At 36.2% G+C, this 64,060-nt stretch overlaps 2 protein-coding genes across 2 annotated transcripts; one reads left to right on the top strand and one right to left on the bottom strand.

The window, feature by feature from the left end:
• Positions 1 to 17,673: 17,673 nt before the first annotated feature.
• Positions 17,674 to 18,453, top strand: LOC110110878. Its single transcript, XM_020842527.1, has one exon. The coding sequence runs from the start codon at positions 17,674 to 17,676 to the stop codon at positions 18,451 to 18,453; it is 780 nt and encodes a 259-aa protein (XP_020698186.1).
• A 29,071-nt stretch (positions 18,454 to 47,524) lies between these two features.
• Positions 47,525 to 56,607, bottom strand: LOC110110870 (inactive protein kinase SELMODRAFT_444075). Its single transcript, XM_028696447.1, has 9 exons — positions 55,216 to 56,607; positions 53,806 to 53,960; positions 53,631 to 53,725; positions 52,465 to 53,501; positions 52,048 to 52,208; positions 50,313 to 50,389; positions 50,091 to 50,238; positions 49,712 to 49,861; positions 47,525 to 47,891 (listed from the first exon to the last, which is right to left on the bottom strand). Exons 1-9 carry the CDS (start codon positions 55,400 to 55,402, stop codon positions 47,679 to 47,681), a joined length of 2,223 nt encoding a protein of 740 aa, XP_028552280.1. The 5' UTR covers positions 55,403 to 56,607; the 3' UTR covers positions 47,525 to 47,678.
• Between the last annotated feature and the right edge of the window lie 7,453 nt (positions 56,608 to 64,060).

Raw genomic sequence — 64,060 nt, 5'->3', positions numbered from 1 at the left:
TCAATTTGAGCTCTAAATAGGCTAAGTGGTCAACCCTGGTTGACTTGGTCAACTGGGTTGACCCAGGGTCCAAGCCCGGGTCCAACAGACTCGACTCGACCCACTGAACCTATTGGAAAGGATCTTGGGGTCTGGCTTGGTCCATTTGACCAAGTCAACCCTTTGACCAAAGGTCTGGGAAAAATCGAGGTCAACAACGCCCAATTGAAATAATTTCACTAGTATTTATTTGAAGTACAAAAAGGCTAATTTGTCCTTAAAATTTAGGACAAACAGTTTACAATGCTTCACTTCTGGATTTGAGATCCAATTATAACGTCGGGGAGAGTTCTGGCGTCCCTTAGAGATTGAGAAAAATTCTGGAGTTAGACAGAACTTTGGCGTCACTTGAGCGTCTGACAAAACTTCGGCGTCGTTCGGAAGTCTGACAGAATTTTGGTGTCGGGCAGAACTCTGGCGGTGGTCGAGGAGGAGTTATTCCCTCATATCCTACTCTTCTTCTTCTCTTCTTCTTATTTGGGGTCCCCCTTTCATGAGAAATGAGGGGTCTATTTATAGATTTCCTGGAGTGGGCTAGCTTGTAAATAGGTGAGATCAAGGGCAAATAGAGAGTGGTCGAATGTACGGCTGATATTGAATCCCTTGATCGTGCACCATTTATCAGACATTTGAATGTCTTAATGATGTCGAAATTCAGCGATCTTGGGCTCTTTGGATTCGTCTCGTCGAGCCGCTCGATTAGACTATAAGTTTGTCAAGTTCGAGGACCGTTTAGTAACTCAAATTATGGTACGAACTTTCTAACAACACTTCGGGTCCTTGATTTGGACACATTTGGGCTTGGATTGAGTTAAATTTGGTGTCGTTGGGCTCGTGTTTCCGAGATGCTTAGTTTGACTGTAAGTTCGCTTAAATCAAAGTTTAGATGATCCTAGATTTAACTTTTGAAGTTTCCGGGTTGATTTTTTCTCGAGATTCATGCACGATCGAGATAAATTTTTGATGATATATCAGTTGCTCCCCTATTTTTGGACGTCAAAGCTCTAGGTGTCCGAAAATATATGCATCGATATTTCACTCTGGCCGAATCATAAAAAATTGTGTTCCAAGAATTAATAGCTTGCTCAAACTCGATCATAGAGGCCCCGTTGAACACTGAAAATGTCATAATTGAGTATGGATGTCGAAAAACGTGTCCAGGGACCCTAAAAATATCTGTTTTGGCCCGTCCAGGCTGAAAATAGGGCCCGGACATGCGTAGGAAGCCAAATCGGCCGACCGGCCTCCGCCTGCCTCCCGCCGCCGACGGCGGCGCACGAACATGCGTGTCCGCGCGGTTAAGACCAATTTGATTTTTTTTTTATTCGCATGTGGCCCAAAAAATTTTGAAAAAATTTTAAAAATCCCAAAAAATTCGAAAAAATTCAAAAAGAAATCCAGAAAATTTTGGAATCTTCTCCCCTCTTCATAAACACTATAAATAGCCCCCAAGGCCAAGGAGAAACTTGCCCATTCTCCTCTTCTCCCTCTGGCTCTCTAATAGTTGAGACTTTCCGCTATTTTTTATTAGGTGACTTTCCCTACTTGACTCAGCACCCCTCTTGTTATACAGAAGTTAAAGATTTTCCCTCTTCTCCCTTCTTTCTCCCTCTGGCTCTCTGACAGTTGAGGCTTTCTGCTGTTTTTTAGTAGGTGACTTTCCCTACTTGACTCAGCGTCCCTCCTCTTGTACAGGAGTTGAAGATTTTCCCCCTTCTCCCTTCTTTCTCCCATATTTTTTCTTCCTACTCTAAAGGCTTTCCACTAATTTTCGTAGGTGATTTTCCCTACTCAGATTAACGCCCCTCTTTAGTAAAGGAGTAGAAATGGGTGATCACTCCACCATAAATCCCTCCGCCAAAGAAGATCATCCTGTTGCCCGATATGAGGATTTGAAAAAGACTCACAAGGTGCCAAATACTGATGATATTATCTCCATCATTACTGAGGATTCTTTCATCTCCTTTAGGAAAAAAATTTTATTTTTCTAATGATCTGGTGATAAAGGGGCCGACAAGATCTAAAACATGCACGTTTTCCTCCCTCGGGATATGTGACGGTGTATGAATTTAGTTTGCAAGCGGGGCTGCGATTTCCACCATCTCCTGAATTGATTGATATTCTGACGATATGTGGAATGAGTTTATCTCAATTTTCCTTCTGGGCCATGTGGATTGTAATGGGCCTATTTTTTCTTTTTAGAGACTGTGGAGTGGTGCTATCTTTAGAATGCCTTTCTCAGATGGGTCGTCTCTTTAGTGATGCGTAGGGTCGTATCTCTTTCAGATCCAAGTGGTTGGATATTCGTACTCGAGACCCATCAAAAGGTAGGATTAGCGACTTCTTTTATGTGCAAAATGATTGGCACCTTCAAGAAAAATGAGAAAAGTTGAAGGAGTTGCCCGTCCCCCTTCATATTGGAGCATAAGATTTACTAAAGATTCTCAAGCTTCCTAATATTGACGCACTATATTACGAGGTGCGTTATTTGGGCAGGTATGTAGACGAAGAATACTTGTTCAAAGTGGGATTATCTACTCAAGCATGAAGATTGCATGCACAAATGTTAAAGAAGTCCGCGAAAGTTCCGGAGGCAGTTCCCCAAAAGAATCACTCCAAGCGACCAGGGAGTGAGGGAGATTTGCAGGCACTAAAGAAGAAGAAGGCGAATGAAGGTTTGGTAGTTGCTAGTAAATGTCCTCGTTTCTCTCTGTCCAAGTTATACATTTCAGAAGATGTTTTGAAACATAAGTGTATATATATATATATATATATATATATATATATTAAAGGATATATTTCTTACATGTTACTTGATTTGGAACAGCATATGGATTTCTAGCTTGAGATGAATAAGACATTGGATGACTGGAACAACGAGTTTGTGAAAGTCAAATACCTTTAGAGGGAATACAAGAAAAAATAGGACGGTAAAGTGAAGGAGATGAAGGCGGTGCAGGGTCAACTTGAAGAGTGTAGAGCATAGCTGGAAAACTGGATCACTTTGGCCTCCTCTCATAATGAGCGGATGAATCGTCTAAAGATAGAATTAGTGGATGCACAAGAGACTATTAACCAACATATAAGAGATCATCAAATCCTTGAAGCTGAGAATAAGAGACTCCATAGTATGTTGTCAGAGAAGGAAGCCCAGCAGTTACCTTCTGCAGCCATAGAAGAGTTCAAGAAATCTTATGCCTTTAAGATAATTATTGAGAATCACGTTCAGGAAGCTCACAATCATATTTATGATGTAGAGGTGAAGGCTTTAGAGGCAGAGCTTATGGAGGATGTCTTCATCAAAAGTTTTATGAAGGGCGTGCGTGCAGTGCAGCGTAAGAATGGAGCAGAGATCGAGGGGTTGACTCCTAGCTAGGCTTATGGTGATCCTTCTTTAGACTCTGGTGATGAAGAATTAGAGAGTGAGTTGCAATATATTTTTTCCTTGGAGGAGGATGAGGATGATATTGAGATCCTGTATGATTGTTCTGATGTTGTCTGTATCACTTTTGTTTTCTTTTTAGTGATTATATGTGTGTTTGGTGTTGATTCTTTCATATGATGTACTCGATATTCAGTGATATATAAAGAAATTATTGAGATTTCTCTTTTTTCACATGGATATGAAATTGATTCAACTTTATTTCAATGAGAAATATTTTGGCGGTCTTTTCTGACTTAAGTGATTGCGAGAGATATCTTCCTTGGATATCTTGACCTATCCGAGGTTGTTAATCAAAGCATTTGCTTGATAATTTTAACCTGTATGGATGAGGTATGATTAAATCCCCTTGGGATTAATCGTTCAGTGATTGAGATATAATATAGATTGTGTATTTCTCGAATCACGAAAAAAGAGTTTAGGGAGAAGAGATAGTACCACGATAAAGTGAGCATCACATTGCCGTATCATATACGATAGTAAAACAATTATATAGTAAAACTTAGGGATACAGAAAAAGCATTCTTCTACAATCAACACACAAGGGGTGTACGAAAAACTTGAAAGATACAATGCATAACTATTTGAGGGGGCATAACGTAAGACAAAACTACAAACAACATAACACCAAATAAATAGTAGTATCAACTCCTACTGATAGTACTTGCGATGGTTGCCTACATTCCAAGTTCGGGGGAGCATTTTTTCACTAACATCCTTCAGTTTGAAGGTTTCAGGCTTGACCATAGCCGCCACTAAATAAGGACCTTCCCAAATGGGGGGAGAGCTTATTACGCTGAGGGCTTTTTCCAGCGGCTTCAATGCTTCGCATAACTAAATCCCTAATGGAGATAGGTCAAGGTTTCACTCTCCGATTGTAGTGACGAGCGATCCTTTGGTGGTATGCAGCGATCCTGAGTGAGGCTTCATCTCTTACTTTAGGGAGGAGATCTAAATTTATATTGAGCCTCTCCTTATTGTTATTAAAGTCAAAAATCCGAACTCTATTGCTCAGGACTCCAATATCAACCGATATGACTGCTTCTATACCGAAATAGAGGTTATATGGGGTTTCTCCTATAGGAGTTCTGGTAGTGGTCCGATAAGCCCAGAAGACATTTGGGAGTTCTTCAGCCCATTGCCTCCCAACCTTTCCTAGGAGTATCTTCAGCCCTTTCAGAATTGTTCGGTTTGTAACTTCTGTTTGCCCATTTGCTTGAGGATGGGCAATAGCTGTGTGAATGACCTGAATATGAAAATCCTTACAAAAAGATGTAAAGATCTTCCCAGTAAACTGTGTCCCATTGTCAGTGATGACTCTCGCAGGAATGCCAAAGTGACAGACTATATTCTTCCACAAGAATTGCTTGGCATTTGCTTGAGTAATCTTTGCCAAAGGTTCTACCTCCACCCATTTAGTGAAGTAATCTATTACCATGATAATGAATTTTCGTTGTCTAGTGGCTGTAGGGAAGGGTCCCATTATATCAATTCCCCATTGGGCGAAAGACTAAAGATTCTACATTGATGCAAGCTCCAGAGAGGTTGTATGAGTGAGATTGGAATATAATTGTCAGTTTTCGCAATTTTGAGTAAACTCAAGTGTGTCCTGTTTTATTATAGGCCAATAGAATTCTTGTCTCATGATCTTATAAGCCAATGCTATTCCTCCCAGATGTTCTCCACACACTCCTGAATAAACTTCTAGAAGTGCATAATCTGCTTTTGAAGGTGGGAGGCACTTGAGATATGGTCCAGTGAAGGCGCGCTTATACAACTCATCACCAATAATGGTAAAATTTGCCACTCATCTTCGAAGTCTTGTTCCGGCCATGAGTTCTTCAGGTAGTATCCCATCCTGTAAAAAAGATAAGATGGGATCGATCCAAGACGCCTCTCTTGGTTCATCAATTGATTGTATGATCCACAGACCTTGAATACTTGGAAAGTGGATCTCCTCGATACACTTTCTTTTATAAACATCTCTCATTATTGATGTAGCAAGTATTGAAAGAGCATCTGTTCTCGCATTTTGCTCTTGGAGAATATTTATGATCTGATGCTTATTGACCTTGATTTTGTCAAAACTCTTGGTCAAAGAGTTTGACTTGGTCAATTTGACCAAGCCAAGACTCAAGACCTATCCCAATTAATTTATTGGGTCAAACTGAGTCTGTTGAGCCCAGACCCAGGTCCTGGGTCAACCTGGTTGACTAGGTCAACCAGGGTTGACCCAAATGCCTTCTAATTGATTTTAATCCAATTTCATGGCTTCCTACCTCAATCCCCCATTCCTATGGACCTAATTGACTAGGTTGACCAAGTCAACACTTGACTTGGTCAACCCAAGTCATAATGGGTCAATTTTGACCCATTACGGCCCATTAAAAGCCTAATTAATGGGATGTAAAGCCTCGAATCGATTTTGAATTGAAAACCACAGCTAATTGGAGTCAATTTCCCTTCTAATGGACCCTTGATGCAATATAGGCCGTTGGTGATGAGCCAATGGCATTAAATAGTCTTTTTAAGGTTTCTTTTAAGGACTTTTGATCATATCTCTCTCCCAAGGTGCTCCCAAGCCGGGATTTTTGGTTGTGAGCTCCTTCCATCCCCCTCGTCACTTTCAAGCCCAAACTCGATCGTCCCAAGCCGGTGGCGGCGAGTTTCCGGCGATCCAAGCCAAGATCTGTCCAAGACTCTGATCCAATCGATCCGAAGCTCATTTGATCGTGGTTTCAAGAGGAGAATTGTATGAGGATAGTCTACAATCTCAACCATGCCAAAGATTTGAAGATCAAACGGTAAAATCTCCTAAAAAACTCTTAGGATAGGTCACAACACTTAAGGTTAATTAACTTCATTTTTAGTGCGTATTAAATCTTGAGATTACTCCCCCATTGATTCTATTCATGTCATAGATCTACGTTTAAAATTTTATGCAAATTGGATTTCTGGATCGAGAAAATGAGTTGATTTGTGCTTCTAGGGTTCCGGTCAAGCCGTGCCTGAGCGAAATGAATTCTGAGCCGTTGATCTAGAATATCAACGGCTCTGATTGTGCTGTACCACGCTTCTTGCTAACCACAGGGTAGAGCCAGCGTCTCGTTCACCCGTGCAGCTCGATCTGGATGCTCGATTTCAAGCCACGCGGATCCGACGGTCGCCCGCTTTCGCTGATGGGGATGAGTGGGAGCGCCACCAGCTATCATCCCGTGATCATTGCGGCCAATGATTGCGAACCAGTGGAAACACGCCACGTGTCCAGCCGCGTGGGATTTTCATTTAAATTGATTTAAATTGTATTTTTAATTTAAAAAAAATATATAGATTTCATCAAAAATTTATTATAATTATTTTAAAATTAATGAAAAAATATATTTTACATCAAAATATTTGGAAATTTATTTTCTCTATTTTAAAAATAAAATTAATACTTTTATTTTTATTGCTTTTATACTTCAAAAAATCATAGCTTTTTCGTTTTAAGTCGGATCTCGGCGTGTAAACCCTCATTCTTTTCAAACAAATGTGTATTTTATTTTAAAATTATTTTCAAAAATTTATTTTCACTGTTTAGATAGATTTCTATCTTATATTGTTATTTTGAGTTTTTTTTCAATATTATTTAAATATGTATTATTATAATTATTTTAAAATTAAAAATTATTTTAAAACCTCGATCGGATGGTCAATGAGTCTCCCAAATATTTATGAATAGAATTATTTTGAATTATGTTTATTTTCACAAAACTTTATTTCTTTTCTTTTAATATATGTTTATTTTAAATTATTTTTGAAATTACCTATATTACTTAATTAACCTAATTTTGGGAGATCCATTCGATGAAATTTTAAACATAGATTTTATGTGTGAAGAACAATCATGAGGGAGGTGGATTAATGGGTGATTGAGTCTCACTCATTCAATAATCACTTCATTAGGAGTACTTATTTTTCTTATCGTAGTTTGCATATATAGGATGCACATAAGCACTTAGTTTAGGCTCTTGTAGATCTAATAACATGATGTGTTTACTTTATTTGTGTACTCCCCTGCATTATGTACCCAAGGGTTAGTTTGAAACTCAGTTTTAACTTACTCAACGTAGTGACACCCTAAAGATAATAATTAAGGACCCGTCTAGCAAACTTAGAAAATTTTTAGGAGCTAGGATAGATCATTGATTGACACAAAAACTTCAACATTTGAACTTAGTGACATCACGAATATCCCAGAATTTTCTAGGAATTTTTAGGAGCCTTTAGACCCCTTAAATAACCAACCCTAATTTATCTATTAAATAGCGCCCCGAGACTTTCTAAAAATTATAATAAATCCATTTTGATTCAAAAAAATACCTACCATATTTAAAATTGTCCAAAATATGATCTCCAATCTTAGATAAATAGGGCTTCTTAGTTTGACGTTAGGTTGACCATTAATTTAACCTTAGGTGGAAATTACCTTTTTGCCCCTAATAAATCATTAAAAATTATGAAAAATCTCAAATTTTTTCCAAACACTTGGAAACACCTCCTTATGTCATTACTGACCTTTGAGGGTGATTCTAATCAGTTTGGATCTGATTTGGATCAAAACCATAAAATCAGTCATTAACTAGATAATTTAAATAATTCACATAAATACCCAATCTTTAGAAATTCATAACTAATTGTAAAAAATTCCAAATTAGTCAAACTCACTTGAATTAGACTCCAATTAGAGTATAGTATTTATTAAAAATATTAGGATTCCAGAATCTAACTTAAATTAGAAAGTCAACTTTCTGGTTAACCCGAGCCTATAGTCTAGGGCCCAAAACTTCCAAAATTCATAACTTTGTATAAAAAACTCTAAATCCAGCAAACTACATGTCTAACTACTCCTCTTAAGGTCTAGTATTTACCTAAAGTGTTAGGAATCCCAAACCTAGCTTATTTACTATAGCGACCTTTTGGACCCCTCAACATAGTACCTAGGAGGACCCGGGACTTTCTAAAATTGGCTAATATAATTTAAACTTTAAATATCACTACACCCAGCATTTAAAACTGATCAACTAACTAAAATAACAAAAATGGACCCCAATCCATTAATATTTAAACTCTAATAAAATTTTTTTTTCTAGCCTATAAGAAACCGGAACTTTAGGAAACTTTATTAACTACCCAGAATAGGACATATCCAAGCCACACCAGCCATACACACATATAGAATTGTTTTCTAGGGAACCACTTCTAGACTTAGGCTAAGTTAGTGTTTGTTTCTTTCTGCTGTGTGCCGGAGCTTTTCGTGGTTTTCACTGCATGTTGTATGAAATTGATTGGTGTGTTTGCTTACTTTCCTTGCACTCTGGATATGATGTGATGTACGTTAGATTTACCCCTAGATTAGGAATGATGCATATATATATTATTCTTCTTGTAGGTGGTCATGCTCTTGCTATGCTAAAAGGGGGGGCAACTATCATGATTTCTAATGATATTTTATGCAGGTGCTAGCTTACCCCCCCCCCTAAATAAATGAGGGCTAAAAATAATTATTATAACTGCTACAGGTGCTACAAGTGGACTGCTTAGCCCTGAGTGATTAAGAGCATGGCCAATAATGTGGTTGTGAATGTGCGCTTTTATTTCCTTATATATAAACTGCTTGTGATTTTATTAGGATAACCATACAGATGACTTTTAGATTTAATGCATTTTCCATTAATGTAAAATTTATAATAAATTGTTAAGAGTTATGAAAATGACTATGAGTTAGAATATTCTTATCCAACTCGAATTCTAAAAGAAGAAGACATCCTCAAAGGGGAGAGTCTTCTTTCATTTGGAAGATCGAGTTGGATGGCTTTAGATATCCAAAGAGAAAAGGCAATACCCCCTACCAAGGGGGAATTGTGTCTTTGTTTGGATATTCAAGCCACGAAGGATCCAAGGAGTTCAAGGAGGAGAGATCCAAGGAGTCCAAGGAGGAGAGATCCAAGGAGTCCAAGCAGAACAATTCCAAAGAAGACTGAATACTTGAAGACTAATATCCCACTCAAAGTTATTTGTGTCTGTCATAGATTTAGAAATTCGAGTTGTTGGCAGTGGTGCCCGACCACTTTACTTTCTGCATACCCTGGGTTGTAATAAGGGCAATTGACCTATAGACATTTAGTTGATTTGTTTATTTATATTGATGTGTTTATATTGATTGCGCAGTAGAAATTGCATACTTTTTCTAGGTTTCTTTCTTGCTTGTCGATTTTGTTTTAGCCTGGATTGAGTTAGGCTCTTTTAAGGACTATAAAACCTTTTTTAACTCATAATTAAAATTTAATATTTAAGGTTTAAATAGCATAGAAATCTAATGAATCTAGGGAACTATCAGAATCATCCAGGGTCACATGCATATTAATGCATCTCTCTCCCTCCTTGCTTTAAGACACTTCCCCGCCTGCGGGTAAAGTCCGAAGAATTTGGCCTATGAGGATGAAGTGCCGGACCTAGGGAAGTCTAGTCTCCATCTAAAAATTATTTTATATTAAGCCTGTATTTTAAATTCCAATGCATACTTGATTTAGACATTTCAACCAGCATGCATTGCATTAGTTACTAATTTAATAAAATTTTAATTGTATTAGTTAGGGACATTCACACCACATAAGTCTAGGATTAATTAGGAAAGTTTCTAGATGTCGGACCTATTTACAGAAACTGTACCACCCACAAATCTTTCATAAATGACTAGACTACATGATTTTGAAGCGATTAGGTGGTTACCTGGCTCCCCAATCCAGGCCGGGGTAAGTCCAGGTTTTGCATTGCATTAGCTAGGACATGGGTGTTAGTGTGTGTAGAATACTAAACCCAACTTAGATTTAAGATTCGAGGCTACTACATTCGGTCTCGTAGTACGCCTAAATAATGGGTAGGTCCCTTTTCTCCAGGGACTGTAAATCCTACTTATCTACGTCATAGGATGACACCACCTCTATCATTTCTCTCACGCATGTGTTGAATGATTGATCTTATTTTCTCCAATTTCTCCGTAGTACCCTAGAGCCTGTGAATGCTGGTGTGAACCCCGCATATGGACCAAACCCTTTGGACATTTCTCTCCTTTAAGTAGGACTTCTTAGTCTACATCTTCGTGACAATCCCATTTTGGAAAGGATAATATATGATCCTTAATCAAGAGTTTTCTCGGGCTCCAGCCTATGATGTAATTAACCACGGGGGCCTACGCCCGTGGAAACTTGTCCCCGCATATACTAAACCCCACTCGAGCTGTTATATCGGATGGGGGAAACCCGTGACTGTGATCAAGTCATGTATATTATTACCCATCGGGGTGCGCTGGGGAGAGCCGTTATCCTCAATGGTTAGTCGTATGCATCTAATCTGCTCTTCCATTGACCTGTTCGTGTCGAGTGTAAAGGCTTACGATTGTTTTGTCCTACGGGATAGTGCGATCGTACCCATTACGTTCGAACCCCACGAGCGGTGCTCTTTCGAAGGTCCACAATGTTCTCTTATACAGGCCAAGAGTAACTTCACAATGCTGCAATACTGGGCCAGTTGTGGATTGTGGATATTAAACTCTCCCTCCACCTGAGAGGCGACTAGTTATGAATCAGTGTGGACTACAAGATTCTGCACCTCACAATCAATTACTAGTCTTAATCCAGTAATAAGGGCCTCGTATTCTACTGTGTTGTTTGTTGCCGACAACTTGATTCGGAGCCCATACTTAAGAGTAACTTTCTAAGAAGAAATTAACAGAATTCCAGCCCCAACATCAGAACTTATAGATGTTCCATCGACATATAACATCCAGCATGGAGGGGAAGGCGAAGCACTTGGTTGAACATCAGATACTGGGACGGTGCATTCAACTACAAAATCTGCAAGTGCTTGAAATTTAATATCGGGTCTAGGCAAGTAGTGGATGTAAAATTCTCCAAGCTCTACAGACCACTTAACGAGCCTCCTCGATGCTTCCGGCTTATGTAGAATACTTTTCAATGGCAAATTTGTATAAACCCCAATTGAATGGGATTGAAAGTAAGGGCGTAGTTTTCTTGCAGAATAAGATAATGTCAATGCTGTTTTATCTGCTAAAGGATAATGTCCCTCTGTTTCAGATAAGATTTATTGATATAGTAGATGGGGCATTGCACAACACTTTCCTCTCGTACCAAAACCGAACTAATAGCCTAGGTAGAAACAACTAAGTACAAATACAATCTTTCTCCTAGTGTTGGTTTAGAAAGTAGTGGTGGGGAAGCCAAATACTTTCATAGCTACTCAAAGGCTTCTTGGCATTCATCTATTCATTAGAACCCAGAGCTACGAGCGCCTCTAAGTACCTTGAAGAAAGGAAGATATTTGTTTCTTGAACATGCCAGGAAACGAGATAGTGCTGCAATTCTCCCATTTAATCTTTGGACCTCCTTGATATTTTTTAGTGCCACCATATCCTTTAACGCCTTGATCTTTTCGGGATTGGCTTCAATCCCTCTATGGGTTACCATAAACCCCAAAAACTTTCCAAAAGCGACTCCAAAAGTGCATTTAGTGGGGTTGAGTAGCATATTGTAATGCCTCAGTAAGTGGAAGCACTGATTCAAGTTAGAGATATGTTAAGATTTTTCAAGACTTTTTACCAACATATAGTCTACGTACACCTCCATAGTACGCCCAATAAGGTTTTTAAAAACCTTATTCATGAGGCACTGATAAGTTGCTCCAGCATTTTTGAGCCCGAAGGGCATCAGCCGATAGCAGTATAGCCCTTTGTCTCTTTGAAAAGCTATCGCTTCTTCATCGATAGGATTCATCTTTATTTGATTATAGCCGGAGTATGCGTCCATAAAGCTCAACATTTGATGTCCAGAGGTGGTATCGACTAACTGGTCAATATGAGGAAGCGGAAAGCTATCTTTCGGACAGTCTTTATTGAGATATGTATAATCTATATACATTCTCCATGTTTCACTTCCCTTCCGACCATGACAACATTTGCAAACCAAGTAGGATAGTGTACCTCCCGTATAAATCTGACTTTCAAAAGTTTATCCACTTCTTGTTCGATCACTTACTAATGATCAGGTGCAATGTTTCGTTTCTTATGGATAATTAGATTGCACGTCGAATTGACTTTGAGGGATTATACGATCACTTCGGGGTTAATTCTGGGCATATCTATCGGACTCCATGTAAAAATATCCTGATTTTCACGTAGAAAATTTGTGAATTTTTTCTTCTCGTCGTCTGAGAGAAGTGATCCAATCTGCACCGTCTTCGAAGCATGTTCTTCAGAGATATGTACAGTAGTAAGGTCATATATAGGAGAGGCTCTTTGAGGGATATGCTCGCTCCGAAGATCAAAGTCCTCGATGCTCAGAGTAACTATTAGGCGAGGTTTAACCTGCCTAAGATAGCATGTTTGTGCTATTTGTTGATCTTCGCATATTACACTGACTCCTATCGGAGTAAGAAATTTCATCTTAATATGAGGGATTGAGGTGACGATCCCAAAAATTGATTGGAGCGGCCTCCCAAAAATAGCGTTGTATGTCGATTCTGACTTTACAATAATGAATTGAATGGAGTGTGTAGTCTGTCAAGAGAGTTCTCCCAGTATAACTGGGAGACTGATTATCCCCTCTACTCGTATAGGTCGATTGCCAAAACTGTATAGTGGACCTGCAGCAAGTTGAAGCTTTTCTCTTGTGAGACCCATATTGAGAAAAGTTGAGTAGAATGGGACATCTACGTAATCCACAAGAATTATTTTGACGTTATAACACGGATCACATATCCCCGCATTAATTTTAAGCGGGTCTTGATGAGGGGTTTTGACTCTATCCAAATCAGAATCATCAAAGGTGATAGAGTGATCTATACAATCTTTCTTTGGCGTTGGGTTTTCATCTACAACCAAAAAGACTTTATCAGATAGTAAGAGGCCTCCTGCGATGGAACTTTTATTTGGTCCAGTCACAGGATGTAGCTCTACGTTAGGCCACTAGTAGAATCGTGCCACACGTTCTCACCATTAACCACGCGCCCTAACAACCCAACTCGGAACGGACCCATGATGGCTCAGTATTTCTTGATTTTGCTAGGTTTTGCTCGATATTGCTAGGTATTGCTCGATTTTGCTATGCAATAACCAATACCGAGCAAATACCGAGCAATACCGAGCAATACCGAGCAAATACCGAGCAAATCAAGTTGTACCAAGTTTTTTTTTTTTTAAGATACAACTCAGTACAACTCAGTATTGCTCGGTGTTGGTCTTCACAGAGCGATATTTCTCATTATTGTCAAGCAATACCGAGAAAATATTGAGTAGTACCTCGCAATACGTGAATATAGCATTCCCAAGTTCTGGTTCGGGTCAAGTCGTTGGGCCGCGCCGTAAAGAGTAAGAGCACGTGGCAACATGTTATTGGCGGGCGAACTAGCTCTACGTCCGGTCCCTGCGATGGTCTCAATTTCACCAACTATTACTCAGTTATTCACCGATTATCTCTGTTGTTGATTTTGCCCTCCAGCGGGACGAGCTTCCTTTCGGGTAGGTGAATCCCGAATAAATTGTCGAAGATAGCCTTGGTGGATAAGTCTTTTAATCTCCTCCTTAAGTTGCCTATAGGCTTCGGTAGTGTGGCCACGACTAAGATGAAAGTGACAGTACTGATCTTGATTTCCTGTGTTCGGCTTCAAGGGATGCGGCCATTTCACTATATCTTGATCTAAAATAGCCATTAATACATTTGCTCGAGATGTATTGAGTGGAGTGTACTCCTTCTCCTGTCGAGGTTCTCGTCATGGCAATGGAGGCCTAGGAGGTAGATTGTTCTTTCCTTACTTCTTCCGTTATGAGGATGAATTATCTATTCCAGGTGTACCCTCACGCTTCCCATTAGCTTGCTCAAACTTTTTTCTATAAGCATTTATGGCCTGATCTGTAGAGATTTGTGCCTCCACGTGATGGATTAGATCGGCGTATAAATGAACAGTGTCTCGCAAGAGCGCCAAATAGAAGGGGCCATAACGAAGGCCTCCAAGAAAGACTCCTCTCAGTAATTCAGGATCTACTCCTAGAATTTGTCGAGCTTCGATGAAAAATCATTGAAAATATTCTTTCAACGATTCACCTTCATTTTAACGGATCCCTAAGAGGTGAGAAGAATCCTTAGCAATTCTATGATTGGCCACAAGCTGCTCGATGAACATTTTGGCCAATTAGACAAATGAGAGGATCGTTCAGATGGAAGCAAATAGAATAATGTACGAGCCTGTCCCTTAAGGGTCGCAGGAAAGACCTGGCAGAGGATTGCGTCCGAGGCTCGTTGAATATGCATAATGGTTCTATAGTGGTCGATATGCTCATACGATCGGGCGTCCCGTCGTAAGACTCGATGATGGGTACTTTAAATCCAACAGGAATGGGGTGCTGAAGAATGACTTCAGTTAGAGGTGATGATTCCTGAAAGTCCCTCTGTCGGAGCATTTGCCTTACATCTTCTCGGGGGAACTCTTCCCATACTAAAATCCGTAGTTCATGACGTAGGGCATTATGAGAGAGCCCAGTAACGTGTGGATGGGCTGTGTCTTCAGGAAGATCTGGATGAATGCGAGGTTATCGACCAGTGTGTGAGGGATGGGTAGAACTTAATGTATCAGCAAGTTCATTGTTCTGTTGTGAATGTATTTGCCTTCTTGGCGGAGGAAGAGGAATCTTTATTTGAAGATGCTCGAATTGAACATCTTCAACCCGTAGTGGATCTCGAGGGAGAAGAACTTCCTCCCATTGTGCTAGTGCCGGTTGTCTAGTCTCTCGCAGGAGTTGAAGGTTCTCATTCTGAGATTCTTCCATCTTTTGGATTCTCTCTTCTAAGGAAGGTCCTGAGATTCCTTCTCCAGTGGCATTTTGCCCCCCATGGTAGAAAGAGGCAGATATCTGGCGTCTATGATTCATAGATTGATTTCTGGACTGGTGGGAGTTGGAGTGAGAAGCTCCAACGATACGACTGCTGCACCTGTTGACCATCGTAGCACTACTTGAAGTTGTGGGATAATGTTTGCCACAAACGATGCCAAACTGTTACGAGCTAGAATATACGCAGCGATAGAGTAAGTAAATTTTTGTCTCAACGTTGTACGGATATCTAGCACACAAACATGAAAGAAATAGAAACACCAGGATTTTTACGTGAAAAACCCTGGAATGGAAAAAAACCACGGGGCCATGCCCAGTTGAAATAATTCCACTAGTATTTGTTTGAAGTACAAAAGGCTGATTTGTCCTTAAAATTTAGGACAAATAGTTTACAATGCTTCACTTCCGAATTTGAGATCCAATTACAACGTCGGACAGAGTTCCGGTGTCTTTTAGAGATTGAGCAGAATTCTGGCATCAGGCAGAACTTTGGCGTCACTTTAGCGTCGGACAAAACTCCGGCATCGTTCGGAAGTCCGACATAATTCCGGCGTCGGGCAGAACTCTCTCGGTGGTCGAGGAGGAGTTATTCCCTCATATCCTTCTCTTCTTCTTCTATTCTTCTTATCTTCTTGTTGCTTGGGGTCCCCTCTCATGAGAAATGAGTGGTCTATTTATAGATTTTCTGGAGTGGCATAGCTTGTAAAGAGGTGTGAGATGAGGGGCAAATAGGGAGTGGTCGAATGGACGGCTGCTATTGAATCCCTTGATCGAGCACTGTTCATCAGACATTTGAAGGTCTTAATAATGTCGGAATTTGGCGATCTTGGGCTCGTTGAATTTTTCTCGTTGAGCCGCTCTTTTAGACTATAAGTTCGTCAAGTTCGGAGACCGTTTGGTAACTCAAATTGTGGTACGAACTTTCTAACAGCAATTCGGGTCGACTCATTTGGGCTTGGATTGAGTTGAATTTGGTATCGTTGGGCTCGTATTTCCGAGACACTCAGTTTGACTGTAAGTTTGCTTAAATTAGAGTTCAGATGATCCCGGATTTAATTTTTGAAGTTTTCAGGTTGATTTTGCCTTAAGATTCGTGCCCGATCGAGATATTTTTTTGATGATATATCACTACTAAATAATCGATACATATCAATTCTTATTACAAAATTTCCAAAAATTTTATTCTAAGGCTGATTTATATAAATTAATGAATAATTAATTAATTTAAATATCCTGATATCAAAGGATTTTTAACTTCATATTATTCTATAATAAAAATTAGATTTATTATCTCAAAATAAGAATAGAGTTTTTAAACAAAAATTAGATTTATTATCTCAAAATAAGAATAGAGTTTTTAAACAAAATTATGAAAATTAATTATGATAAGATTATTAACATTAATGCTAATAATGTCCATATGTTCTATGTATTATTACTTTTTATTAATTTAATAATTTAAAGTATTAATAAAATTAAGAATATTACATTAATATTAATACATTTTGGAAATATGTCTTCTAGAATAATTAAAGAGCTGTTTGATTGGAAGAAAAATGAATTCTAAAGTAAAATAAATGCATTGCATTTTTTTTTTTTTGGTGTGTGTTTGGATGAAAATCAAATTCTTGAAAAAATAAAGTAAATGAACTGCATTCCGTTTTAGTTAACTTTTTACATAAATCGTTCTCGTTCAAGCATTCTCGTCCAATTTGAGCGAGAACGCTTTATATTGTGATCAGGTTCAATATGCCGGGTCATTTCTCTGGTTTCCGGGTCAACCCAACTCAACCCGAATTTTAAAACTGGACGATTTGTTGAACCCGAACTCGATCCGTTTCACAAACGAGTTGACCAAAATCTGAATTTTTCGGATTATGTTCAAATTGGGTTTTCAAATTGTGTTAAATACTAACATCTCTATTGACAACCCATAGCGACCACCACCTCCACACTGCATTCTTTTTTAAGGCAACCAAACAGCCCCTAAAAACATATAACTCCTTACACTCAACCCTAAACAACCATTGCAAAAATTTCCCAAAATATTTAGTTTCGATTCACGACATGATCTTGAATGAATCATTGGAAAGATCGCATCTTTTTTCAATTTACGAGTCGTCATCCCCAGCCGCCGGCGGGTACGCTAACCCAGCCGCCCGAACAGTCGCCCCAGTTCATATTTATACCATCGCTTTACTGCACAATCCTTCCTTCCAAAGAAAGACAGAGGAGGAAGACAATACTAACAATGCAGTGGCTTTCCAATACCGTCCGTCGCTTAATGCCTACAGCCAACATAACGGACTTCAACTTCGTCTCCTTCAGCGAAGAGAAGGCCGATTTCTCCATCACCGTTGCCGTAACAAACCCGAGCTTTCTCCCAATCCCCCTCGCCGACGTCAACTACTTCCTCGAAAGCCAAAAAATTCGCCCTGTTTGCGGTTCCCTCACCGGCCTGAAGGCCATAAAAGCCCACAACACGCACGTTATCACGGTCCCAATCTCCATCATTTACAACAACATGATAGATTTCTACAGCAGCTTGAAGCCTGGAACCCTTGTGCCTTACAAAGCTGGGGTTGAAGTTATATTGTATTTGCCCTTTATAGGAAGGTTTATTGTACCGGTGGAGAAGAAGAGTGAGTTTCTGATGCCTTTCGTGCCTCGGATTCAGCTCAGGGAGATTGCAACGGTCGGAATGGTTTCAAATGAGGAGGTGAACGTTAAGGTGGGGTTTGAGGTGGAGAATGCGATTGGGTATGTAGTTCGGAATAATTGGTTGGAGATTGGAGCTTTTGTTAATGGCGTGAAGAAGAAGGTTGGGTCTTTGAAGCTTGAGGGTGGGAAGGTGGAGATGAGGGAGAAAGGGAGTGGTTTTTTTAGGGTTTTAGTGTGTTTGAGGGGGGAGGATATTGTGCTAGGGTTGTGGGAAATGATGAGGAGAAGAAAAGGTTTTGTCTTTGAGGGGGAAGTTGATGTGGAGACTCCTATGGGTCAAATTAAATCTCCATTTAATTTGGAGCTATAAGTTGTTCTATTATGAGTGCTTCAACTAGTATTTTTTTTTTTCTTCTTCTTCTCTTTTTATTATTTTGGAAGGTTGATTTCATTTTCATATATACAGTAGCGGAGTCAAAAAATTTATTCAGGGGGCCTAAATCAAAATAGTTTTGTTTGTCGTGTCATCTAGAATATTTGAATACATTAAAATAGTTGTTCATGAGTCTTTGGTTGTTCTCATTTGGATTGTCTTGCTCGATAAAATTATATTTTACTAATCGGAGATGTAATCTTTGCCACTGAAAGATATTTAGCAAACCTCTTCAAATGAATAACACAAAAGGTAGCGAGTACATAACACAATGCACTTGTATTCTAGTTGAGATGGATGTATCAAAATAGTATGCTAATAAATCTAGGATTAGATCGCTAGCACTACTTTTTTATCAGTTTATCTTTATGGAGCAGAGTTCCATATAACCCTCGAAATTCTATAAATAAAAGATTTAAAAGCATATTAGACCTTATCTCATTTTTTCAATACTTTGAGCATAATTTGCACTCTCATCTCTCTCTCTCACCAAGGGATAAAGTGCACTAATATATATATATATATATATATATATTAGAAATAAAAGCAGAAGTAATCTCATTAACTGAAAAAAAATCATGATATTAATTCTATTATATTTGAAGATATATTATTTAAATAAATTAAAGGATAATAATAAATAAGATTAACAAGCATAAATATAATACATTTTATTGAAAATTTAGAAATCAATCTTATAAATCTATCTATACAGATTATTTTAAATAACCAAAGTAAGGTGAAATACAAATATATTCAACCTTTAGTTTAATCCTTTTATTAGATAATATTTTATAAAATTATTTTAAATTAAATTTAGTGAGCCTATATTTATATAATAAAAAATATTTTAAACTTTCTTAGGATCAAAATTTTTTTATTATTTTTTGTTTTATTTCACTAATTTTTTTATTATTACTTTTAATTTTTTAAAAATCTAAAAAAAATCTAAACATGTAAAATAATATTATATTTGAAGTGGTATTTTTGCTTGGATAGTTTGGCTTATTATTTCCAAATAATGTCTGATCACATGTATGTATAGGTTAAAATTAGGAGAGATTCAAAGATAACTATTTAATATCAATGAAATCCAATTAACAATCATAATTACTTTTAAAAATTGAAGTATTAAAATCAGAGAACAAAATTTATAAAATCCAATGAACACTTATACTTATTTTAAAAATATTTGAGATATTGCACTATCAATTAATTAGCATACAATGCATGATAATCCATTTATTTTCAATTAGAATAATAAAAATAAATATTATAAATGGAAAATGTAATTATCTAATTTGGAGAATTTATTTTCTACTTGAAAGTTGCTTCCTTCAATGAAACTTATATAACATTGATACTTCGCTAAAATTGTCTTGATCATGCACGAATCTTGATCAAATAGGAATTAGAAACTTTCAAAATTAAATTCGATATCATCCAAACTCCGATTTCAGCAAGCTTATAGTCAAATTGAACATCTCAATGAGACGAACTCAATGACACCAAATTCGGTCCATCTCAAAGATCAAACTTTTCTATCGATTGGTGATCTCTAAATTCCTACATCACATTCAACTATATATACAAACTTCTTTAATATTGTATATGGAGCTGAAATTAAATTTGTATGAATTGAAGTATTTTCATCAACGTCATTTCATACACTATAATAAATCTTGGTGGAGGAGCACGTGCCCAATCAGATCTTTCGAGAATAATGATCAACTCATCATAAAACTCCTTGCAAATCATTGCCCTGACAATTAAGCCTCAACTTAATTGATAACATGAGTGTGTCGCTAAACTGTTTCGATCGACACATTTTTTTGATCCCTTCCATTAAGTTGTCCATCATATGCTCTATCAGCATATTATCTATAATAAAATGCAGCCTGATAGTCACCATCAACTCATCGCTCGATCACCAACATCGAAATGTCACATAACAACTTCAAATAGACTTTTATTGGTATACTAACTGACTCACAACATCAAAGGACTAGTTTATGATTATCGGGAATCCTCCCATCTACTATTGTCGTCAAATCTCTTCCTGACGACTGAACATTATTGGATTTCCAGCTGTCCGCTTTATCGAACGGCCCATAAAATTCTCTTGTTTATAGAGCATTCATCAAGCTTTTAGGTGCCTTAATGATGTCACAATAAAGCAATTTTGGGCTCATTGGATTTGTCTCATCGAGTCGCTCAACTCGATTATAAACATATCATATTTGGATATTATTTTGGTATCCAATAAATGCTTTGAAGCATTAAATATGTTTTAATTCTTTGGTTTGAGTCTGTTTGGGCTCGAATTGGACCGATTTTTTTGTCGTTGGGTTAGTCTCACTGAAACATTCAATTTGACCACAAGTTTGTTGAAAATTGAGTTTGGATGATCCTGTATTTTATTTTTTAAAATTGTCATCATGAATATGCCTTAAGATTCGTTCTTGATTTAGGCGATTTTGTGTAACCTATCTGATAGGACATCACAAAATTATCTTAATCGGGCACGAATCTTGAGGCAAAAGCTAGTTGGAAACTTCAAAAATTAAATTTGAAAGCTCCCGAACTCCGATTTCAGCGATCTTATAGTCAAACTGAGCGTCTCGGAAATACAAACCCAACGACACCAAGATCAACTAAATCCAAGCCCAAATGAGTTCGAATCAAAGGCTCAAAGCGCTATTGGAAGGTTCAAACCGCAATTTGAGTTACCAAACGGTCTCCGATTTTGACGAGCTTATACTCGAATCGAACGGCTCGACATTAATAGAAATATAGAATATTAACAAAATAATTTAATATTAATTTTATAGAAAAAAATTGAAGTATTATTTAACAATTGTCGCAATTACTTTATTATAGATCTTAATCAACGTAATTAATCAAATGGCCACACATTTGGAACTCCTAATTAATATCTTAAACAAAAATTAATGAATCCAAGTTGCAACTTTGCCAGCTAAATATCCTCTAATAAATACAATGTTCTTCCCGGTTGAGTACAACGAGGCATCGCCGTACACATACGATGAGAGATGCAGAGGCCAGGGGGGAGGAACCTCCAAAAAAAATTAATGAAAGTTCGCCTTTTCAGAAGGGAAGATCAGAGCCACCAATTCGAAGTCCTGCTGGCATGGAAAGATACGATCTTGCGGGGGGAAGAGTTCAATGCATCCAACCTCAAAACCTCAATCTTCTCTGATGATTCTACAGCCGAAGCATTTAAAAATAGTGGAGATTGCGACGCCCACATCACCATCGGAGAGTAAAGTTTTTATTTTTAGGGTTTTTTTAATGGGAAAAAGTTAAAAGATGCCGTAAATTTTGACCGAGATGGCTGAATTTTTCGATCTCTTTTTATTTTGATGCGGAGTCTCAAGAAAAACACATTTGTTCTTCTTTTCGTTGGTCTTCTTAGAACCCCAGGAGAGACGAAGACGAATTAGAAGCAGAAGTTTGAATCGCTAATGTGTTTTTCTTTTGTTGGGATGCTTTTATCTGTTTTTGGAGAAGAGAGTCGGCTTTGATTGGCTTCCATTCCCGGAGTGGAAGGAAAAACAAGCAAGAAAGGTTTACAATTCTCTGATTTTTCTCTTTTTTTTATTCAAACAAGATTTTAATTAGGAGGTTTAATGAATCATCATTGTTTCATAGCAGCTTACAGTGCTCCTCCTCATTCCCTTTATCTATTGTTTTGATTCATTTCCCTATGGTTTCGTCAACTTTGTTCATGTTCTGCTGGGCAGAAATCAGAAAAAATAGAGAAAAGAAAACCTGGGATATTTTGCCACATTTTCTAAACCAAGCTGTTGAAGTTTCTCCATTCTTTGCACAATAGTGCTCTTTCAAAAACTCTTAATTTTTGCTCAGTTTATAAATTTGAAACTGAACTTTGAATCTTTTCTATTCAACAGGTTTTCTAATTTGCTTGATAAAGTGGGGCAGATCAACCAAGGTGACACCAAAACTTCAAATTTATAAGGAGAAAAAGGATTTTGACAGTCCTGTGAAATCGATCGAGAAGAACAAAGCTGCCATCTTGGTGGTTTTAAATGAATTTGGGCATACCGTCGTGGTTGATATATTCAGAATCCGTTGACAAATTCACCATTGTTGCAAAATGGAGAAATCTGGATTGCGCAGAAGGCCATTGGCTCAGGGACATGTTGCAGGCCTTAAAAGTCCTCAAGCAAATATGAACAACAGGATAATTGTGCCTTCAAGCTACTTCAGCGCACAATCCTTGATGGTACTTTTCTGTCTCACCGCATCGCTACTGATTCTTCCTCTTATACTGCCACCATTACCTCCCCCGCCATTGATGTTGTTGGTGCTTCCTATTGGCATATTTCTTGTTCTTTTAATCCTTGCTTTTATGCCTTCTGATGTCCGGAATATTGCTTCCTCTTACTTGTAAAGAACCTCGTGATGATTGCTCTGCATAAGAAAAGTATTAAATTTATATTTCTATGCTGAAAATCATAGTGATGAGCATCCAGATTTTGTTTACTTAAAATGAGTTTGGGAAGTTCTTATCGAGTAGGATGGAAAGGTTATGATACAATTGTGAGATGGAACTTCCATTTTAGGAGACTTAAGCATGGAGTTCTAAACTTGCTCACATGAATCAGATCAATCTACTGCAGCGTTTGGAAAAGCTTCAGATAACTTTTCTCTATGTTTTAGGAGCTTTTAAGATCTGTTTTTCGGCCATTTTCATTGATTTAAGATATTATGAATGATCACCATACGTTTTTTTGGGAATTTGCATGGCAGACATGGCTACACTGAAAGAGACTGTGCAACTATCTCTTTTTTATTTAAAAAAAAGGGTAAAATGTTTGCAGCGGATATTTTTAATGAGAGCAAAAAGCCAAATGGTGTCGTCTGGTCTCTAGCTCCATGTGAATAAAATCTGCTTTTCTATAATTTTATGAAAAAAAAATTTGTTTAAAAGCTAGTTTTGATTTTGGTTCATATTCTTTCTAGCAATATTCAATCATGAAATATAAATTTTTTTCTCTATGAAGAAAATGAGCAATGAAAATTTAGGTGAGACGGCTTTCTTCTTACTTTTTAAAATAGCTTTATAATACAAAATTTTTTTGAATTTAAAATTATTTATTAAAAATCTTTTTAAAAAGTAGCACAAAAGATGTCCCAAACGATGGCTTTTTTATTGTTTCCTAAATTAGTTTTTAGTAAAAAATTTTAACTAAAAAACTTTTTTAAGCAGCAGGAAGAAATTCGTCCCAAATGAAACCTTAATTGGATGGTTTTCTATTTGTTTCTTAAAAAAGTTTTTTAGTAAAAAATTAATATTTTGTATTAAAAAGTTGTTTTAAGAAGCAACAAAAAATTATCCCAAACAGAAGCTTTAGTCGTCACAAGATTTGGAAGGAGGCCATAGAGAGCCCCTCTCTTCGAGTTTAGGGGCGGATCTCTCAAAATATATTTAATATTTATGATTATTTTATTAAAAATATTATGAAATTTTATTATATTTTTCAGTAGTTCTTGATTTTTCTCCACAACTAAAGCAATGTTGAAATATATAGTAGAAGCCATTTATCTGTTTTATTTTATGTTTATTTGTCATCTATAACCATTGTATACTTAGGCTTCACTTGGGACCGCTTTTGTACTGTTTAAAAAAGATTTTTTATTTTTGTATTAGAAAATTATTTAAAAAAATAGTAAAAAAATTGTCCCGAGTAAAGTTATATAATTATGAGATTATTGTCATGGCTTATTCTCGTCTCTTTCTTTATGTACTTGGTCCTCTATTCTGATAGCCATCTCATTATAGCTTTGCATGTGAGGTTAGCTCAAATGTTGGGCGAATTATTGCGTCTGGTCATCCAATTCAAATGCGTCATGTCATCCGAATACACTGGGTCTCAGGGTATTTTGGTGACGTGGCGCATTTGGATTGGTGTCAGGACGAATCCACACACCGGACGTAATAATTTGCCCAAATGTTTAGCAGTGTAAAAGCTCATAGTTCTTCAATTGTTCTAACTGTGTGTTGGATTCAAATGATAGAAGGAACAATGAAAGGTCAATCCATGAAGGCCTGCAACCAAAAGAAACTAGACAGAAAGTAAATGTTATGAAGCTCTAGCTCAGGCAAATTAAATACGTTGATTACGTCATAAAAAAAGCTTATCATATACAGCCATTTAATTACCAAGAAGTGCCCAGGAGAAAGCAGCAATTTGGATATGAGCAATAATGGGTCTCTGCCCGGTGCAGGCTTATCATATACATTATAAAAAACTTATTTCGGAAAAACGAACCCAACGACATCAAATTCTTCTCAATCCAAGCTTAAATGGGTCCAAATCAAAGACCCATAGCACATTTGAAAGGTTCAAATCATAATTTGGATTACCAAACGGTTTTCAAATATGATTTGCTTATATTCGAATCGAACGGCTCGATGAGACAAATTCAACAAGCCCAAGATTGCTAAATTCTGATGTCATTAAGGCATTCAATTATCCAGTAAACGGTTCACGATCAAGGGAATCAACATTAGCCGTTCATTCAAACAACTCCATATTTACCCTTTATTTTTCGCTTATTTACTGGTCATGCCACTCTAAGAAATCTATAAATAGACCCCTCATTTCTCAAGAAAATGGGGGAAAAAAGAAAAGAAGCAAGAAGAGAGATCAGAGATCGCTCTGTTGAGTCTAGTAATTAGGTTGTTAAGCCTAAGTTAATGTCCCAAGACTACCAAGAGGGGGGGGGGTGAATTGGTAGTTTAAAAAATTTTAAACCCTCTTTTTAAAATTATGTTGAACCGAAATGAAAATGTTTCTTTTAAGTTTTTGTAGAAAAATTTTTCAACCACATAGTTTTTAAGACTAAAATTAAAATGCAGAAATGTAAAAACAGTAAAGTAAATGACACCAGATTTATAGTGGTTCGGTTTAAAACCAGACCTACATCCACTCCCCAGAGGCACCCTCTGAGTATTGCACTAATACAAATAGTGACTCTCCTTTTGCACCCACAGCAAGGCGGAGAAGCCTTTACAACACACTCTTTTTACCACTCCCCGGTGCGGCAGAGAACCGTCATCCTTTTACACAATCCCCAGTGTTGGCAGAGAACCGTCGTCCTTTTAAACTCTCCTAGTGTGGGCAGAGAACCCTTCGGCTGTTTACACTCTCCAAGTGTGGGCAGCGAACCCTTCGGCTATTCACACTCTCCAAGTGTTAGTTAGGACCAATCACCATGAACGATAATTTAATTTCGTCTGGACGAAAATTTTACAGAGGCCAGATCGTCCTGGACGATAATTAATTTCGTCCTGGACGAATAGGACTTAGAAAAATTTTTAAGCAAGTTCCTATTTGTTCCATGTGCTCAATAGGAGATAACTGTCTGATCGTCCCGTACAAACGGATATCGTCCCGTACGATCAGTATAAATTTTATATGATCTCCTTATATGTGTGTATGTTTTTATTCACTCAAATTACAATCACTCCCTTTCAATTTTATTTCAAAGAAAAGTACAAGCTTCAAATTTCACAAAGTATCTCATGCTGAATTTGATTTGAAAACTTCGTAGTCTGGAGTTCAATTTTCCTGAATTGTTAGTACACACAAGAGCAAATACAAATCTTCTAAAATTGTTAGGAGATAACTACACATTTGAACAATAATGTTTGGAATCATCAAAACTATACAAGTTGCAAAAATATAAAGTATGCAAATAGCAACTATCTTAACAAGCTCTTGCCACCTAACTCCTCCTCGACCACTTTAGGACTTCTACCGGACCACCGCATGATTCCTGGATTTTTGCCCGGCCACCAACTAACGTTGTATTTCCGTCTAGCCATCGATTGATGACATATTTCTACCCAGCCATCGACTGACGCCCGGACTTCTTTTGGACCATCGACTGACACCCGGACTTCTGTCGGACCATCGACTGACAACGGATCTCTGCCCGGCCAACATCTGACATTAGATTTATGTCTGACTACCAAATGATGACCAGACTTCTGCCGGATCACCAGTTGACGCCCAAACTTCCCTCGTACCATCGATTGACGCCAAATTTCTATCGAGCCACCAACTAATGTTGGATCTATGCACGGCCACCAACTAACACTGTATTTCTGCCAGACCACCAACCGACGCTCGTACTTCTGCCAGACCACCAACTGACGATGGATTTCTGCCCGGCAACCAACCGACGCTCGTACTTCTGCCAGACCACCAACTGACGATGGATTTTTGCCCGGTAACCAACTGACGCCAGATTTTCGCGTGGCCACCAACTGATATCTAGACTTCTACTAGATCACAGACTAATGCTAGATCTTTGTCCGGCCACCAACTAACGCCGAATTTCTGCCCAGCCACCAACTGATACCCGGACTTCTATCGAACCATCGATTTACGTGAATTTTTGTCAACAACTAACGTCGAATCTCTGCCCGATTAGAAACTGATGCCCAATTTCTGCTCGACAACCTATTGATGCAGGATTTTTGCCCGTCCACCAATTGATGGCCAAACTTTTGCCAGACCACCGATTGACGCCTGATTTCTATCAAACCATCGACTTATGCCTAATTTTCATTAGACCACCGACTGACGCCCAGACTTCTGTCTACCCACCAACTGACTTCGAATCTTTTCATGACCACCAACTAACGTCAAAATTCCACCAAACTACCAATTATTCTTGGACTCCTGACCTCCGTCGCCCGGTGACTGCAACCCTTCCGACCTTTATTGCTAGACTATGAACTTTCTGACCTCTGTCGCCCGTCAACTACAGTCCTTCCAACCTTCGTTGCCAGATAACGGTCCTTCCAACCTCCATCGTCGGCTGACTACAATCCTTTCGACCACTATTACATGAATACGACCTTTTTGACCTCCGTCGCCTGCCAACTATGATCCTACTGACCAACAAATATATCGATAGTGATTCTTCTAATTTTCATCATGTAATACACTATATATGATGTATATTTGTTACATCAAGCCAATGATTTCCCCCTCATGAAAGGGCCTCATTTGTTACCAATTGCAAATATTAGTGGATTCATTCAAATTGGGTCAGCCCTCATGATTTTTCCCATTTTGATGGGTTTCCACGTAAAAATCTTTGTTGCCTCTTATAAATGTTGCACCCACTCTCTTATCCGATTATGTGCTGGATCTTCATAAAAAACTATGACATAAACTTTATATTTCTCTACCACCGCGAATATTCTAGGACGCAGAAATAGAAAATCAAAATTCCAGTTTCTTAAAAATTGGAATTTCTATTTCTTCTCTTTTGAATCGGTTAAATAAATAGAGAAACCAAAATTCTTTTTCCCGATTTCTTCTAAACTTTTGAAACTGGAATTGTTTTTTCCGATTTTTAAGAAACTGTAAATCTTATTCCTAATTTTACTCATTCTTAAATTTTCAATACCATACACTCATATTTATATTAAAGAGCACATTTTCATTTCATATTTCTCCTTGTTCATAATATCATCATAAATTTTCTCCATATCAAGGAACAACAGCATTTTATCATCTCTGATTATGATCATAGAAATTTTATAAATTATTTTTTAAATACTTTCATTTTAATAATTCTCAATCCTTTTCTGACTTTTTATATTCCCAATATACTACTAATTTTTTTAAACCTTAGAATAATTAAGATTTGTGACAACTTTTTCATTGCTTTCTAAAATAATTTTTTAATATAAAAATTTCTAATTCTAATTTTCTTTAACTAAAACACTATTTTAGAAAGCAGTCTCAAACGAATCTCAAGACTTCATTTGAGACTACTTTCTTATAGCTTCTCAAAAGCACTTTTTTTAATACAAAATTTTTAATTCTTTATTAAAAAGTTGCTTTTAAAAGTAGAAAGAAATCAATCTAAATAAAATTTAAATTAAAAGTGAGGGTTCTGTGAGGTTCTGCTCGGGTTTTGCCTCCCACCTAGTTTTACTTCCCGCCAATTTTGCTTTCTCTCCCCTCTCCTCTAGCCCCCGCCGGAGGACCCTCCCCACCTCCATCCTCTATTCATTCATCCATGGGTCTTCACTCATCCATGGATTTCCAGCCCCTTTCCTCTACTATTGCTGGAGGCTTTCCGCCCCCCCCAACCCATAACTGAAAAAACATACTTGTTGGCTCGGATCCTCTTTCCAAAGTCCTCTCGTTGGCCTTCTTCCCCTCGGATCCTATGATCATCCCGTTTGCGGGTAAACGACTAACTAAAGGTGTTGAACACTAGAACTTATGCTTAGTAGGCTACTCCAGTAGTCGTTGCATGCTCTATAAAGCTTTATTGGGAGTCATTCATAAAGTCTGGACCTTGAAAGATTCATTCCAACTTTTATCGCTTAGTGATGGTTTTTTCTTGCTGCGTTTCACTACGGTGGAGGATTGTGAGATGGCTTAGTCTAAGGGGGTTTGGTTTTTTCTGGGAAAGCCTTTCTTGCTTTAGAAATGGTCCCCAAAATTCCACCCTAAACGTGAAAACTTCACCTCTGTCCCAATTTGAGTTAAAATCTATGACTTGTCCCTAATTTGCTGGAACTCAGAGGGGATATCTAGGAATATGCTTGCAAGATTGGGATTCCAATAATTGTGGATGCCCTCACAGCCTAGAGGACCCACCTCTGTTGACCTCATTTTTGTATGAGGTCACTTGGACCAATATCGACCCCAGATCAATTTAATCTCCAGACCAATCTAGACTCTAGGATCCTCCCAGAATTTAGATCCTAGGATCCACTCTAGACCCTAGGATTCCTCCAGATAAATCTAGACCTTATGATATATTTTAGGTTCTAGGATCCTTCTAGACTTCAGGCCTTAGGATCTACTCTAGACCCTAGGACTCTTCTAGACTCCATACCTTAGGATCTACCTAGATCTTAGATCAATCCTGACCATAAGATCTAATCCAGACCCTATGATCAAATCCATACTTTTAAACCCAAAATCCAAGGCTAAAGGCTCCACCTTGAAAGCCTTTTTCAAGGACTTTTTCAAATACTTCAAAACCTAATCAAATGACCTTCGATTCAAAGTCTATCACTTGCACAGTGATAAGACATGTCTCTAGAGGTAACCCTCTAAATTTGAGCCCATTTTGAGGTCTCTAACCTCATAAATTGAAATCAAATCCAAAGGTTGTAAAATCTTCAAATATTTATAGCCTATTCCAGTAGACCTGCCACCTAGTGGATTTTGACCTTGGAGCTTTCTACAAAGCCTCCAATCACTTCCAGACATTAGATTATGACCTATTAAATATTAAACTATATTTTTTTGGACCCACTTTGACCCCCAGTTGACCAGGGATCAAAATGACCAAAATACCCCTTAGGGGTTCAAACATTAATTTCAAAACAAATGAACTCCAAATTGCTTGGAACCACTTCCAGAAAATTTTAAATATCAAACCAAACTTGTTGAGCCTAAATTCGGGTCTTGGGTCAACTTGGTTGACCAAGTCAACCTAGGTTGACCTAAATACCCTTTAATGTTTAAATAGGTTATTTTAACCCATTTAACATTTTAAACCCCTTTCAAGCATTGAATCAACTCCAATCTATGGGCTCAACATATCTCAATCCCTGGTCAATCAGATTCAACTATAGTTGACCAAGTCAACATAATGAAACTTGGTCAAACTATTTGAATTCTTCTTTCAAACATTCAAGCCTCAAATTCTAACCACCAAACCTTCTCTAATTGAACACTCCAGCACCCAAGGCATCTCCACATGCCAACTCACAAGCCCATGTGGCATATTGACTGGTCAAACAGTCAACATGGGCTTTGGAGTGGTCAACTTTGGTAAAAGACCCTCTTAAACCTAATCCATCTTAACCCAAATCACTCCAACCATTTAAATAAACTCTAGAAGTTTCTTAGGTCCTATCCCAACCCTTGGATCAAGATCAAACAACTCCCATTATTCCCATGCCCAAGTGGGGAACAAAACTCCTTTCCACATGGCATATCCTTGAGTTGTCCTTATTCTCAGCCTTTCAACCACTCCCTTACCACTTGGCATGCATCTAGGGAGTGTTCCATTCAATCCCAGCCGACCATTTGAGCAGAGCACGTTTCAATTGGGCAAAACCTCTCAAATGGATCTCATTCTTCAAACCCTACTCTCTCTCCAGATTCAAGCCCCCAACTGAGCTCTCTGCTCATTCAATCCTTCAAGAACTTCCTCAAGCTCCCCCAAGTTGAATCCAACAGGTCGGAGCTGCCGGCGACGAGCCTTCGACCACCACCACCTTAATATCCGTTCAACTCAATTTCCAGACGGTCCGTAGCTCCTCCAGCCGCGACTCCAACTAGTGGACTACACTTGGACAAACTACAAATTCAGAGAGCTCGAGTTCATCCGAATCCATTGATTAAATGAGGTATAATTTCAAACCCTAGATCTAGGTACACTAGATTAAATAGCATTGCTTAAAGTTAATTTTAAGTTGTAAAATTACATCCCCATTGATGCTCTTCATTAGGGCATTATATGTTTAAAATTTCAAGTCAAACGATTAAGCCAATCAAGAGAACGATCCATTCTTTTGGTTGGAGTTCGGTTTGCAAAGTGCATGAGTTGCACGTTTTCTGGACCGTTGATCGCGTGATCAACGGTCCAGCCTTTCCTGCTTTAGAAATGGTCCCCAAAATTCCAACCTAAACGTGAAAACTTTACCTGTCCCAATTTGGGTTAAAATCTATGACTTGTCCCTAGTTTGTTGGAACTCAAAGGGGATATCTAGGAATGCTCGCAAGATTGGGATTCCAATAGTTGTGGACATGGCCTCACAGCCCAGAGGACTCACCTCACCTTCTCTCGTGTCTGCATTCAAGTCTCTGAAGATGCCACTGTTGATATTCGTTCACTATGAATTAGGTTGTTAAACCTAAGCTTATGTCCCAAGGCTATCCAAGAGGGGGGTGAATTGGTATTTTTAAAAAATTATCCCTCTTGAGTATGTTGAACTGAAAATAAAATTTAATGGATTTTTGGAAAAAGTTTTTCAACCATAATTTTTAGAACTAAACAAAATGCGGAAAATAAAAAATAGAAAAAATAAAAGATACAAAATTTATAGTGGTTCTGTCTAAACCAGACCTACAACCACTCGCCGGAGGCACCCTCCGAGTATTGCACTAATACCAATAGTGTCTCTCCTTTTGCACCCACAGCAAGGCGGAGAAGCCTTTACAAACACTCTTTCCACCACTACCCGGTGCGGCAGAGAACCGTCATCCTTTTACACTATCCCCAGTATTGGCATAGAACCGTCGTCCTTTTACACTGTCCCCAGTGTTGGCAGAGAACCATCATCCTTTTACACTATCCCCAGTATTGGTAGAACCGTCCATCCTTTCACGCTCTCCTAGTGTGGGCAGAGAATCCTTCGACCTTTCACACTCTTCTAGTGTGGGCAGATAACCCGTGGCTGTTCAAACTCTCCAAGTGTCGGTAGAGAACCGGATCTCCTTGACAAATCTTCTCACAAGAATTCTAGAAGGAAGGAAGAAAAGAGTGAAGTAATCCCAAATCACAAGTAGAGATTCTTACCTTTGAACACCAAGCGAAGCCTTCACGCTCCAGTGGTAGGAATCCTCCTTTGAATGCTCTCTCACACTCTCTCCTTGACTCTTCTTTCAATAGGCACAAAGATTAAATGGGAAAAAGATTGGGTGGCAGTAAAAATTTGACCTTATATAGGAGAGACAAGAAAAACCATCCAAAACTGCAAAATATTCAAGTTAACATGAAATGGATCGTCCCGTACGTTCGTGGATCGTCCTGGATGATTTTACTTAAAGTGTCAGAAATGATCCTTATGTATATTGGTACGAACTATGTTCGTACACGATCATCGTCCCGTACGAACTAGGTTCGTCCGATATGATCCGTTATACCATAGGCCGGTTCCCAAATAACTCAATGGACGTAACCAACTTTAGTAAGTCGTTTTACATCGTCCTGAAAAAATTTTTATAGAGATCAACTCGTCTTGGCACGATAATAAACTTCGTATGAACAAAATTTTTACAGAGAAGAATTCGTTCTGGGACAATTTGGATTTCGTCTGGACGAAAATTTTACGGAGCTAAAGTCGTCCTGATACGATTATAAATTTCATCTGAATGAAATTTTTATAGAGCCTAACTCGTTTTAGGACGAAATTAATTTCGCCCTGGATGATCAGAACTTAGTAAAATTTCCTCCAAATCCTGTTCATTCCATTGCTCCTACGACGATATAACTGACTTGATCGTCCCGTACGAACTAGGTTCGACCCGTACGATCAGTACAAATTTTGTAAGATCTCCTTAAGTATGTGTGTGTGTTTTTATTCACTCAAATACAATCACTCCCTCTCAATTCAAAGAACAATTTAAAGCTTTACTTTGTAAAGAATTGTATGCTGAATTTGATTTAAAGTCTTCATAGTTTGGAGTCCAATTTCTCTGAAATGTTAGTACACACAAGAGCAAAAACAAATCTTTCAAAAAGTATTTGGAGATAACTACACATAAAATAATAATATTTGGAATCATCAAAATTATACAAGTTGCAAAAATATAAAACATGCAAATAGCAACTCTCTTAATAGCCATTTATCCGAAAGAAATACTTATTTCCCTAGACGGTGATGTTTTCAGCATGAAAGTTCAATATGAGTGGAAACCAACACCCTTTGAACACTGCAATTCCTTAACCCATTTCTCCTCTTCTTGCCCATCTAAGCCTGGTTCGGCTTCTCTTCGGGAAGATACCACCAATATACGTGTCACCGCTGCTCGTGGGCGAAGATAAAGGAAGATCTCCCAAACCCAACCCCTCTGCTACCCCACATGTACCCACCAACCGCAATACTCCCATTCAACCTCCACTCCCCTCAACCTTTGTCATTCATATGTCCCTTAACAACCCTCCTTTGCAAGCACAAACTACTTCCCCTTTTCGGCAATCCAACACATCAACCAACAATAATCCTCTAAATGCCCTAAATCCTATGGTTAATTCCTCCATTTCCACTTCTATGGCTCAACTTGCACCCACAATTCCAATTTTAAACTCCCCTACTGAGGATGCCACTTCCTCTAGTACCACCCCCCTTCCCAGCCTAGTCACCTTCTCGATTATTCTCTCCCCTAACAAATTTGATGCACTGCAACTCAAAAATGGTGATCAAGACCCATTAGCAGAATGTTCTCTCTCTGCCATGGCTACTGAAGCTACTTATCAACCCACCAAACAAATTCAACCTGCTAAATATGCTAAGGGGAAGCAAACCAGAAAACCCCCTCATCCTCACAGATAGTTATGACTGTATCGTCTAATGTTTGCTAGAATATTAGAGGTTTTAATAGTCTAAATAAGGTTTTTTATTGCAAACACTTGGTTAATTTGTTTAAGCTTAACATGTGTGAATCACATCTTCTCTCTCCAAGACCCTTTCTTTACTTCTAATCATACGATTTTTCCCTTAGGAGAAACCTGCCATAATTTTGACCTCTCTAATTCTGGCCGCATCTAGATCAAGTGGAATCCTACAAAAATTAGTTTCACTCCACCCTTTATCTCTACAGAGATGATCTCAGGCTATGTGTCTTTTGGAAATAACTATTCCTTCCTACTTTCCATTATTTATGCTTCTCATAATCGCAAAGATAGATCTCACCTCTGGGATCTGATTAGGAATAGCGAGCTGGCTCAGCATACTCCCTGGATTCTTATGGGAGACCTCAACTATTACATATTTGCTTTTGAGAAAATTAGTGGCTCTCTTTTAGCTCAAAGCAGGCTTTGGGAGTTAAACTCTTTGATATTTGATGCTAAATTATTGGAGTTGCATTATGTTGGTAATTTCTTCACTTGGTTCAACTAAAGGCAAGACAATCCAATTCACATCAAACTTGACTGAGTTCTTGTGAATGATGAGTGGTTATCCACCTTCCCTGGTGTTAACTACTCTGTACATGCTCCTTCTTTCTCCGACCACTGCCATTTAATCCTTCTTTCGACTGCTACTTCTTCCATTCACCAAAGATTTTTAAAAAAAAATACTACTAGTCTTCCCTTGATTATTTTTAGGCGATTGTATTGGATGTCTTCTCTGCTCGCACCTTTGGTAACCCATTGATAGATTTCTATTCCAAACTCAAGATTCTGAAAAGGAACATCAAAGCTAAACCTTGGGCTAGCTCTAATCTTGTTAAGGATCATTTGACTGAGCTTCACTCTAAGCAATCTAACTATTTGGATCAGATTTTAGCTGATTCTTTTAATTCTTCTCTTAATAGCTCCCTCAAGCTCATCTATCAGCAGATATTTGATTTTACTTCTCGTCACACTTATTGGGTTATTCAGAGGGCCAATGCCTCCTCGCTCTCACATGGTGAAGGCGACCTCAAATTTCTGTATGCTAAAATTTATGGTAGGATGGGCTATAGGAATGCTGTGTGGACCTCCAAAAGAGCACCGCTACGGTTGCAGGATTGTAGAGGGGTATACGACCACACTTACCCCGAGGGATATAGACGATAGCAGGCCTCCGCGCTCCTCGCAAATTGGACCCTACAAATGATTAACCATGGAGGATAGCGGCTCTCACCTATGCTCCTCGATGGATAATAATATGAATGGCCTAATCACAGTCACGGGTTTCCTCCACCGGATATATCAGCTCGAATGGAGTTTAGTAGTTATGGAATTCAGTTTCCCAAGGGCACAAGCCCCCGTGGTTAATTACATCTCAGGCCGGAGCCTGAGAAAACTCTCGATTAAGGATCATATATTATCCTCTCCAAAATGGGATCGGCACAAGGGTATAAACTAGGAAATCCTACTTAAAGGGAAGAAAGATCTCAAATGGCTCAGTCAGCATGTGTAGTTTACACCAGCATTCAAAGGGACTAAGGCAGTGAGAAGAAACTGGAGAAAAGAAATCAAGCAATCAACACATATATGAGAGAAGGATGGAGGTGACGTCATTCATGTGATACAGATAAGTATGATTTATAGTCCCTGAAGACAAGAGACTTACCCACTATTTAGGTATACTACAAGACCGAATGTAGTAGCCTTGAATCCTAAATCTAACTTTAATTTAGTATTCTACACATACTAACACCCATGTCCTAACTAATGCAATGCAAAATCTGGACTTACCCCGACTTAGATTAGGGGGCCAGTTAACCACCTACGTAATTTAAAATCATGTGATCTAGTCATTTATGAAAGATGGATGGGTAGTACAGTTTTTTGGAAGTTAAGGCTGACATCTAGAGAGTTTTCTAATTGGCCTTATACTTATGTTGGGTAAATGACCCTAACTAATGCAATTAAAATTTAATTTTAATGAGTTTCTAATACAATGCTTGTTGGTTGAAGTTTCCAAATCAGATATGCATAAGATTTTAAAAATAGACTTATAAAAAATAATTTTTAGAAAAGACTGAGCATCCCTAGGTCCGGCACTTCATCCTCATAGGTTAGATTATTCGGACTCTACCTACAGGCGGGGAGGTATCTTATTAGAATGAGAGAGAGAAATACATTAATAGGCATGCGACCCCGGACGGTTCCTACAGTTCCCTAGGTTCGTTAAGTTTCTATGTTATTTAAACCTTAATTTTGAATATTTATTATGAGTAGAAAAATTATATAGTCCTTAAAGAGCCTAATGAAATCAAGGCTAAAACAAAATCGACATACAAATCGCTAATAAACTAATAAAAACATACAACCCTAGAGGCACACAATCATAAATAAAACACATCAGAATTATCAAACTAATTAATAAATATTCATAGGCCAACTGCCCTTAATTACAAATCAGGATCTGCTAAAAAGTAAAGTGGTTGGGCACCACTACCAACAACCCATATTTCTAAGCATATGACTGATGCAAATGACTTTGAGTTGCGATATTGGGTCTTCAATTCTTCAGCTCTTCAGTCTTCTTTGGATTTCTTCTCATTGGACTCCTTGGATCTCTCCTCCTTAGACTCCTTGGATCTCTCCTCCTCGAGCTTCATGGATTCGTCGTGGCTTGAATATCTAAATAAAGAGACAATTCATACCTTAGGGGGTATTGCCTTTTCTCTCTGTATATTTAAAAGCCATCCAAACTCAATCTTCTAAATGGAATAAGACTCTCCCTCTTGAGGATGCATTCTTCTTTTGAAATTCAAGTTGGAAAAAGATATCCCAACTCAAAGACACTTTCACAACTCTCACCAATATTGCAAATAAATATATTAATTGAAAGCAATAAATCTAGACTCCCTACAAGGTTATTCTAATAAAAATCTCAAGTAGTTATAATCATTCCCAAATAGTTTATATAGAAATAAAAACAACTTATTACAGACATACTTGGTCATGCTCTTAATTATGAGGGTTAAACAGTCCACGTGTAGCATTTATAACCCTACAAGGTTATTCTAATAAAAATCTCAAGCAGTTATAATCATTCCCAAACAGTTTATATAGAAATAAAAACAACTTATTACAAACATACTTGGTCATGCTCTTAATTATGAGGGTTAAACAGTCCACATGTAGCATTTATAATTATATTTTTTTTAGCCCTCATTTATTTAGGGGGCTGAGCAATTCTGAAGCGCCTGCATAAAACATCATTAGAAATCATGACATTTGCCCCCCTTTTTATTTTGCTCTGTATGAGCATGGCTACCTGCAAGAAATATATATATATATATATATATATCGTCCCTAACTTAGGGGTAGATCTAACACTCATTACATCAATTCCACAGAGTGCAGTAAAAATAAGCAAACATATCAATCAATTTTTCACAACATGCAATGAAATCATCAGAAAACCCGGCAAACAGCAGAAAAGGAAACATCGGCATAGCCTAAGTCTAGAAGTGGTGCCCTAACAAACAATTCTATATTATTGCAAATCTTTTTTTATGGATTATGATTTTGATGATAGCAAACATTCTTATTTTTCTATGATTATCTTGTCTACTAATATTTTAGGTCCCCAAGATTAGACGGCAATTTGAACTAGTTCAAGATTGAGTAGATTAAGTCTGAGTCACTTTGTACACTTTTCCTTTTCTTAAGTCTATTGTAAAAGATGTGGCTCCTAATGCTAAGTAATCTTACACACACACACACCTTGGGAGAATTTATAACTGTTTCTTAGATTTTACTATTTTTGATAACATTGGCCGAGCCGATATTTATATCGGTCTGGATGATAAGTTCAAAAATAAAAACCTATTCAGGGCATCATGGTTAAGGCAGCAGTCATTAAGCAGATCGGCCTGGATAATATTGTATTGGCTGGGATGATAGACTCAAATCAGAAAGAATCAACCGCCATGATCTATTTAGGTATTCTTTATTTTAGGACATCGTCCAAGACGATATTTTATCGTCCCGGAAAATGCAGCACAATTATACCTAAATTAGTCTGGTAATTAAGGAAAGCAATTAAGGATGATTGCACGATCACATCGATTGGGCCAATCGCAGGATCGACCGGGACGATGGTGTGGACGATTAACATCAGCCTACTTCTATTCAGGGCGATGTTCATGATAATTTTCCTTTGATTTGAACTAATCGTCTAGGATGATATAACATCAGCCTAAATGATATGACCAGAAATTGTCTAATCGTCCCAAACCGATAGGCCTGATTGATTTAAATTTACACTGATCGGCCAGGCCGATACCCTTATCATCCTGGACGATAAAGTCGGTTTATATAAAATAAGAGCTATTCCGAAGTTCTTCTATTTAAGATCTCTTGTTCAACCTTAAAGAATATCTTTTGCTGCTTTCTTGACCTGAGAAAGCCTAGAGGAGAGGGAGAGAGAGAGAGAGAATTTTGTGAAGGGGAGCTTGTGAGGGAATTTCATAAGGGTTGCTCCAAGCATTGTTCCACTTTTTGTTCTTCCACTAGAGTCTCTTATCCTTGGAGGGTTGAGAGAGGTCTTCTTCAGTAATCGATCAAGGTTCTCTAACTACTTCATGAGGAAGCCAAAGGAGTTAGGTTCTCTGCCTGTTTCAGAAGGAAGCAAAAGGAGTAGGGTTCTCTACCACGCCGAGGTCGGCGGAAAGGAATTTTTGTGAGGGCTTCTCCGCCTTGTTGTTGGAGCAAAAGGAGAGTCAATGTGTTTAGTACATTACCCGAAGGGCACCTCTAGCGAGTGAACGTAGGTCGAGTTGACATAACCACTATAAATTTTTGTATTCTTTTACTACTTCTTTTCGCATTTATTTTTTCGCACTTTGATTTTCATTGTGGTGATTTTGGTTTGAGTTTTGTGATTGTGTGTTGATCTAAATAATTTTTAAAATATCAATTCACCCCCTCTTGGTTAGCCTTGGGAAAGTTCATAAGGGCTTAACATCCTTAACAAAATTTTATATGTGTGTGTAAGGCTTGTGTGGTTATAATAGATCCTAAGTTTGATAGTTAATTAAAGTTGCCTAGAGTTCAGGTTTGTTGAAGGCTAGACAAGAAAATTTTTATTTAAAGTTTAAATATTAATAAATTAGGATCTATTTTAGTTAATTTAGTTTGTTGATTTATTTTAATACTTAGGGTAGCGATATTTGAAGTTCAAATTGTATTATCCAATTTTGGGAAGTCCAAAGTTTTCCTAGGTGCTAGGTTGAGGGGGTCCCAAAAGGTCACTATAGGAAATAGTCTAAGTTAAGGGTCCCTGACATTTTAGGTAAATACTAGGGCTTAAGGTGAGTATTTAGGCTTTGAGTTTGTTGGATTTGGAGTTTTCTATGCAATGTTATGAATTTTTAAAATTTTGAGTAATTAATGAATTATTAAAACTGCTTAATTATGGGTGATTTTATGGTTTTGATCCAAATCATCTCCAAACTAATTGGAATTACCCCCAAAGGTCAAAAATGACATAAGGAGGTATTCTTAAGTATTTGGAGAAATTTAAAATTTTAATAATTTTTAATTATCTAATATGGGCAAAAAGGTAATTTTGATTAAAGTTGAAATTAAGGGTCAGATTGAGGTCAACCTAAAGAGCCCTATTTATCTTAGGTTAAGGATGGAATTCTAAACAATTCAAGCTATTATGGGTATTTATTTGAGTTAAAATGGATTTATTGTAATTTTTAGAAGTTACTAGGCCCTATTTACTGGGTAAATTAGGGTTTGTTAATTAAGGGGTCTAAAGAGCCCTAAAATTTCCTAGAAAATTATGGGATGTTTAAGATGTAACTAAGTTCAAATTTTAAAGTTTTCACATCAATCAGGGATCTATCCTAGCTCCTACAATTTTTTTAAGTTCGCTAGACGGGTCCTTAATTAATGTCTTAGGGTTTCACTATGTTATATAGGTTTAAAATAAAGTTTTACACAAACCCTCAAGGTAACGATGCAAGGAGTACATAAAAGCAGTAAATATGACATGTCCTTAAATCTAGGAGAGCCTAAATTAAGTGCTCGTGCATCCTGTACATGCAATGTACGATAAAAGAGAGGACTAAGCATGCTTATCGGTGAGATTTGTGAATGATTGGGACTCAATCATCCACTAATCCACCTCTCCCATGATTGCACTTTATATTCATAACCTAAGTTTAAAATTACATGAAGTGGATCTCCCAAATATATGATTTAATAATACAAGTAATTTTAAAATAATTTAAAATACTTATAAATATAGAAATTTAAAAAAATAGGATAATTAAAAATAAATCATTTTGTAATAAATACACATATAGGGGAGATCCACTGGCCACCCTAACGAGGTTTCTAAATAATTTGAAAATAATTTTAATTTCAAAATAATTAGTATATTAATTATTTAAATAATAGTTAAATAATCCAATATATATAGGAAATGCAGAAAACAGCCATAAAAAGTAAATTTGATTCCTGAAAATAATTTTAAGTGAAAATAAAGATTTTTCTGAAAAATTCAATGTATTATACGCAAAAATCCCATTTAAAATGATTTTGTTATGAATTATCGAAGTTTTAAAGCAATAAAAGGTATTTTAAAAATTTTTGAAATAATAATAATAATAATAATAATAATAATAATAATAACAATAAAAAGGGAATAGCAATAATATATAATAAATAAATAATTAATATTTTTAAAAAATAATATTTTTAAATTAAAGATATAATTTTTCTAAAAATAATAATATATATTAGGTATATTTTTTTAGAAAATAATTTATTTTAATTATATAAAAAAATCTGTTAAATAATAATAATAATAATATGATTTAAAATAAAAATGGGCGAATGCGTACACGTGGCGGCCCGGGATTGGATGCCGGGACCGCGACCAATGATTGCGCTGCCAGCAATCATTGGTGCCAATCATCGCGAGATGATTGCAATGGCGGTCAACACTTAGCCACGTAGGACGCACCGCAGGACCGTCCGATCGTCTGCTGATTGAAATCAGCAGTCCTGATTTCGCTGGATAAAGCAAATGACCGCGGGCTCAGATTCGCGGTCGAAAAAAGCCTCAGAATGAAGAGATCAGAACCGTTGATTGCACGATCAACATTCTAAAAAGTGTACCCCTCTAGCTAGGGCGAAACCGAGGGATAGGTTTTTTGTCTCGTTTTCGCGATCGGGACAACAAAACCTTACGAAATCTTAAACCTAAAGCGTACACATGAACAAAAATATTGGGGGACCAAGAACACAACTTAATACACGGTGTATAATAAGTTATTTAGATCTATGTGTTTCTAACTAGAGTTAGGGTTTTACCTCAATCCAAACGATGGATTCTGGAGATCTTGGGCTTGTTGCACTTGTAGATTGTCCACACTTATTTCTCCTTTAGGAATCACAGATTGAAAAGCTTTGGATTGACGGAAGATGCCTTGGAATAAACTTGCTCTCGGTTCGCCAGAGATCTTGCCGCCAGTGAGGGTTTGACGGCGATATTTGATCGGGAAAGATCGTGGGAGGCTGTGGGAGTTCTCTCACCAAATCTCAAGAGCTGAGGATGCTTGGGGAGAGAGATTGCAAAAAGTCCCTAAGACAACCCTAATTTTCATTATTTAAAGGCCTAAGCTTAGGGTAGACGGCTGAGATCAAATCCCCAATAAATTAGGAGGGAAATCAAGCTATATGGCCAGGATTTTGAATTAGGGATTGATTCCAATGAATTCAATGCATTAATTGGGCTTAAATTCGATTTAAATAAGTCGATTTGACCCAATAAAGGCCCGGGTTGACCAAGTCAAAATTTGACTTGGTCCACCTAGCCAAATTGACCTAAGGGAAGAGTGGATTTGGTCAAGAACAAACTTGAATGGATTAAAAATTGATTTGACCCATTAAGGCTAATTGGGTCAACCAGGTTGACCTAGGGCACAGGTCTGGGTCCAGTAGGTTGGGCATGACCCACTGAGTCTAGTGGAGGGGAGAATTGAGCTCGATGAGCTCTAAATTTGGTTTAAAATCAATTAGAAGGTATTTGGGTCAATTTGGGTCAACCCTGGTTAACCTGGTCAACCAGGTTGACCCAGGACCTGGGTCTAGGCTCAGCAAACTTCGCTTGACTCCCTGAACCCATTGGGATGGGTCCTGGGGTCTAGCCTGGTCAAATTTGACTAGGTCAACTCTTTGACCTGGGTCTGGGGGAAAAACAGGTCAACATGCTGCTCTTAACCTCGGTACTTCCTCCTATAATTTGATATCCATGCAATTAATGCTATTATTCAACATTTTAAAGATCTATTCAATTTGCTCCCTCCAAACCAAGCATGCCTCCTGCTTTGCTGATTTTAAACCGATTTAACTCTGCAATATGATCTACAAAATCATCTCAAAGATCATTGCTAGTATATTAAGACATGTTATGCCTCTTATTGTGAAAGACAACCAAGTTGGTATCATTAAATCTAGAATTTTTACTAATAACATTATCCTAACCCAAGAGCTTCTCTCTTCTACTCGTAATGGGGATAATAATAAAATTTTTGTGCCAAATTGGATATTCGTAAAGCTTTTGACACGGTGTCTAGAGATTTTCTGCTGGCCAGATTGAAACAGAAAGGTTTTCCTAGACAATTTATTCTATGGATCAAGGCTATCACCAATGTCAACTACTCTATGGTGATAAATGGGGCTTCTGAGGGGTTCTTCCCCTCCTCTACGGGGGTGCGCCAGGGTTGTCCTCTTAGCATGTATCTCTTTAGTATTGTAATGGATGCCTTCTCATACTTAATTGATGAAGGGCATTTTGTTGGGCTTTCCTTTGGTAATCATAATGTCAGTTACCTCCTCTATGCTAATGATTTACTTGTGTTTGGGGTTCCTACGGTCTCCAATTGCAATATTTTTAAGCACCTCCTTAATACTTTTACAGCTTCTTATGGGTTACATGTTAACTTTGATAAGAGTTCCATCATTCTACCCAACAACTCTCATAATGTAGATGATATTTGTAGAGCCCTCTCCCTCCCTATTCCTAGGAAGCAAATTACCTACCTTGGGATCCCCATATCCTTTAAGAGACGTAAAGTTGTTGACTTTCTTCTACTCATAAAAACTATTACCATGAAGCTCTTGGGTTGGAATGCCAACCTCCTCTCTTTTGCTGGACGTATTTAATTCCTCAAATTCACTATTTTTAACTTCATTGCTTATTGGATAAGGGGCTCTATATTTACCTAAATCGATTATTAAGTACTTTAGGAAGCTTCCTTCTAAATTTCTATTTTTTTGGAAATGTTGCTCCCTCAAGGAAATTACATTTGATTGCGTGGGATAAGGTTTGCAAACCTAAGCAGTTGGGAGGTCTGGGGCTGATGCCCATTCCTGCCCTTCAATTTAGTTTTAACTACTCTCTTATCCTCAGAATCTATAATTTCAATTCCCCTTTAGCTTCTTGGCTCCTATTCTGGTGTTTTACCCCTTGGAAATCGGCTCCCTCTTATGCTGCCATCTTATGGAAATCCATATGTACCACTATAGCTTTATCTAAGCCTTGTTTTAACTGCAAAGTCACTATTTCCTCTCTGTTCTCATTTTTTTGGGATTACTGGTGTAATGGGATCAGGCTTCTTGATTTTCCTGCTGTTGCGCCTCTCTCTTAGGCCAATAATTGCAATTTTGGTGTTAATAACTTTATTGCTAGGGGCTGTTGGAACCTCCTTGATTCTCTACTGCTAGATATCTTTGTGTCCATACAAAGGGTCCTAATTCATGAGATAAATGTTGACTGCTTATATTGGGGAACTATGGTTAATGCTAAATTCAGTGATTTTATTAAGTAATTTTATAAGCCTCTTGTTGCTTACAATTGGGCCACCTTATTTGCCATGAGATATTCGGTCTTTGCCTAGCTTGCTATGGTGGGTGGGCTTAAAATGGTTGCATAACTGAATAAATGTAACATCACGGTGGACATAGCTTGCTCCTTGTGCCATAATTATACCGAGAGTGCTGCTCACATATTTTTTGAATGCAACTTTACACATTCCATTCTCTCCTCATTGATCCCATGCATTTCCTCTTTACTTCTTAGACCAAATTTGTTACAGCTTTTTTATTGGGTTTATGACCAGCCAGATTTTTCCACATTGGTTAAAAGGCTCTACTTCCTCGTTATTTTTTCCACTATATATTTTGTTTAGAGAGAAAGGAATGAGAGGAGATTTGTAAGTTCTGCCTCTAGTAGCTCCTCAGTTTGCTTTAAGATTGAGAACGCTATTTTTTCGAAAATTTGTAAATTAAAGAATGGGTTTCAGCTTTTAGATCTCTTATAGAGAGGTGCGGCCTCTCCCTGCTCGGTTATCAGCATTTTGATGTTTCTCATTCTCTTACATTCTAGCCTGGTTGTTTGAAGACTGCTATTGGTGTACTACGGTGATTTTCATGATCTTTGGGGGGTTCCTTCTTTTGTTTTGGTTGTTGTTCGTTTATTTGTTATTGCTGTAGGGGGCAATAATGATCGATTACATTAATTTTATCCCCAGTATGGCTGTTCCCTGCAACTAATGTTTCATTTGATGGCAATTCCCGCAACTGGGGTTTATGTGCTTCTCCGTATTTGCAATTGGGTTTTCCTGAGCCTTGTTTTTATTCTATAATTTTTCTTTACTTTTTGGCATGTGTAATTTTTGGCACCTTTTGGTGATTTTTTTGGTCACCTCAGGGTTTTTTCCCCTCTTTTTGCTCTTTTTAAAAAATTTTTACACATGTAATTAGTTTTTACAATTAATGAATTTGGGATTTAGACCTTAATTTTCAATATATATATAAATTAAGCTCACACATATAATATACCTAAAATTTGAATTCAAGAATTTTTAATTGGTAGTACAAACTTTCAGCACACTGTCTATATCCAGTACTAATCATGAATAGCCTCTCTATAGCCTGTCAGGCTGTCAGCACTGTCTTTTAGTTTGTTCATCTTTGTTTGTATTTGTCCAACTATTTAATGGTAGATAGATTCCAGGCTGGTATATCTCAGCTTTTTTGGATGACTTGATGGGACATTATCCGGAAATTCTGGCAGCTTTTTTTTTTTTTTTAATATTTAAGCTTATTAGATAAAACTCATGCACATATCAGATATATCAATACCTATAAATTGATAGTTAAAACTCTCTTTAACGTGTATAAACCAGTCGAGTTGAGTAGTGTCATTAATCATTATCGAGCTAAGCTTGTTATATTGAGCTCAAACTAGAGCTCGTGCTTGACTCGAGTTCGTTTAATGAGCTCAGACTCATCGTGCTTGACTCGAGTTCGTTTAATGAGCTCAGACTCAACTCGCTGTATAAAAATCTAGCTCGAGCTCTGCTTGATTACTCGAACTCTTTTAAAAAGCTAGAGCTCGAACTTGACTCGTTTATGGAGCTCAAATTTTTGTTATCTTAAAAAATTCATAGATAAAAGGGTATATTAAAATTTTTTAAATATATATTTTGAAATTGAGTGGCTCGACGAGTTAACGAGTCAAAGCGGACTTAGCTTAAACTTGAACTCATTTAGTAAAAGAGCTCGATTATAAGTTTGAGCTCGAACTCGAAAGTCGATAAGCTCGACTCACGAGCATGTTATCAAATCGAGTTTGAGCTCGAACTCGAAAGTCGATAGTCTCTTTTTTTATATATATATGAACTGAGTTATCTTTTTTACTGGCATCTACTATAAATATATGTACCAAAAAATATAAATACATGATCTGTTGGGATAATATTTTCTTAAATTTATTTAAAAAATAATCCTAATTTTATTTGATTTTAAATTTCATTATCTTTCTTTAATTTTTTTATAATTAAATAGTTTTTGTACTATTACGTGCTAGAAAATTTATGACGGTAAAACAAAAGATGTATATATTAGTTTTTGACAAAATTTAGCACTCACAATGCACAAATAAATTTGTAAGAAACATGAAATCTTTTTACTTGAAAAACCCAGAAAGAGAAAAGTTATTGAGCCGATTCAATTGAAAAATCCACTATATAAGAAGAGGAAATGATTATTTAAGAACAAATATATGATTTCTCCTATAGAGTTTAATTTAATACGAGTTTGAAGGGAGGGGGGGGGTGATTTCAGACAATGATCGTCTACGAAGATAGCTGATGGTTGTCAGCAATGATAGCCAGAAAATGCTATAGAGCTCTTTAATTCTTCTAGCTGTTTGATCTCTCTGTTTATATCGGATGATCACTTTTATAGGTTGAGCCATAATCTAAAGCATTCTATCGTACGATCCATATTGATTGTCATGATCATGAAGCTTTTTTTTAGTAATTTAGTGCCTTAATTAAATCATAATTAAGTGATCATGGGCTCGTTGATTTTTTTTCAAAAAAAATCCATGATAATAATTTTAAGAAAATCATATTTTTTTGAAATAGTTGTAAAAATTATACATACCTATAATCTTAGGACCTATTTGAAACAATTTTTATTATTTTCTTTTTAATATTACTATCATATTTTTATTTGACAATTATTTTTTTTATTTCCTCTTCAATCATTTCTAATATAAATGTAAAATCTATTTTTGATAATTCTTTCTTAGTTTTATTTTTTTTTTAATAGACATAATTTTATTTGGTTGTAAATTTCTTGGTGTTTTTATTTTTTTTTCTTTAGAATTAATGATTTGTACAATTATATTTACTAAAATTTGGTAACTATAAAAATGTTTTCCAATTTTTTCAAATAAATTAATTTATAATAATTTTCTAAAAACTATGCTTATTTATACAAATGCCTACAATTTCCCCGAGCTCTTAGGATATGTTTTGGCAATTTTTTTAATTATTTTGATATATTCATATTGCTATCAAATTTCCATGTTTTTGAACAATTTTTTATGTTTGAGCTTGCTATCAAATTTCCATGTTTCATATTACTTTTATGTAAATATTAAAAAAAAAAAATGATTAGGATATAGAGTTATAGAACTTTCTATGTTTATATTTATCTTTTTCATCAACTAAACAATTTGGGCATCCTCACCAATTGATAAGGTCCGTACAATATATAAAAATCAATCAAATTTTATGCTGTTGATCTTGTAATAACTCCAACAATTGTGAAACATCCTAATAAAAATTTTTATAAGAATATCCTTAACCTTTTTTTTAAGCTTAAACCTATCACCACCTAATTTAGGCTTCATTTAAGATAGCTTTTTTATTGCTTTCTAAAGTAGCTTTTATGGCTTTGTTTAGGATGATTTTCTTACCGTTTCTTAAAGCAATTTTCTAATACAAAAAATTTGTTTTTGTACTTAAAAACTGCTTTAAGAAGCAGTATGAAAACCGTCCCAAACAAAACCTTAGTACAAAATTTTTGTACTTAAAAACTGTTTTAGAAAACAATAAGAAAAAATGTCCCAAACGAAACTTTAGTTTAGTTTCAATCCCAACCAAATAAGCCATAAGAACTAATGAAACAAGCAAAAAAAAGGGGAAGCTGAAAACAAAAAAATTTAGAGATTTTCCGAGAATGAAATGTAAACAATTTGCAGAATGTGAGAAATGAAACTCCTGTTGCAAAACACTATACAAATAGGTACAAAGGATGATCACAGAATAACAACAGCAACAAGCAGATCTTTGAATGATTTACCTCCTAAGAAAAGCTGGCTTCTCTCCCCAATCAGTTCTCAGCAGATCATAAGATTGCTCTCCACCGAAACTGCTTGAACGATTATGATACTGTTTTTGACCGACTTGTTGCTCGGACCACAATCTTCCGCTCCTGCTGCCAACATCACTGCCTGGGAACGACATGAAGTTGGCTTCCATCACCAAATCCCCTTCCAGAATGCGCAGAACCTATAACAATCATGTAAAAGATTCAATGTTCCAGAATTGAAAAGCAGGAAATCTAATGAAATGGTTGCCCTTTCCAATTCGAGGGGCAACCTCCTGTATGATGGTTTTCTTATTGCTTAATAAAATAACTTTTTAATAAAATAATTTTAATTTTTTGTACTGAAAAGCTGCTTTAAGAAGTATGAAGAAAGACGTCCCAAACAAAACCTAAAACTAGCAGCAAAAGTTGTCTCGTAGATTGGTCATTACAATTTTTTTGATGCAAGTGAAGAGATCATCCATTACTCGGAGAGTGAGGTTTGAAGGATTGATCATAAACTGAATGCCAATGCCAGGGTTTCATCATCCTGGTGGGTCATATGGATCATGAAATTTTTAATCAATGAATGTAATTGACCTAAACTAACTCTAGAATCTGGTGTCATCAATCGAGGCTTTCTTTGTCAAGGGGGCTTCATTAATCGGAGGTAGAAGTTGATTGAGGTTTTGTTTGAGACGGCTTTTTTGTTGCTTTCTAAAATGACTTTATAGTACCAAAATTTCATAAAAAGCTGTTTCAGAAAACAGCAAAAAAATTATCTCAAACGAAGTCTTGAGCGTCAATTTCAAATTGTTCAAGTTGACAGAGGTCTCATGACTAATTTAAAATCTCGAGCAAAACTAAAAGCTTGAATGCATGCCAAAAAATAGAAATTTTGATCATAATCATAATATAATGGTGTCTAATGTTCTATAGATTTGAAAATATTTTACATGACACTGATGCTTTATGAGCTTGAGTTAAATTTGAATTTGTCGTCCTTACTTATAGCTAGGGCAGGAGATGAAATTTACTCTAAGCACAAAGTGATTAATATTTTTTGGCTACGGGACGAAGATCTTTTGGACATCCGTGAATGAAAGCGGGATGGATGCATTATTATTTTTTGGCAACCATATTCCCTTATCATAGCCTCTGAATGCAGTTTTGGCTTTGGCTGCCTTCTTTTTCTTTGATGGCTGAGCAACTATTTTGGCAGTTAGTAATGCAGCTAATCAGTGAAAATGAAGTATATGATGTAGAGGCAACTGACCCAACTAGTCCAGTGAGACAAGCGAAGCTCAAGGAACTTGCTCGCTAGAGCATGAAATGGTTTGGACTAAGGGGCAACAATGTTATCATTACCAAGGAGGACTTTAAAATTCTCTAAAAAGATGAATAAGATTAAGTAATTTCATGACTCCCCAAGGACTATGGAAACTTGGGGAAGAGGGGAATACTGGAAGAGAATGAATAAAAGATGTCACAAGCAGAACACAAAAGGAAAAAAAAGACTGATGACCAAGGTGACAAACATTAGTTGCTACCAAAAATGAAGGCAATAGCATATATTTTTCCTCCCTTTATACATTTCTAAATCTCAAAAATAAGAGAACATAATTTTAAAAAAGAGAAATTATAATTATAATCTTTTCAAATCTTTTTTTTTTCTTTTTGTTGAATTTATTGGGAAAAATTGATGTTTAACAAAAATAAACAAAAGCCATTAAAAGATTTGAAAAAAAATCCCATTTTCAAATAAAGCTTTTTTCTTGTATTTTTGAAAATTTTCAAATGACAGTTTTTCTCTTTTATTATACCTTCATATGTATTATATACATAGATAATATACAGATATATTGATAGATAACAAGTTAATTTATCCACAATCTTGAATGAAACCATATGCGGAATATTCTCATCCATAAACATTTCCAAAAGCTTCTACCAAAGTAAAACGATATTGAATAGATCTATAGGTTTAAACTTAGTTGTTTACCAAACCAAACAGGAACTTTACCTGAGACATTTTAGGCCTAGCCTGAGGATCTCGCTGAATACACAATGAAGCTGCATGCAACATGCAAACCACTTCATGTTCAGAGTAACGATTAACCAAGCATGGATCTATCAGCTCATCAATTGCAAATTCCTCTAGAAGTGGACGAGCCTGAATAAAGAAAGCGCAAGCCAATTAGAAAAAAAAAAATCATTCCAAGAATAAAATCCTAGTGTCCTGAATAATTCATTCATTATTAGCAGAGAAAAGAGTTTTGAAGAAAAATAAATTAGCCACAACTAAATCACAAATTTCCTCAATTCTGCAAAGAGTTAGCCTTGCCTGGGGATCCTGTTAACTAATTGTTTCATTTTTGGGAATGATGAACGGTACAACCTACCCATTCAGTGAGGCATTGCTCGCCCTTTGGCCTGTTGATGTCCACAGCTTTGCGTCCGGTCACAAGCTCCACTAATACGACCCCAAATGAATAAACATCTGCTTTCTCTGTGATGTGGCCGCTTTGCGCATACTCTGGCGCAAGATACCTGCAATCAACGATGAGGTGTTACATTTACTATTATTATTATTTTTATGAAAGTCACTCCAAGTTGATGATTACCCAAATGTGCCAATTACTCTGGTTTCTACACCAAGATCTCCATTTGGTTGCCATCTAGCTAGACCAAAATCACCAACCTGGAAAATTAACAGTCTGAGCATGAAATTTTTCATGTTATATGTAACGGAGCAACACTAATCATTTGAGCAGTCATTCTGATCGGATTTTCAAATCTCGTGCAAATTTACAAACTAAACTGCATATTAAAAAAAGCCTAGATGCTGTTTGGTTTGATGAAAAAGAAATGCAGTGTAAAATAAATACGGTTTAAAGTAAATGCAGTGTAAATTAAATATTTTGAAATTATTTGGTTGTCTGTAAAGTGAATGTAGTTGAATTGTATTTTCTATTTGGTTGGAAGTACGCAGAGTAAAAAATCAACGGAGGATGGAGAAAAGACCGCGCTTGTTATTGTTTCCTGTGGTGTTGACTGCTTCGGTTTCAAATGGAAAGGGGAATGACTCTGGGTAAACCAATTTTTGAAATGTCTTATACTACACTAACATTTCATCCTCCTAAAACTATGGAATCCGCCCTAAGAATCTAAGGATATCCTAAAAAATAAACTCATCAAAAACAAAAGAAGAAAAGATCAGGATTTGAGTAGCCGCTAAAACCAACCAACGGCAAATTAAATCCTCCATGTCTCCCCTTTGGACCATAAGTCCCTAAAAATCTTGAAATTTCTTGAATTTAAGGGATTTGGCCGAAGAAGCACGCGAAAGAAAGAAAGACAGTTACCATCATAGCGAGTGAGCTCGTATAGTTGCTTCAGTGACTTCCGACCCAACATGAAGGAAACGTCATTGAAGGGGTGAAGTCGAACAACAGCAAGGAGTTGATGAAGCGACTTGAGCAAAACTCTACCTCACGCGAAGAAAAAAAGTCTAACAGCTGCGAGGACAGAGAAGATGAAAAGCTATATGGTCTTAGCTCTCAAGTTGGAGGAAGAAACAATGATGGGTTTCGCAACAATGGAGAAGAAACCACAATGGTTCCTGCGACAATAGAGGAGGAAACGTTGGGGCTTTAAAAGGACTTCTTTCTCTCACTCATGCTCGTGATTTCCTATTTCACTCAATTTGGGCAATTTTACTTTATGCACAAAATGAACTAACGCAGGAAGTTTGGAATACATTAGTATTTTATTTCAATCTACTCCGCATCAAACCAAACACCTAAAAAGTTAAAATCCCAATATTAAATTTACTTCACACTCGCTTTACTTCCAACCAAACATACCTTTAGATATATTTATTAATATGGGTAATTAATTTTCAAAAATAACTTACTAAAAACTGATTCGATAACAAATCATTTCTACTATAAGCTGCCTAAAGTGCTTACTGATGAGTTCATAAGGTGTCTCCAGAAGAAGAAAGACACAATAACATGGACTTCTCCATGTAATTTGTAGGGCATGATTCATTACTAATCAAGGTTGAATTTAATTTAAACTTTGCTTCAGGTGAACAATATTTAAGCACAAAGATTTGAAAGGAAAAATCATTTGAAAAAGAAACTGAAACATCCATTCTCCTCATTCAAAATTGGAAGGTCCATTAAGGATGTAATTGGAAATTGATTCCAAGAGTACGATACCATGGTTAAGAGAAACATTTGCGCACAAAAAAAGGAAAAATCAGTGCAAATTTTTCATGCAAGAACAGCAAGTGGAATGGGGGCCATTATAATGTTAGTTAAAAACCATTGAGTAGTAAAAAGAAAACCATACCAATGGTTCGAAGTCATGAGTGATGAGGATGTTGTTTGGCCTCATGTCTCGGTGGACTATGCAACCCACCCTGCACTCTTCATGTAGATACCTCAATCCTCGTGCCGCGCCAACTGCAATCTTTTGTCTAGCAGCCCATTCTAGTGGTTCCCGGTTACGACCTATAAATAAAATTAATATCATGCAAATGCTGTTACAGCTCTCAGTTGGGATGTCATATTTTAAAGATGCATGGCATCAATAACATGATTTTAAAAGGCTTGAGATTTTCTAGGTACATGTCTACCTATCTTATCAAGTTGATACGCTGTATAAAAAGCAATAGAAATAAAGAAATCCACAAGAAATAATTTAACAATCAATTTGAAAACAAAAAATTGAATAGTCTTTTTCTTCAATTCACAATAAAGGAATTACCATAGAGATGGAAGTCCAACGATCCATTGCAAATATATTCGTAAACTAGCAACCTTCTTCTATCCTCGACACAGAACCCAATCAGCATAATAACATTGCGGTGCTGCGCACAGCTTAGAACTTCAACCTCAGCGCCAAATTCATGATCACCCTGTGAACTAGCCAGTTTATGTTGCTTCACAGCAATCGCCTGTCCATCAGGAAGCACCCCTCTATGAACAGATCCAAAACCACCCTCTGCCAAGAAGTTTGCCTGTGAGAAACCACCAGTAGCAAGTTCGAGTTCGGAGTAAGTGAACCACCTAGGAGGTTTTCCGAACACAGGTGCCTTGTGCTGGCATATTGAACATAAAGGAGGTGGTACAGGTGTTGAATTTCTGGTTACAGTCATAGTTTCTCTCACATCCCCACTAAAGTTCCACTCTGATCTAAAGTTCATAGAACTTATTCCAGCTTGCTGATTAGGCATAGAATATTTCTCCAACAAAATTTTGGCTTTGGATATACGAGAATCATTGAGTCTATGAGAGATGCCTTCAACATGCTTAGAAGATGATCGCTCACCAGATAGAATCCTGGCCATCCATGGCTGTAACTCGAGGGTTGTCGAAGGACACAAACTTTCACCATCAGAATCAGAGCTGGTTACATCCAAATTTTGATTTTCCTTCACTTCCACTCTTTCTGTTTTCTTATGAAAGCCGTTTGTTTCAGAAATAAAAAATGGTGAAGTTCCCGGATCAGAGCTTGATACCGAGGATGTTCCGGCTTCAGTAGCAGTAAATGATGTCTCTACCTCAGGGCTGCTCGAGGGGGTAACTGTTGGACCTTGAATGCATGCTTGAAGACCCTTAATATCCTTCTTAATGTCATTAGCTGATGCATCCAACTCATGAGGCAGAGTACAGAGCTCAGAGGACTCAGCCTCAGCTGATCTTACAAGATTCAATCTAAGAACTTTAGGTTGAGAACGCTTCATGACAACTATGTTAGATTGTAGATCATCTATGCAGTGCTTCTCCTCGTGTTTTAGCTGCCTGAGTCAAATGCATTTGAAAGAATACATAAGTCATAGAGAGAAAAAAAATATCATGAACAAATTGGTATCTATAATAGTTAAATGAGAACATATCCCTTTGCATGTGAACTTCTGTTAAAAATATTACTTGTCCAGAACTACCCAACTGGCATTAGCTCTCTTGGATTCGGCAGCAACAACACCAGAAGGCGAACCAGATACAACCTTTACTTTGACATTAACCTGCAGGAAGGTAGCATAAATAATAGCATTTAAAAAATAACTATGTAGAAATAAGAAAAATGTGAAATTAAAGCACTAACCTTGTTTGGGTCGTAAACATCATGAAGTTGAAGCATCATTTGAGAACATAAATATGTAAGATCAGATTTCTGCTCTAAGGTAGTTCCAGTATGTGATCTCCTGTGACCACTTGCACAGTCCCCAGCAAATCTAGGAAAACCCCACAGTTTCCTGCCTGAAAATGAGAAAGCAAAGAAGTTCGTGGGCGATCAGCAACCAAGGCAAGCTATACAATCAATCAGGCAAAAATGGTTATGAGATAGAATACGTGAATGTGCATATACGTGAATGGTTATGAGATAGAATATGGGTACAAGACAGTAGCCCAACAAAGCTATGTAAGCAAAATGATAAATTGATAATATAAAACAAGTTCCAAGTTCTTTAAGCATGTAAATTGAGGCTTCTTAAAATGATAAGATGGGTACAAAAAAATTCAAAAGAAAGTGAATATTAATACTATAAATCATGGTAAAATCAGCAAAATATCTAAATGAGAAAAATCTTAAGTCCTAAGAAGAAAATTAATTACATTTTTTCTAAAAAAAATAAAGACTTACACACGCTGCTTTAAAAAAATTTATAAATCTTGATTATGTTAATTAAATCATACTTATTATATTAATATCATAATAAATTATTGATTAATTAAATATTAAATCAATGAAATACAAAAAAAGAGATAGGTGGTATTCTTCTCTGCCATTGCATGTCTATTTCTATAATTTCTCTCTTCTCTTTGGTTTTTGTCTACGCTCTTCCTAGAGCCTTGGAGCTGTCTAGGCTTTGCTTTTCCTCGTCGCCATTTCTTCATTTGCTACTTCAGCTTCGTGAGTTACCATCTACAAGTAGGTTGAACTTCTCGTTACTGATTCACCTTCAGGAAAGCTTAAGCGGACTGAAAAAGAAGTCATTGCCACCCCCTTTCTCCTGCGCCCAAAATCCTGTAAATCCGCTAAACTCCTAGAGAAGAAACAGGATTTAAGATTCCGTAGGAAGTTGTCATGTTTGCTGTTTTGGCAGGATTTAAGTTAAAATCCTGCTTAAATTCTGCTCAAATTCTGCCTAAATTCTGCTCAAATCCTGCCTCCAAACAGCCCCTAAGAAAAGCCTTCCTCATAGGTGATTCAGATATACCAGCCCTGTTTTGTAACATATTCCTAGAAATTTAAAATGGTGATTTCTTTCTCTAGTTACCGAGCAGATGAAAGAAAAATCAAAAGCAGCTTCAGTTAATGCCCAAAAAACATTCAAAATGGAAGGAATTAAGAAGCGCCACTAATTAAACAACTGAAGTACAGTTAATAACCAATCCAAAAGTTCTTTTTTTGGGCTGAACGAGCAACCACAGAACAGAAAGTAGGAAGCTTACCACCTGTATAAAAACTGCGCCATCACAGAAAGATAGAAAAAAGAGAAAATTAGGTTACCTGAACTCTGCAGCGGCATCACAACCAGAAGAGTTAAGCAGTCGCCAGGCTGAACAACATGAGTTAATGCCCACACCAGCGCATTCTTTGATATCTCTTTGGAAGCTTTAACAGCTACTACAACCTTCTCAGTTAAATGCGGACCCTTATCAGTCCTTCCTCGCTTATGCTGCAATCCAGTACTCATTCCTTCTATCCTCTGTTTCCAAAGCTTCGACCTTAAAACCTCCAAAGAAAAATTTCAACGCTAAGTTAACAGCGCATGAAGGAAGCAGAAAGGCAACAAAGAAGAGCTTCCTGAAGACAAGCTTTTTCCATCAATAACACCCCAATCCCACCATTGCCATATTTGCACATACGGGAGCAGCTGTTTATATCTCACTGTGCAAGAAAAGTGCAAGAGAAAAGACGCTTTTGACCTAGAAGCATCAACTCTTAAGAAAAAAGTGAAATCGGCTCTGTTTACTTTTTCCTCTTCCGGCTTTCTTTCTCTCCACCTGGAAATAATTTTATATCAATAATTTCCCAGTGACAGCGGAAAGACCCTTCCTGGGTCCTTAAAAGACTATTCTTTGCTGGCGTTTTCGAAAGGCCCTCCTGCTTCGTCTTCTCCGATGCCGATCCTTCTTCAGACCTTTTAAAAAGGACTTTCAAAGCTGCCGATGCGTCTTATCCAACGTAGCCCTCAGTTTTGTATTCCAGAAAGCATCAAAGGCAGCAGAAATTATAAAAAGCACCGAGAATCCCTATTTCCGTAAATATGTCGCCCTTTACCAGAAAACGACAGGCGAAAAAGCCAGATCAGGGCCACCTGCACAGTTACAAACTCCCTAAAGCCTTTATTAACCGGAGGCAGGAAGAAACCCTAATTAAAATTACACAGAAAACTCACTATATCCACTTCGCACTCGGACAAACAGACCCACTCCGTGATACCTTAATATGTTCCTTCATCACTATCAACCCAGCTGGCTTCATTCACAACCGCGAGTAAGGAAAACATTAAGCTTGGATAAGTCACACTGGGACGTTCAAGAAAGTTCGAAGCCAGCCGATAAGTTCCTACGACAATTTACAGACGAAAACCCCAAATCCTCTTCAACAGCAAGAAATGGAGCTCGCTTCTTTCTTCAACAAAAGCTAAGAAGCACAAAAAAGCCGTGCCAGCCACGAAACAGCAGAGCGCCAGTGATCTCAATCGTCAAATACTCCTACAACTAAACAAACAGAGATCTTGAGGAAACAACGAGAAGGAAACCCTAACCCTAATCCTCGGACAAGAGGATTACCTGCCAAACAAGACCAACAGGAGACGCCATTGATTTTAAGAAGCAAAAGGACCGAGCCCAAATCTTCTTTCCTGCAACGCTTAAAGAAAAGTCCCCATCCACCAGCTACTCTTCCTCTTGGGCCCCAAGATATTCTGACCCAATTTTTATAATACTTTTTATTTAACTATTTTAATATTTTGATATAATTTTAAAATAAATATATTTATTATTTTTGAAAATTATCTATAAATTAAAATAATATAATTTATATTAAAGGATTTAGATACATATCATTTTATCCTAAAAATTTTAATATTTCATGTCTAACGCCCATAGAATATTTTATTTGATTTTTTACTTTATGGAATTGATAATTTGTTAAGATTTTTTTTTTTAGCTGAATAAGTTAAATTTATACACATTACATACACAAGCTTGAAATTTAAGACCTATTGATTGATAGTCAAAGCTCTGAATTAGCAGATCAAGGTGAGCTGCATGTTATGAACCTTTAAAAATAGCATAATGAAAATGTAGTTTATAACAAATTGTGAGTATTTAGATGATTGAAAATAAGTTCATGGATTATTTTCACATATTTGGTTGGAAGTAAAAATATATTTAGATTTAAAAAACCAAGGGCGTGATAATAGGGCAAGTGATGAGCAAGGCGACTTGCTTGTTGCGAGCATGTCTCATAATGAAGGTAATGGGTATGGAGATTGCGGTGAGGAAGATGATTGGAAGAGGTGATAAATTTAGTGAATTCACCCTCTGTTTCACCACTACTTTGTATTAATGACATTATATGTTAGGTCATTCTCTTCATAATAAAGTTTATATGATGATATAGGTGGTAGGAATAAAATATATGAGTGAGATATTTAATATTAAAATTGTATACTGGTGATAAGCATAAAATATTAAAGTTTTAAGTGTTATATATATAAATAGCAAGAAATAAGGAGATTTGTACGTAAAACCCTCTTTATGTTATATAAGTATGATAGTATATATGTATAAAATTTATGTATATGAATATTGCAATTTGCAATCATGTGAGGGCTATTAACTCTTTTTTTTTTAACATTTAGGTAAATTAAGGAAGACTCACTGTAAAGATCATTTTGCTCCCAGGTTCGTCCGGACGAAGTTCGATCGTCCGGGACGATCGGTACAGGTTGTGCAGGAAAATAGTTCTGGCTGCATGGTTCGTCTGGACGAAATTCTTACCGAGAGCAAGTCGTTCGGGACGATAATTAATTTCGTCTGGACGAAAATCGTCTAGAGCCCAAGTTGTCCGTGACGATAATTAATTTTCGTCTGGACGAAATTGTCCAGAGCCTAGATCGTCCGGGACGAAGTTGCTATCGTCCGGTACGATCAGTCTTGATATATATGGAAATGAGATATTTTTTGAAAGAAAAGGACGTCCAGGAGAGAGAAAAACAAAGGAAAAGAAAGAAAAGATGATTTTTGAGCGACTCCGATCTGTTTTCGTCAGTTGTGACAGTTAGAGAAGTTGACCGACTCGAGGTAAGGCACATTTCTCCTTTCTCAATTTTCAGAAATGAGATTGTGGGTCTCCGAAAGGGTTCCGCTCGTGTGGTTCGAATGCAAAGGGTACGATCACACTATCCCGTAGGTGTTCTGGATTTTGTTTCCTTTAGCGAATTTCTAGTATTATTTTCTTCTGACAAAGGTTTTACCGCGTAACTTTTGGTATGTCTCTGAGATGATAATTGTGCACGTTTTAGTATTTTCTGGAAGATTTTTACCGGACATTTTGGATTCTACGGTGTTTTAATTGAACTGCAAATTATTAAGATGTTGAAAAATGTTTTGTCAGTACAATGAAAGTCTTATAATGTTGTTGTGAATGTTCTGTGGTAATTTGGTAAATTTCTGGATCTGTGCATTTTGTGTAAATTCCGTATACTGCCGTTATGCCGCTGAATTTTCGTATGATTTCTGAATTTTCTGAAATAAGATGATTTGAATATTTGATGTGTTTGTGCTATCAGAAGGGAGTTATAAGGAGCCGGAATCCTATGTGATTCCGTTATCTGGGTCAGGGAATTCTGAAATCTGAAATGAGATCTGAAATCTGAAAATGTTCCGGAACCTCTAATATATGTTCTGTTCTGGTGCTATAAGCACAACGGGAGACATAAGGGGCCAGAATCCATTGAGATTCTGTTTATGTCAGGGAAGGGATGCATAAGGGGCCAGAATCCATCGAGATTCTGTTTGTGTCAGGGACATCTGAAATCTGATATCTGAATCTGCTCTGTGAATTATTTGATTTCTTATTTCTGTACGATTCTGTCTGCTCTGTGATTTGAAAGCTTTATGATATCTATTCCGAACTCCGATTCGATATGACTTCAATTTTCTGTATCCGTAAGCTAATTTCTGATTGAGCTATTATCTGTTCTGTCTGTTATACGATTTCTGTATGATTGTTCAAATTTTGTACGGATACTTTTCTGATGTGATTTCTGATGAGAGTTTTTGATGATTTTGATTGGTGATTGATGTCTTGCTGAGCTGTTAACTCATCCTTATTTTCTGCGTGGTTTTCAAGTTCTGGGAAAAGGAAGGAGGTCTTGGACTAGACGTTCTGAGTCTGATCTGTGATTAAATACTTGATACTTTTTATTTTTGTACAGTCATGGCTTTTCTGTTATGTTCTATTCTTTTTGTCTGTAAGTCATGTACTGTATCTGTATATGATTATTTAGATGAAAGAAAAAATAGATGAACTGCGCTGTGTTTGGATGTTTATAGTAGCTCTGTGTTTTTCTGTCTGTTTTATATTTGGAAGAAAGTTCTGAAGCAAATTTCAAAGCCAGATCCTGGATTTGTTGGCTCCGTCGCGGCCCAATGCGAGCGGGATCCGTCCCAATCGGGTTGTGTCGTGACACTCACACACACATCACATACACTAGACTTGACCTCAAGACCTCTTAGTTGGTAGCATAAGCTCTCAATCAATTGACCAAATGAGTTGTGTATTAACTCGTATTTCAAAATAATAAAAAATAAGTGCAAAATATTTATATATCAATCATATCATATTTATATAAGTATTGGTTTTTTTTTTTTTTTGTGGGAGGGGGGGTGCTTTGCTTTTTTACTTTATAGAATTGATCATTTGTTAAGATTTTTTTAGCTAAATAAGTTAAATTTATACACATATTACATACACAAGTTTGAAATACAATACCTATTGATTGATAGTCAAAGCTCCTAATTAGTAGATCATGGTTAGCTGCATATTATGAACCTTTAAAAACAGCATAATGAAAATGCTATTTATAACAAATTGTGAGTATTTAAATGATTGAAAATAAGTTCATGGATTATTTCCACATATTTGGTTGGAAGTAAAAATATATTTAAATTTAAAAAACCAAGGGCATGATAATAGGGCAAGTGATGAGCAAGATGAGTTGCTCGTCACGAGCATGTCTCATAATGAAGGTGATGGATTTGGAGATTGCGGTGAGGAAGACGATTGGAAGAGGTGATAAATTTAGTGAATTCACCCTCTGTTTCACCACTATGTATTAATGGCATTATAGGTTAGGTCATTCTCTTCATAATAGATTTTTTGATAATCTCCTCAAAGGCTTTGTTTCTAAAAAGCTTTTTAAAAATGCAGTATGAAAGCTGTTCCAAAAGAAGACTGAGTTTAATTATTCTTACAGTTGAGAAATATCATTATGTGTAATTTTCTTCTCCTACTATTGGTTATCAAAATATCCATTTTTTGCATGCCCACTTAGATATTTGGGATCTTATCTAATTCTTACTCACTTAGAATTATAATATTTTATCATATTTAATTATGATTACTTTATTTTCATATGAGTATACTTACTCAAATGTTGGTAAGAGTTTCTTTATGCATTTAAAAAATTTTGGTATGAAATAAAAAGTTAATTATTTATATTAATCAAAGCCTTATAAATAATAATTAATTAAATTTAAATAACTTCAAATTTATAATTTGTTGCGTTCATCAATAAATCTCTTCCTATCTCTCAATAAAATGGAATCATTAAATAATAAAAATCATCAAAGGAAAGATAATGATTTTTAAGAAGTTCTCAATAATAAGGTATAATTATATTTCCTTTAACTTATATGTCAAACTCTTTTTATTTTATATAGACATTTGATTTTATAAAAAAAAAAATTATGACTTTGTGATTTATGTTGTGCATGTACTCAAGAAGATATAAATTTAATAATTCAAATCTATATGATGACATATTGGAATGCATAGTTTGACCAATGACATGCATGCATGATAGCCTAATATCTATGATTTCTCAAAACAAGACAAACACAAGCAATGTGATTTCTAAAAAAAATTCTACTATAATCTATTATGAATTTGATGACTTGTTTTTAGGGATTCATAATGACTTATAATTTATGGGGAAAAACTTACTTTTTGCACCTTATATAAAATTTCTAATAATTTTTTTTTTTTGGTCTTTTTCAATAAATTAAGACAAATTCATACATTTGTAGGTTTTGAATTCAAGACCTCTTAGTTGGTAGTCAAAATTTCTAACCAACAGATCAAGATGAATTACATTAATAAGATGATTTAGAATCATAATCATTTATTTTTCAAAATTTTCTTAAGAAACATTAATTTATAGAAGGAGATTTTCATTTTTTGAGTCTTCCAAAAATCAAATTGATAGAGCTGAACACATGCGATTTTATAATTGGTTAGATGATAGCAAACATAAGTGGTTGGGTGATAGCTAATGATTTTTTGCTTTTTTTTTTTCTCTTTATCACTCCACTCCATCATTTTGCCTTTTTCAAAATTTGTTTGCTTATATATTTAGCATTTAAACTTTAATAACTGCATAATTTGTGTAACGCCTCTGAATCTAATTTAAAATAAAACATTTATTTTGTCTTTTAAAATAATAATAAGCATAGCTATCTAATTTCTTTAAGCGATAGTATAAATATGAGCATAAATGAATCTATTAATCAAAATACCTATATATATTTGTATTCATACTATAAAAATTACATACAATACTTATGAGTCATACAAATACAACACCCTTCTTTTCACTCATAAGTATAAAAAAAAATCTAAAGGCAAAAAAAAGTAAAATAAGAGGAATTTGTAATTAATTAGTCGCATACTCATCCTCTTTATTAACCTAAAATCATATATAATGAGTTAAAAAGTCTTGCAAGTCATTAAATCCTATGACTAAACTAAAAGAACAATAAAGAAGTAATATGCATGTCATCAATCTGTTCATAACGATTGTAATCAATATGATCAAAAATATGTATAGAAATAGTAATACACATGAAATAATAGTAAAATCTATAAACCAGTGCAAACCAGTACAGTATGAAGGCTACTAAAATAGTGCATTACATAAAACATTAAAATTTGTAAATTAGTGCGGATGTTGGAAGAATAAAATAGTAAGCAATCATTATTAAATCATACGCTGTGACAATCCTATCCAATCAATAAATAAATTGTATAAATCAATAAAGTGGCACAATTACTCAGGAGAGTTGGGAAAACTCATAACAATACATTATATTACTATTTAATAATCATATAAGAGTACACACATAATGTTTAATTATTTATTATCAGTATCAAATTGGTATCTTATATCACATACTCAGTCTAAAGAATATGTGCTCAGTAAAATTTAATATGTAAACAATAAATCAATAGTAGCAACAATGATAATGAACTAGTTATAGTATTGGTATCAATAAAATAGTATAACGACAATAACAAATCAACTGAATAATAAAATAATAGTGGCAGCAGTATAGTAACAGTAAATAAATGTATTAACATACATTTCAATAATCATACTAAATAAGTACAGACTTCTGACTTGCATAATTTTTATCTATGAGTTAGTAGTTAGTAAGTTAGTAACTGCTAACTTCATAAACAAAATTGTCACTCTTTGTACACCAGCACAGTAATAAAAACTTATAATTCTTAACCAATGAATCATGTGAATTAGTAGAAGATAATACCAAATAATAATATTTAAAAAAGTTCTGTTAGCTCAACATTATATACAGGTCTGTTCAAACCAACCCGACTAAGACAAATCCTATCTCGTTGAGCTATAATAAGCAAATCCTAAGATCTTATTTTGAAATTATTTCAAATCTTTTATCAATATTCATTGAAATAAACTATTGACTACATAGCTACTAAAATATTCAATACAAAATATAACTCATCCAACAGGTTTCTTGTATTTCATCAAAATAAATATCTATAATATATTACATGACTACATATAAGAGCTACATAATTGAAAATTTAACTAGTCATGATCGTATAAAAAAATAAAATAGTAAAATATACATGACCTCAAATTTGATACATAATTACTAGTCCATAATCTCTTTCCCCTTTCCAGATCTTAAAAATTAAAAGTAAAATCACAGTGAGCTACAATAGCTCAGCAAGTCACATAAATCAATTTAAATTTTCAAATATTATTTAATCAAATATTTTGTTGAAATTTAAAATTAGTTAAATACAATTTTAATAAATAAATTATTATACTATAGATGTAATAAATGCATAATAGTTATTAGCTGATGTAAATAACAATACTAAATAAATAAATAAATTAAAATCCATATCATAGAGTAGTTTATATCACATTTCTCATACCCAAACAGAACCTCAAAGAATAATGTCTCCTTTTGACTCCCTTTGTATTTGTGCATATTGCACTCACATATCCTTATCTTAGATAGAATTTCAATGGATTATATTCCCTTATAATTCTCAGCAATTTCCTGACACAAATAAAATCTCAGACGAATTGACCTCTTATGGCTCCCAACAAATATAATGTACTAATATATGTACATATATCATCATATTATAATAATTAAAGAATAATTGAGTATGTATCTGAATTTCACAATGATATATGTAATGTAGACAATAGAAAATCCAACTAGGTAAAAATTTATATTTTTAAAAAATCACCAAATTATCAAGAATCGTGTAAAATGATTATTTAAGATTTTTATTGTACTACACCACTCTTTTTCAACATCAAAATAATTTTTTATACAATAAAAACCCCACAAATTTTGAAACCCCCTTTGAAAAATTTCAAAAAAATATTCAAAATGTGCATAATTGTAATATCTATAATATATAAAAAGTTATGCGGTGAAAGTTTTAAATATGCAAAATTATCCCCATTTTTCGCTAACGGATACAAAATTTTATTCCAAAAATTTGTCAAAACTTACTTATTTTTTTAAAATTGAGATGAACATAATGTGTCTTTAGATGAATAAGTTTCTCAACTAGGCCGATAAACGAAAATGGATCGAAGTTGTCTAAAACCCAATTTTCCTTTTCTCTCACTTATCTTTTTCTCTTAATTTCCTTTTTCTTTTCTCCATTAGTCGTGATTTAATTAGGGAAAAAATGACATTTTTAAAGCTTATAATTCTTTTAGATATTTTTTATTTTTAATTATTAAATAATATATAATATTATTATTATA

Source organism: Dendrobium catenatum, unplaced genomic scaffold (genome assembly GCF_001605985.2).
Source record: "Dendrobium catenatum unplaced genomic scaffold, ASM160598v2 fragScaff_scaffold_743, whole genome shotgun sequence".
In the NCBI taxonomy this organism is placed as follows: domain Eukaryota; kingdom Viridiplantae; phylum Streptophyta; class Magnoliopsida; order Asparagales; family Orchidaceae; genus Dendrobium; species Dendrobium catenatum.
The sequence above is the reverse complement of the archived record's forward strand: the minus strand, read 5'-3'. Positions and strand labels throughout refer to the sequence as shown.

Bases quoted from the DNA above. Each gene is read 5' to 3' on its own strand.
- LOC110110878 (XM_020842527.1), top strand. From the start codon at position 17,674: ATGCAGTGGCTTTCCAATACCGTCCGTCGCTTAATGCCTACAGCCAAC.
- LOC110110870 (XM_028696447.1), bottom strand. From the start codon at position 55,402: ATGAGTACTGGATTGCAGCATAAGCGAGGAAGGACTGATAAGGGTCCG. The intron at 50,239-50,312 runs GTAATCATCAAC...CGTTGATTGCAG, and splicing joins AGAGTAATTGGCACATTTGG to GTATCTTGCGCCAGAGTATG. The intron at 47,892-49,711 runs GTAAAGTTCCTG...TGATTGTTATAG, and splicing joins CTAGGCCTAAAATGTCTCAG to GTTCTGCGCATTCTGGAAGG.